The sequence below is a fragment of the Patiria miniata genome, unplaced genomic scaffold (assembly GCF_015706575.1).
Source record: "Patiria miniata isolate m_02_andy unplaced genomic scaffold, ASM1570657v1 HiC_scaffold_6, whole genome shotgun sequence".
NCBI classification, from domain to species: domain Eukaryota; kingdom Metazoa; phylum Echinodermata; class Asteroidea; order Valvatida; family Asterinidae; genus Patiria; species Patiria miniata.
The window spans coordinates 22465064-22525017 of record NW_024037073.1 but is presented as its reverse complement, the minus strand read 5'-3'; the positions used below and the strand labels follow the sequence as shown (position 1 = coordinate 22525017).

Here is a 59954-nt window from a genome sequence, read left to right as displayed (position 1 = left end):
AGAATTTTAAAATCTAAAATTTCCACCCTGGATTTGAACCCGCAACCTTCAGATTTAGAGTCAGCAGACCGTACTGTTGGACTAAGCATAATTTCACACTTTTTTAGTGGTTACAAATTAACAATAAAGTTTCAATTTACCCCAAAAGACATAGAATTTTAAAAACTAAAATGTCCACCCTGGATTTGAACCCACAACCTTCAGATTTAGAGTCAGCAGTCCGTACCGTTGGACTAAGCATAATTTCCCACTTTTTTAGTGGTTACAAATTAACTATAAAGTTACAATTTATCCAAAAAGAAATAACATTTTAAAATCTAAAATTTCCTCCCTGGATTTGAACCCGCAACCTTCAGATTTAGAGTCAGCAGTCCGTACCATTGGACTAAGCATAATTTCACACTTTTTAGTGGTTAAGAAATTAACTATAAAGTTTCAATTTAACCAAAAAGACAAAGAATTTTAAAATCTAAAATTTCCACCCTGGATTTGAACCCACAACCTTCAGATTTAGAGTCAGCAGTCCGTACCGTTGGACTAACCATAATTTCACACTTTTTAGTGGTTACAAATTAACTATAAAGTTACAATTTATCCAAAAAGCAATAACATTTTAAAATCTAAAATTTCCTCCCAGGATTTGAACCCACAACCTTCAGATTCAGAGTCAGCAGTCCGTACCGTTGGACTAAGCATAATTTCACACTTTTTTAGTGGTTACAAATTAACTATAAAGTTACAATTCATCCAAAAAGAAATAACATTTTAAAATCTAAAATTTCCACCCTGGATTTGAACCCACAACCTTCCGATTTAGAGTCAGCAGTCCATACCGTTGCACTAAGCATAATTTCACACTTTTTAGTGGTTACTTATTAACTATAAAGTTTCAATTTACCCAAAAAGAATACCCTGGATTTGAACCCACAACCTTCAGATTTAGAGTCAGCAGTCCGTATCGTTGGACTAACCATAATTTCACACTTTTTTAGTGGTTACAAATTAACTATAAAGTTACAATTTATCCAAAAAGCAATAACATTTTAAAATCTAAAATTTCCTCCCTGGATTTGAACCCACAACCTTCAGATTTAGAGTCAGCAGTCCGTACCGTTGGACTAAGCATAATTTCACACTTTTTTAGTGGTTACAAATTAACTATAAAGTTACAATTCATCCAAAAAGAAATAACATTTTAAAATCTAAAATTTCCACCCTGGATTTGAACCCACAACCTTCAGATTTCGAGTCAGCAGTCCATACCATTGGACTAAGCATAATTTCACACTTTTTAGTGGTTACGCAATTAACTATAAAGTTTCATTTTACCCAAAAAGAAATAAAATTTTAAAATCTAAAATTCCCACCCTGGATTTGAACCCACAACCTTCAGATTTAGAGTCAGCAGTCCATATCAATGGACTAAGCGTAATTTCACACTTTCTTAGTGGTTACAAATTAAGTATTAAGTTTAAATTTACCCAAAAAGAAATAAAATTTTAAAATCTAAAATTTCCAACCTGGATTTGAACCCACAACCTTCAGATTTAGAGTCAGCAGTCCATATTATTGGACTAAGCGTAATTTCACACTTTCTTAGTGGTTACAAATTAAGTATTAAGTTTCAATTTACCCAAAAAGAAATAAAATTTTAAAAACTAAAATTTCCACCCTGGATTTGAACCCACAACCTTCAGATTTAGAGTCAGCAGTCCGTACCGTTGGACTAAGCATAATTTCACATTTAAGTGGTTACGCAATTAACTATAAAGTTTCATTTTACCCAAAAAGACATAGAATTTTAAAATCTAAAATTTCCACCCTGGATTTGAACCCGCAACCTTCAGATTTAGAGTCAGCAGACCGTACTGTTGGACTAAGCATAATTTCACACTTTTTTAGTGGTTACAAATTAACAATAAAGTTTCAATTTACCCCAAAAGACATAGAATTTTAAAAACTAAAATGTCCACCCTGGATTTGAACCCACAACCTTCAGATTTAGAGTCAGCAGTCCGTACCGTTGGACTAAGCATAATTTCACACTTTTTTAGTGGTTACAAATTAACTATAAAGTTACAATTTATCCAAAAAGAAATAACATTTTAAAATCTAAAATTTCCTCCCTGGATTTGAACCCGCAACCTTCAGATTTAGAGTCAGCAGTCCGTACCGTTGGACTAAGCATAATTTCACACTTTTTAGTGGTTAAGAAATTCACTATAAAGTTTCAATTTACCAAAAAGACAAAGAATTTAAAAATCTAAAATTTCCACCCTGGATTTTAACCCGCAACCTTCAGATTTAGAGTCAGCAGTCCGTTCCGCTGGACTAAGCATGATTTCACACTTTTTTAGTGGTTACAAATTAACTAATAAGTTTCAATTTACCCAAAAAGAAATAAAATTTTAAAATCTAAAATTTCCACCCTGGATTTGAACCCGCAACCTTCAGATTTAGAGTCAGCAGTCCATACCGTTGCACACAGCATAATTTCACACTTTTTAGTGGTTACAAATTAACTGTAAAGTTTCAATTTACCTTAAAAGAAATACAAATTTAAAATCTAAAATTTCCACCCTGGATTTGAACCCACAACCTTCAGATTTCGAGTCAGCAGTCCATACCATTGGACTAAGCATCATTTCACACTTTTTCAGTGGTTACAAATTAACTATAAAGTTACAATTTATCCAAAAAGAAATAACATTTTAAAATCTAAAATTTCCACCCTGGATTTGAACCCACAACCTTCAGATTTCAATGCAGCAGTCCATACCCTTAGACTATTATAATTTCACACTTTTTAGTGGTTAAGAAATTAACTATAAAGTTTCAATTTAACGTAAAAGACAAAGAATTTTAAAATCTAAAATTTCCACCCTGGATTTGAACCTGCAACCTTTAGATTTAGAGTCAGCAGTCCGTACCTCTGGACTAAGCATGATTTCACACTTTTTAGTTCTTACCAAATTAACCATAAAAGTTCAATTTACCCAAAAAGAAATAAAATTTTAAAATCTAAAATTTCCAACCTGGATTTGAACCCGCAACCTTCAGATTTAGAGCATAATTTCACACTTTTTTAGTGGTTACAAATTAACTATAAAGTTTTAATTTACCCAAAAAGAAATAACATTTTAAAATCTAAAATTTCCACCCTGGATTTGAACCCACAACCTTCAGAATTAGAGTCAGCAGTCCATACCATTGGACTAAGCATAATTTCACACTTTTTAGTGGTTACAAAATTAACTATAAAGTTTAAATTCACCCAAAAAGACATCAAACTTTAAAACCTAAAATTTCCACCCTGGATTTGAACCCGCAACCTTCAGAAATTTGAGTCAGCTGTCCGTACCATTGGACTTAGCATAATTTCACACTTTTTTAGTGGTTACAAATTAACTATAAAGTTTCAATTTACCCAAAAAGACATAGAATTTTAAAATCTAAAATTTCCACCCTGGATTTGAACCCGCAACCTTCAGATTTAGAGTCAGCAGTCCGTAACGTTGGACTAAGCATAATTTCACACTTTTTTAGTGGTTACAAATTAACTATAAAGTTACAATTTATCCAAAAAGAAATAAAATTTTTAAATCTAAAATTTCCACCCTGGATTTGAACCCGCAACCTTCAGATTTAGAGTCAGCAGTTCATACCGTTGGACTAAGCATAATTTCACACTTTTTAGTGGTTACAAATTAACTATAAAGTTTTAATTTACCAAAAAGAAATAACATTTTAAAATCTAAAATTTCCACCCTGGATTTGAACCCACAACCTTCAGATTTTGAGTCAGCAGTCCATACCATTGGACTAAGCATAATATCACACTTTTTAGTGGTTACAAAATTAACTATAAAGTTTCAATTCACCCAAAAAGACATCAAACTTTAAAACCTAAAATTTCCACCCTGGATTTGAACCCACAACCTTCAGATTTTGAGTCAGCTGTCCGTACCATTGGACTTAGCATAATTTCACACATTTTAGAGGTTACGAAATTAACTATAATTCATTTGAGGCCGGCATACCGCTTCAAAGAATTTATTGCCCCCTAGACAGTTTTTTGTATGCTGTCCCCAGAACATTCTTGGTGTATGTCACATTTCGTCAGAGCAGTTTTTGCTGGATAGTTGCGTATTTCGTTCTCGAATCTTATCAATTAATTTTAAAGATTTACTTTCGCAGTTTTTAATTTTGAAGTTCTCAGCTGGTTTCAGTTTTGTTGCCTTTTTATCTTAAAATTCTATAGTATTTTAAGTTTCGTTCTTCGCTTTTTGTGTGGGATAAGTCCTTTTTAATTTCGTCTGTATATTTGTGTGGGCCGGATTATGCCGAAATCCAAGAAGAACGCTACTGCTACATCAGGCCAGGCTTCCGGAGCGAGGAGGCCACGGGGAAGACCTCGAGTCTTCTTCTGCTTCAAGGCCCAGCCGACGCCGTTCGGGAGCTGCAGTCTCTGAGGCTCCGCCGATGCCGGCTCCTACGTATGCCGTTCCTGCCGCACCTTTAGATGGACTGCCACCGGTCCAGGGAGGCCTGCCAAGTCCAGCTGCACCGCCTGTTGCTCCGGGGTTTGGTGAGTCCGGTGTTCAGAATAGTGTTCAGTTGCCTGTATCAATTTCCCCAGCCCCCAATCCTCAGGTTATTTCCGTCAGTTGTCCCACTTCCTCAATGGCTGTCACTTCCCTTCCTATGACAGTCACTACTAGTACTGCTGTAGTGCCGCAGCCCCGCTTGACTACACAGCGCTTACTAGCGTTTGTGATGAGCTGGGGATGGGGGTTCCTAAAACAATCCAGGATAATTAGATTTGGAACGGGGAATTCGTCGACTTCGGTTCCCTCTTACTGCCAGCCCGTAGCAGTAATATTACTCAAAATGACTGCGTGTTCATGGTCGGTACGCACGAGTCACCTGCTTGGCAAATTCACCCTCACGCTGCTCAAAATGTTCGCATAACGTCCATCGAGCAGTGGACCTCTGCATTCCTAATTTTTGCGTCCATTTATTTGATGCGACATGCTGATCGTGCTCATCAGTTACTGAAGTACGCGGATACGATCCGCTCGGCCGCTTTTCGTTGCGTGGGTTTTGGCTGGCGCGATTATGACATCCAATTCCGATTGCGGTAAGCCCGCATGCCTGCCCGTTCTTGGGCCAGTATTGATGCTGAATTGTGGCTTACGCTAGTGGGTGCCCCGACCCAGACTAATTTTCGTCCCTTTTCCACTAAGCCTATGCAGCAGCGAGGCTTTGGATATTCCAGCGCCGGAGCCGGTCGCTCCTCCCAGTATATAACCAGCGAGCCCCGTCCCTCGGTATTTGTTTCGACTTAAACCGCGGTCAGTGTTTCCGACTTGCGTGTCGATTTGCACACAAGTGCTCCGCATGTATGTCCCTCGGTCACTCAGCCAACAATTGCCGAGGCAGTTCTCGCACCACACGCGGCACAGCCAACCCAACAATTGCCAACCCCGGTAAACTTAACTAGTATGCTCCCTTTTCTCAACACATACCCAGCCCGACAAGATGCACAAATATTGGTAGATGGCTTTACTTCTGGTTTCTAAAAGAAAACCCACAACCTTCAGATTTTGAGTCAGCAGTCTGTACCATTGGAGTATTGCATAATTTCACATTTTTTAGTGGTTACGAAATTAACTATAAAGTTTCAATTTACCCAAAAAGAAATACAATTTTAAAATCTAAAATTTTCACCTTGGATTTGAACCCGCAACCTTCAGATTTAGGGTCAGCAGTCCGTACCATTGGACTAAGCATAATTTCACACTTTTTAGTGGTTACGAAATTAACTATAAGGTTTCGATTGACCCCAAAAGTAATAAAATTTTAAAATCTAAAATCCCCCCCCCCCCCCCCGGCATCGAACATGCAACCTTCAGATTTAAAGTCAGCAGTCCGTACCTATGGACTAAGTACAATTTCAAACTATTTAGTGATCTGCTTCGTGTTTTGCATTCTTTTAGTTTTGTTTTCACTGATTGTCTGAGTATGACTTGGAATTTTGTATATTTAATTTTGCAAGATTCCTGCAAATCTTGGTAAATTCTTCAAGTTGCACACACTTTGTAAATACAAAATGTACATGTACTCAAACTGTACAGTTACAGTTAATGATTTTTTAAAAATCTATTCAATATTGGGGCGTTCATGTTTGCTTTTACAATAATTTACAAACTTTTCAGATCATTTTTATTTAATTAATTTTGTATAGGCCCTAATGTATGTATTTTCTCTCGACATAATTTACTAAGCTGTTCGAGAAACTGCGCAAGGTGGGAATTTCAACCAAGGACCACCTTTCTGCTGCCCAGCAGTTGCCTGGCAACCATTTCGATGTCAAGTTCAAGTCATCAAGTTCAAGACTCTTTTCCAAAATTAGAGGCTCTCAACGGGTGTCAGCTGACCAACTTTGATGGCATCACTGTCGTCACGGTGAAATATGCATCTTTAGATATGGAAGACAATGTGGTCCACTCAATTCTGTCCTGATATGGTCAGGTTTATAGAGGGACGTTTCTGCAACTTTCAGCATGAGCCCACTGTCTTCAAAGGAAATTCCCATCGGTGTAGAATGAGGATCACATGGAACATCCCTTTGGTCATCAGAATAGGAGATCGCAATGCCTGGATTTCTCAGTCAGGCCAGGTACGCACCTGTGCCTGATGTGGTACCATTGGCCGTTTGGCAAAGAATGCAAAGCATTGAAGTGCCTAAAGTGTTTACAGGTTGGACAATTACAATTGACAATTCAACCGGTTTGCCCTATCACTGGTATCTGGAATAAAACACTCCTCTGTGGCTGTGGCATAAACACAATGATTTGTTTCCCTTGTCCTTCATTTCAAGTCAGAGTATAATGTCATCCGACATTATCGGATGATTGGTGGTGCTTTTCAATTGAAGATGTTCACTCTATGTTAAAAAGGGTCACTCCTGAAAAAAGGCCTCTTGAAACAGGTCTAAAAAATTCCAGTATGTGGGGGGGGGGGGGGGGGGGCGAGGGTTTTAAAATTTGCATTCTCCTCCACAATAAATCCTATCAAACAAATGGCTACAGTGTATTACGAATCCAAGTACATTGCCATTAGTTTGATTCCTTTGGCAAGATGAAAGATCCCTGCACAGCTAAGTAATCCCACCTTCTCCACCGTGCAGGTATACCATACCAAGCTCCATTGATGTGCTACTCATTCAGTGGTTTTCATGCAGAGTCAAACCAGATCAATCTGTCATATTATACCTAGCTGTATCGACAGGCAATTATGACAAGTTCCTTGCACCCCATCTGCAAGTTCTCCAGTTATCCAGGGTATCTACGTGACATGGTATCATATCACTCTGTTCCTCATTGGTGTTTGTCAGCAAAATATATTGTACAGTTGTAAACTGCACCAAGAACTCATGAGCTGTAAATTACAAGGTAGTTTCCCTGCTTAAAGGGCTACACATGTAGTTGCTATACAACAAAGTAATTATTTCAAAGGATTATATTTTCAGGTTCTGCAAAAAAGAAATTGGCAATGCAGAGCCAAAAATTAGTATTCTGCACACAACAAAACATTGGTGAAAACTTATCAAAATAACACAGCATTGTTGGCTTAGTGGTGCAGCGTCACCTTTTGTTTCCCGTGGGGATACATGTGTTGGCCCTGTCATTATTAATTCCAGGATTTAACGGCAAGAGCAGTCTTATCTTCTCAAATAACATGAGATGCATAAGATTGTAGGCAACTGGGCATCATCAAAAGCCAGTTTTACTCTGTCAAGATTCTGAATCGGAGGCTTTTCTCAAGACGTTTGCAAATGTGTTGAAGTTAAGGACAGCAAAGAAAATACAAGAGGCAAGGTGAAAGATATAATAAAGGGTTCAACTGCACTTCCTCGGAATCAGAATATGAACCAGCCAAGAATATCAAGAAGGGTGTCTCTATAATCTTTCATGGTGGTCAAGTAGACAAGATTTCTTTGGCCAAGAGTACACTTACAGTTTGCCATGGAATCGTTCATTATAAACGACAGAAAATGAAATAATTTTAGACTTCTTCAGTATCCGTTAGTACCTATTACGCGAACGACCTTAAAAATTGTAGGGCAATATTCAACGCATACGAAAGGTAATTCAAAGGTAATGGATTGAATGATGAAAACCTGTCTTATGACTTTGATAGTTTGTCATTGTGGGTATATGTACACGTACATGTACACCAGTGCTTTCTAAGAGCTCGGTAGGAAGAAAAAATCACAAGCTTGCTCAGCTGGGAGTAAACCCATGACCTCCTGTTTATATGCAAATATAATTAGCTCAAAATAATAATTAGGAAAATTTGATTGGCCCCAAAAGACATTGTTAAAAAGGCAAATACCTAATGATAAAATTTACAGTGATCTGACACAGCATCAGCTGACTTATTTTGTATCAAAGACAGTGACATTATTTTATGCATTCCTTCCTGTTTATATTTTTAAATAAATGTTCACTGATTCCATCAGCACTTGTACTACATTGTGTATTTTGTAATTAATGAAAATTTATCAATAAAACCATGGAGTGCACAGGCCACTTCAGGCGCTACAGTAATTAGGCATGGCAGTTTTGGACACTACAGTGATTATAGTGTCCAAAACTGCCATGTCTAATCACTGTAGTGTCCAAAACTTGGGCACTACAGTGATTAAGCATGGCAGTTTTGGACATTACAGTGATTAGGCATGGCAGTTTTGGATACTACAGTGATTAGGCATGGCAGTTTTGGATACTACAGTGATTATAGTGTCCAAAACTGTCATGCCTAATCACTGTAGTGTCCAAAACTTGGGCACTACAGTGATTAGGCATGGCAGTTTTGGACACTACATTGCCTATGAAAGGGTTGGGTAATTAATTCTTTAAGTAATGAAGGCTAATCCTTCCAATGGATGTACATGTAAACCCCATTCACACTTATAAAATGCTAGATTGTAGAAAACTAACTTTAACTTTAAAAGCCCTTGAACTCATTACTGTAATGAGTGAGGTACACGGTCAGAAAAATATGGCTTTACTTTGCCTTCAAATAAGGTACCGGTACATGTATAGCTTTAATAAGCAACAGATGAAAAGCATGAGTTTAATGAAGAGTTAAAATATTCATACTATGTAACACAGGGCTTCTTAACTGAAGTATGGGTTATTGACGCCTTCACCGACAGCTGGAGATACCCCCAGTGCCACCCTGATGTTGGGTTATTCCGAGGATTGGGCACCTATTCCTTATTTCCACATACCACACAAAAAAGTTGTAGGAAAATGGCATCATAATTTGTGGAAAGCACATTCACAGGCAACACAAACCAGATTGGCATGATGAACTTTCATCTTCAATTTCATGAGCCAACAAAAGTGTTTGCAGTTTAAATACCAAAAAAATCGCAATGACTTAATGTCTTTCTGTGTGCTTCCTAGATGGTTTGTAGCCCACACATTTTAGTGGCCTTGGCTTTATGGCTGGGCTATACAACAAACCAGCACCTCTGCTTGTGTTTGCCACTAAAACTGAAAGGAATATTTAGCACAAAATATTTTGAAAAAAAAAGACGAGATCAGTTGTTAAATATGAATCTCAGGTACATGTAGGTTGGCAGGCACAAGTGAATTAAACTAATTAATTAATTAGCAAACACAAAGTAGTGTACAATGTACATGTATGAATGCAATCAGTAGCATAGCTTTTTGTGGCGGGGGGGGGGTGTCTGAACCATCTTAAAAGCTCTTAAAAAGACTGTCGTTTTATGTCACCATCAAATACTGCCAGGGGCTTTCCCTTCTGGTAAAACCCAACATTTAACCCTCCTATGCAAACATACATTCTGTTTAAAGTTGTCCTTTCAATCTAATTCTCACAAGTGACTGTTTTCAACAGTTTAGAGCTCCCAGCCCACATAAAGCAGGATTGACTGGCTATGACTGTTTATGTAACTTGATACAGCTATGCTTTGACTGTAGATAATTGATAAGACAGCTATGCCTACTTCCTGCCTGCTGTTGCCTGATGACTGAATTTGACTAGTCACATGCTAGCTTGCTTGAAATATGATCTGACTGTTGGTGACTTGCTTGTGTAAAAAGCATGGCAGAGGAAGAGGATTATTTTTTTACTGTCTGTGACCGTTGAAACAGCAGGAGGGTTAAAATTGAGAAATCATGTCATTGTGAAAACCTTACATTAAAATTACACCAACCTGACGCAATTTCCATCAAAAGTCTGTACTGCGTAATAAAGTATTAATTACAAAGAATTCATCACAATGAAAAGTGACCACAAAAATATACCGTTAGTAAAATTATAACAGCTTTTAAATGCTTTGTTTCATAAAGTATAAACAGCAATACATTTAAATGTTGCTGGATCAGATATTAAACTGTCACTTTCAAGAATCTAAATTTTTCATTTAAATAAAAGAACGGATGAATTATGCATATCATGTGATACTTCAGTCTCAAACGACAGTATGGATTACGCCTTCACCGACAGCCAGATACTGAAACCCCACTGTCACCCTGATGTTGGGTTATTCCAAGGATCAGGCACCTCCTCTTTTTAAATCTATGCTGATTACAAGCATCTCCCTTTATGCCAAGTTTCACTGCATTGTTTAAGGGTCTCGATCCAGCCGAGTCTCTGTACTGCTGAAGAGCTCATCAGAAAATATCACTATCAGAGCTGAATCCTTGATCATCTATGCCAAGTCCTGCTGCAAAGTTTCAGGTTCGGTGGATTACTGCAGAGTGACCCACAGCTCAAACTAACCCAGGACATACACAAAGCTGCTGTATCAGATGTCCCGCTGCAATACTTGAGGATAATGAGCCGAGTCACTTCCATGCAAACGAGCTCAGAAAACATTATCAGAACAAAATCATCGACATGCATGCAGGTATTCATCCATGTTCTGCTGCAAAGTTTCCAGCTTTAAGCAGAGTCTCTGCAACATCTCTACAGCTCAGGAAAACAAGTCTATGTACAGTTTCTATTGAGCCACTGCAATGGCAGAATCTCTGATGTGCAAGCACAGCTCCGATTTACATCATCTCTGGCTTTGTAGTATCCAAGGATACAGACATCTTAACAGCCCAACTACATGTAGATGCTTATCTGTTTCACCGTTAGTGGGTTTCGGCAGAATTACCGATGTGACAGCTCAGAGAAAAACAACCATCTCACTAGGCGTATGTACAGTTACCCATTTAGCTGTAAGCAAGGGCCAGCTTGTACTACTTGCAATCATTTCAGGCCTAGTTGAGTCTGCAGGTGTTTATGCCAAGTTTCTTGCATATCATCCAGTAAGGCTTATCCTGGATTTCTAATACTGCAGGTGTTCTGCTGCATAATACGGGTAAAAGTGGACCAGGATCTGATGAGCTGTCACTGTCATTTCCCTGCTAACTTAAACTGTACGTGAAGAGCTCTGCCGTGTTTCTTTGGAGACAAATATTCCACCATGCATCAGTGCCTCGTGTTGATCAGTGATGGCGCAAAGTTGACCTATGATCATTTCCACTGCACTGTAAACTTGTCACCCTGAGATCGAGACCCTTTATTATGCGACTGAGTCAGTTGGACCTGGGGATCAGCACGGGAAGGGTCCAAACTCCCTGAAGAAGCAATTGCAATGACACAGCTGCATACACTGCTTATTAAATTACTCTTTAGAATCCTTGCCAGATCATACATGTTCACATTTGCATTTATTTATAAATCTGATAAATTTGGCTTTAACCCAGGTAAAGTTTTTACTTTACACCAAAATAAATGCACAGTCATATCATGTCTTGGCACCAAGATGCAGGAAGATGTGGCTTACAATTGGCACAAAAGCCATCTTGCTAATAAATACAGAAATGGCATTGCACATCAATAATGTGTAATAATTGTATCTTGCACACACCAAGGAGGTCACCCTCTTTAATAAGACTTGCGTGCCAATGCTATCTCACTTTTATTTTCAGTGTACATGTACCCTGCTTTGATCAGGGTATAACGTGTACAAGCAGTGAATGGGCAGATGGCCTCTGGTACGAAATCGGATCAATATTGTAAGACTCCTGTGGTGTGGGGCATGGTGTTTTACAAGACCAAGTGCTCCATGGTACCTTCAGCTTTGTATTTGAGTGCCATGCATCTTGAGCAATAAATGCCCCACATGAGTAAATACACCATATGACAATGACATGCTGAGCTATATAACTGGTGACCATATACATGTAGTTTGAACAATTTCCCTATTTTTAGACATACTTGTAAAAGCAGACTATGTTTATAGCATACTTTACATTGAAGAGTTTTGTCATTACTTTTTGTCCTGTAAAACTGACACCAGGAATTCTGGTGCAATCCACTTCTAACTGCAACATACCCAAGGGCTGTTACAAGTACCAGACCATACTCTTACACCAAGCCACTACAATTGCAAACATGTGGGCTCTCTTTCCATTCATCATTAGAAAAATTACACTTTGTCAGTATTTGATTTTTGATGGAATTTGCATCAGGATAATTTATATTATACAAATAATGAATGTTTCACGTTCGTGCAATGGAAAGAATAATTTTATTCGGTGACAGATGAAATGTTCCATTCAACTCAGCTTCGCCTCGTGTAATGGAACATTTCATCTGTCACCTCATGAAATTATTCTTACCATTGCACTCACAAACATTCATTATTTATTATAATTACGGGCACTGTATAATCAGTGCTTTTCAACAGAAATTTAAATCAATAGCAAAAGCTATCTTGAAAGGCCAATATATCATTTGCAATAACAGAAATGCAAATAAAATAGCTGACTTTTCAGCTCAAGTGTCACATCTTTTAAAGATCATGAACAAAATGTGTGCCTTTATTTAACAGGTTATTTCATAAGGCAAATTTTTGAGTACTTGCAAATGATCCTATCAAGCCATGTTACTTCCAACCTACATGTAGGCCAATGAGGCCTTTACTTTTAAAAGATATGCCAGGCCTGTACAGAGGATTTTCAAATGAGTGTCATGTATCATTTCTATTGGGGAGTGTTCATATCAAGTAGTAAAGACTATTCATAAGATGGAATTTCTGTCAATATTAGGTTTTGTCCTTCATCGACGTATAAACACTGTATACTCAGTGTGTTCAACCTGAGTGAAAGTCAGCAAAAGCACTCGGGTGGGAATCGAACCCACAACCTTCTACTTTGTTGAGCAGACGTCTTACCACTCGACCACCGAGCACGAGAGATTGTTTAACTTTCACTCGGGGGTAACACACCGAGTAGACAGTGGTTATATGTCGGTGAAGGGCAAAACCTAATTATTGCAAATTGTAGAGACTTAGGCCTACATTGTGCAAGCAAAATGTATGCAAGCCATAAATCACACAACAAAAATATAATTTAGCTGTTCAAATGACACTTTTCAAAGGTACACGTATTAGCACCCATCACTGGTGCAGGCCTGCATATTTTATTTTAACTTTTAGTCACTATAACGCCCAAAACTGCCCTGCCTGTTACTCACTGTAGCACCAAAACTGCCCTAGCACTCTTAGGGTACATTCGAGTACAATGTGCATGTAGCTCACCCGGATCTATGTCTCAGTGGTGGGAACAGGTCACATGCATACATGTGTTGTTTGTTCATTTCAAGAAACGAACAAATTTGGCGGCTGGACAGCGAAAATCTTGAGCGGACCCAAAAATCAACTTATTTCAAGTAAAAAGGTCATTATTTATTTAGTTAATTTCAACTTTAGAGGCTGTAATTCCAGCCAAACTTTTTTTACTTTTTCAACTTACTGCAAAGCAGTAAATCTCAAAGTTAAGACCCAGTCTGAAATGGGCATTTTGTACAGATATCACATGAGGATCGTGATGGCCCTTGGTTGAATGTTCGATTAGTCCGGCTGTTCAAGCTAACAGAGTCGATCCCAGTGAGCTACTTGAAGGCACCCTAAGATTTATTATTCAGTGAATAAATACACTGTAATACAATACAGACCCAGATGCTGATGGGGTAATTATATTGAATGACAGAATTAAAAATCAAAACGATAATAGCAGGTGGTAACTTTGCTCAGTTACAAAACTTAAAAGAATAAAAACAGTATAACAGCTGTTTCTAAACTTAATTTTTTGGCTCTATTGTGTTCTGAAGTTCAGTTTAAGTAAACAGGGTGCCCCCTACAAAATGCAACAGTTGTGATTTTAGGAAACTAAAATGGGATTGTAGGAAAACGTAATATTGTCATGATAAATTTGGTATTGCAAGATGCGCTTGGGCATTAGCTTCAATATGACACCAATTGTAAGTTGATCCTTTTCCAGATGCCTGAACATTCATTGTTTGACTAAAGTAGTCGTAAATGCCCACTACTGCACTTTAGAAGCATTGGTTATCTGGATTTCACATCTAACATCAAAATCAATGAGCTGCTTCCAACAGAAACAAAAAATCGATTGAATCTTAACTTTTATCACTCTTTAAAAATTTCAGATCAATCATATCAATAGTTATTTAGAAGTCTTTTTGCCTATTCTCCAAATCCTTCCACATGTCCAAATGTGGCAATTGTCATTTTATCGTACATCAGAAAAAAAAAAAGATTGCTCAGCCAACATGAAAGAACATAAATTGCAATTGGTATCCAATCAAAGCTTATGGTCAAGTGCACTATACACTACCAAAGTTTATATCATCAAATTTTCTTGATTGTTCATAATTACAGTTTTTGAAACTGATGCGTTTTTGGAGGGACACCCTATAATAGCTGTTGAAATGCTTTTTGGCAGCCAGGGGAGAGTAGGATTCTCAAAGGGAAGACAGTGGCGTACATATATCGCATTTGGGAAATATACTCTTCATATGTTCATACACCGCACAACAAACATTTCTTATTGCAGCTTAAACAATAAAAAAGTTCTCGCTAATAGGAAATCAGATCTTCATCATTCAAACCTAACTATGAGGTGTTTCACATGAAAGGGGCCTGGGGGGGGGGACTTCCAATAATGACTTCTTTTATCAAGTGGTATTAAATTTTTGTTTCTTTTTGTTTAGAAGTTGTGCACCATGTTACACATAATTTTGTTAAAAACATGGTTAAATTATTAACTATTTTCTTTTTTCATTCTTGCAATAGGTTTCATAGAATTCTCTGAGAAGTTGCAGTTGTAAAGAGGAGAGAAATAAAATCTGATAACGCTTGTCCAAAGCTTCACAGAAAATCCTGTTGCCGACCAAGATTTGGTCATTAAGAGAAGGCATAATTTGTGTCAAGTTAGCATTTTAAAGAGATTTTACACTTTACATCAAACATTTGTTTGAAAGTGATATTTATTTGAGCATATGCAATACAGCAACAGTAACACCCTTGAGAAATTAATTGCCATATTCGGTCATATTGCAATATGTGGTCATTTTGTCAGGCAAAACAACCTACATAATGACACACTAGCAGAGCAAATTCATCAAGGCAACAAAAAGGGACACAGGGGAAAAAAAGTGGCCTGAGTGAATCATAGAAGACCAAGCTCTAGGTGAAAGATTTACTCAAACAGGAAAGAGGTACAGCATATAAGGGCAGCCAGCCTCCAGACTGTTATGTTATGGTTTAAAGACATGCAAACTTAGTTGACATGAAAATGAACCAACTTAGGTATTGACTAGATGCGTATTATGATTTGCAATGTGTCAAGTCACAAAGACAATTAATCCACATGACAAGAACAACTTTGCATGAGGGGATTCAAAAGTAGAGGCCAACAATTGCTGTGTTATTTAGTTTTCACCAAGGAGATAACGCATTTCTCTTCAGAGATATTTTCTCTTCACAATGATTAAAAAGTGTGGCACAGTCTTACCTTTAAAGTGAAACCAGCAACTGGGACAAGCTCATGTTTTCCATGACTCCATGGTCTTCATTCTGTGCATCATCAGTGACAGGAGATGCTAATGAGACGAGAGAAGCTGGGGCTATCCTTGAGGGCTGGATGACTCCTGACTCCTTGGCTATGGAGATGCTCCTCACAGAGTACAGTCAATCATGCTCCTCCAGTGAAGGTAAATGAAGCAGGTCTATTGTCTCTGGGTCCAGCACAGGAGTAAGATGCCATGGGTATAGAAGACCCGTAGGCTTGCTAAAGTGGGGAAACATTGCTATGGGTGCCGAGTCCTTGGGTATAGGTGACCCATCGGACTGTCCAGTGAGGATGGGCCAAAACAGGGATCTTTATTCACCGAGTCTCGTAGGTGATGTCTTGCACTTCACCACATTCGCAGCAGATTCTCCAAGTCTGCACTTCAGGTCCTGCTTGTCCGTGTGGGATTGTAAAAGGCTGTGAATACTGATTAGTGTGCCCTTATAAAATAGCATAGCTAACCACCAAACAACTGGCCAGTGGTAAGGTGGTCTTCCAACTGACATTCAATGTGGCACAATGCAGAAGTTTCATTGGAGTCAACATTGATTTGAATTTGTTGACTCAAGCAATTTGATTGTCAGAGAAAGCAAACCCCAAGTATCCTACATGTATATATTAAGACCTGTTCTGTATACCATTACTCTAATACAGTAAAATGCCATTTTTAATATATTTTCAAAGAGGCAAATTGTTTTTAATTAATCAATGTTGGCAGTAGCGTTAATCCTTCATCATTGCCTTCAGTATTATTCCCATGAAATATTCACATCCAACTCAAAATTTCAAAGTTAAGCTGATGAGTATTGATTCAGACATAATAGAGTTGACAAAGTACGAAAGGACTATAATTATTACCATATCGGGCCGTCGGGACACATGCTATGAATCATCAATAACATATGTGTACGAGTAAAAACTGTTCTAAATCACTTGAGTACTATATTATTGAAACATTTCCCGATCTTTCTTATTAAAAAGAATTAAATTCACATTTTACTGGTATTTTTAACAGTTCTTGATATTCATGAAAACACAGAGTAAAATATCTTTGGTAAGAAAGTTGGCACAACATCCATATGTCAGAAGAATAATAGATTGCCATTTTTATGTTTCAAAGTAGGCCTATATCGTGTTTAAATGAAATTAATAGAGAACAGTTTCCAAATTACATTTTGATGAAACACTGAGGCACACAGAGTATGGTGGCATTAATGTTTAATTTAATTTTTTTTTTTTGCAGTTACTTTAACCCTTCATTGCCAAAGGTATTATTCCAATGAAATTTTCAAATCCATTTGCAAAGTTCAGCTAGTGAGTACAGAATATTGATTCCGACACATTAGAGTTGTATATGACTTGAAGCTTTGCATGGCGAATGAGATAAAATAGAGCAATTTTTGGGTAACACCATGTGGAAAGAAATCTCTTCTTGGAAGAAGTGTGGTTCTGAAAAGAACCGGTTGGTTGAGTGTATAACTCGACATTTCGGACAGTGTGCTCTGTCCGTCCTCAGGGGGGTGAGTGATGAGATGTGAGTGATGAGTTCTTGGAAGAGTTTGAGAGCATCACCATTGAGGCTGCAGACTTAAAACAAGACGTACAGCTACACTAAGTGGACAACTCTTTCTTAGTGTGGCCGCATGGCACAGAACAACTCCACACCTTTCTTGACCACATAAACCAGCAACACCCCCCTCATTGAGTTCACAATGGAACAAGAGCAGAACAACACCTTAGCCTTCCTCGATGTCCAAGTCACCCGGGAAAAGGATGGCTCCATCGATCTCCCACACAATTCACTGCAAGCCAACGCACACCGACTAATACCTACACAAGACATCCTTCCACCACCCACGCTTCAAGTCAGCAGTCAGCAACACCCTCCTCCGCCAAGCTACAACACCTGCGACCCAAGCCCATCTCAAGCAAGAGCTCCATCACATTAAGACATCCCTCAAGTTCAACGGCTACAAGAACATCAGCACCGACACTTTTGTAGTGTGGTCACCCTACCCTACATCAGCCACATCTCCCACAAGCTACGAGTCTTCAGCCAAGCCAACATCAAGGTCTATCACACAGCTCCACACAAGATACAAGCTCAACTACAGACACACAAGGACAAACAAGACCTGAATACCATGGCAGGAGGCTACAGTATACCATGTAAATGCGGCAATGTTTACATCGGAGAAAAAAGACGTGAACTCAAGACCAAAATCAAGGAGCATCAAGCACACGGCAGAAAAGGAGAAATCGACAAGTCAGCCATCATCAAGCACTCACACGAGCAAGATCATCGCATCCATTGGGACCAAGCCCGCATCATCGCTGCAGTCACTCACTGGCACCCAAGACGCATCAGAGAAGCCATCAAAATTTACTGAAACAACACAGTCACTCAAGACATCGGATTCCACATCAAAGACATCTGGGCACAACTCATCAAAAGGCAGATTTTTGAGTACTTGCAAATGATCCTGTCAAGCCATGTTACTTTTAACCTACATGTAGGCCAATGAGGCCTTTACTTTTAAAAGATATGCCAGGCCTGTAAAGAGCATTTTCAAATGAGTGTCATGTACCGTTTCTATCAGAGAGTGTTCATATCAAGTAGCAAAGACTATTCATAAGATAGAATTTGCATCAATATTAGGTTTTGTCCTTCATCGACATACAAACACTGTATACTCAGTGTGTTCAACCTGAGTGAAAGTCAGCAAAAGCACTCGGGTGGGAATCGAACCCACAACCTTCTGCTTTGTTGAGCAGACGTCTTACCACTCGACCACCAAGCACGTGAGGTTGTTTAACTGTCACTCGGGTGTAACACACCGAGTAGACAGTGGTTATATGTCGGTGAAGGGCAAAACCTAATTATTGCAAATTGTAAAGACTTAAATTGTGAAAGCAAAATGTATGCAAAATATAAATCACACAACAAAAATATGATTTAGCTAAATAACACTTTTCAACGGTACATGTATTAGCACCCATTTCTGGTGCAGGCCTGCATATTTTATTTTAACTTTTAGTCACTGTAGCGCCCAAAACTGCCCGAGTTCACCATGGAACAAGAGCAGAACAACACCTTAGCCTTCCTCGATGTCCAAGTCACCTGGGAAGAGGATGGCTCCATCGATCTCCCACACAATTCACTGCAAGCCAACGCACACCGACTGATACCTACACAATACATCCTTCCACCACCCACGCTTCAAGTCAGCAGTCAGCAACACCCTCCTCCGCCGAGCTTACAACACCTGCGACCCAAGCCCATCTCAAGCAAGAGCTCCATCACATTAAGACATCCCTCAAGTTCAACGGCTACAAGAACATCAGCACCAACACTTTTGTAGTGTGGTCACCCTATCCTACATCAGCCACATCTCCCACAAGCTACGAGTCTTCAGCCAAGCCAACATCAAGGTCTATCACACAGCTCCACACAAAATACAAGCTCAACTAAAGACACACAAGGACAAACAAGACCTGAATACCATGGCAGGAGGCTACAGTATTCCATGTGAATGCGGCAATGTTTACATCGGAGAGACAGGACGTGACCTCAAGACAAGAATCAAGGAACATCAAGCACATGGCAGGAAAGGAGAAATCGACAAGTCAACCATCATTAAGCACTAACGCGAGCAAGATCATCGCATCCATTAGGACCAAGCCCGCATCATCGCTCCAGTCACCCACTGGCACCCAAGACACATCAGAGAAGCCATCGAAATTTACTGAAACAACACAGTCACTCAAGACATCGGATTCCACATCAAAGACATCTGGGCACAACTCATCAAGCAGCATGCATCCAACACAGCTCAGCACACCAGCAACCAGCAGCATGCAACCAACAACACCTCAGCGCATCCAGCATCCTACATCCGGCACACTCCGGTGCACAAGCATCTAGTCACACCCCACTGCACACGCACAGCCATAAAACCGTCTCCATCATCCACATCTCATAAATCACCCTCCTGAGGAACGGAGTGCTGCATACACAAATTGTGGCAGTAGCATACTGTTGGAGGTGCGCCATCACTTCATGGTGACATGGCCGTTTTTATTAAAGTTTGGGGATGTGTTCTCAAAGAAAGATGATAGCACACCATATGCCCAGTTTATCCCACGGGTGCATCCATCTTTTTAGTGTGTGTTTATATCTCATTCAAGTGGTCATCTTGTTTGATAAGTCTTGCATTTGGCCATGAATCATTCATGTGGTGTCTCCCATTAACTACTACAGTAGTTATGGTGGCGTGGTGGCAGCATGTGGTTGTTTTAATAATTTATTATTTGTTATTTATATTTATTTGGATTATTTATATTATTTGTTGATTAATTTAAAATGTTTCCTTACTCAGTTTCTCTTTATTGTTATTTATTCATAGACTCATTGTTCATTTCATATAATTATATTATATGATTTTTTTTTCAAAATAGTTTAGTGGAAATACTTTCAGTTATCTGATCATTTCATTCAATTTTGTTTTGTTTTCCAGATGACGTCGTTGTTGTATCGAATCAGTGGGTGTGTGCTCATTCCGACAAGATGATGGTTTACCATAAAGACACTACGCACAAGTGTGACTTCCACGTCGTGCCGGAGATTGGCAACGCAGACAATAGCCTGTTAAGCGTAGCAATCATGCCAAATGGTAACATCATAGCGGGTCTCAAGAAAAAGGAATTGATTGAGCTCGATCCCAGGGATGGTGATATTCTACATACCATGCCAGTAAAGATACGACCTGGCTTCTTGGCTGTACTGAGCAATGGTTGGCTTGTGATCAGTGATTGGGAGCAGGGACTAGTGGAGATAGTGGAGGTTTCTAATGGCAGCGCTGTGACTGTAAACACAATCCGGCCAACCATCGACGGAAAACAAGTGAAATACTGCAAGGGTGTTTGCAGCAAAAGCTCAGGTATCTACATTGCAACAGACACGGGGTACGTCAAGACCAGTCACATACACCACTATAACTGTACTGGTCAGTTTGTCAGCTGTGTGGCCCAGGGTCTGTACGATCCCTATGGCATCACATTCACAGCAGACAGCCAGCAGCTGGCAGTGGCTGACCGGTACTCAATTAAGATGTATCACAAAGTGTGATGCACATAATAATCAGCAATAAAATGTTTTGTATGAATGCATGAATGAATGAATGAATGAATGAATGAATGATGAACAGGTACAGCCGACAAACACTGCACGGCTCAACAAAGAAATAACCATGATCGAGCTCATGCTGGGTCAATTACTGCCCAATCATCTCAAGAAACACAATTGTTAAGAACTCCACATCCACATCCAGTATTTGGCAGTCAATCCCATTACACTACGGTTTCCAGTACTTACTAAAAGTCTTGATTGGTAAAACTGACAATCACTCATAAAGCTTTATTGCCATCACACTCATAAAGCTGATGCTGCAAAGCCTTCAACAATTGAGGGAAACAAACCAGGCCAATTTCAAGACCAAGCAAGACCAAGCTATTGAACAAATCAAGGAGCATCTCATAAAATATCAAGACATCGAGACGAGTCTCAAGATATTCCACCACTTCCTAAGCAGGAAACCACCAATAAGAGGACAAAAGAGAAAACGGTGAAACAATCAGCAGGTCTTTTCTGAGCGACTTCATCCTCAAAAAAGATACTTAATCCGCATCTTAATCCAATCTGTAACATATGATGGCAAATAGAAACTGACCAAAACCTGTGAGGCAAATAAAAACATAGCTCAAACTACAAGCTATACTCGCCACAACTCACAACTCCACTGAGTAAATAAAACCCAATCACGAGCTTTTCGGCCAAAAACAAAAAAAAACAAACAATGAACACGTCATATTCAACCTATCGTAAGCTATCCATCTCTACATCAGAGAAAACAGCCCTGAGTAAAGGTTAAACTAAAACTCCCACTCCGGCCAAACCCGCCCAATGCTCACTCATTGATAATATTAACCACTACCAAAGACGAATGAGAATTGCATACCTCATGCAAAACAAACCCCTCAAACATACAAATACCATTCAAACCTTTGTGAGGAACTTTCCAAAGTCTTCTTCCTACTGGAAGAACGAGATACACTCACTACAAGTACGGCCACTACGTACATGTACACTGTTTAACCAAGAAGAACTGTGATTTCACATGGGACGAGAAGTGTGACAGCTCTTTCAACATCTTCAAGACAGGATTGCAGGAGGCTCCTATCATGGGATATTCTCAACTGGAGGGCCAATACATACTCGATCTGATGCCAGCAGGGATGGGATCGGTGCAGTTCTTTTGCAAGTTTAGGAAGGGGAAGAAAGAGTTATCGGCTATGCAAGTCTGGCATTGTCCAAACCAGGTGCCTACCTATGTAGCCCAATACCTACATGTTCCACAACCCTAACCCTAGAAGCATCTACATGTAACCCTTAGAATCTAACCCTAAGCATCTAACCCTAAGCATCTAACCCTAAGCATCTAACCCTAAGAATCTAACCCTAAGAATCTAACCCTAAGCATCTAACCCTAACCATCTAACCCTAACCATCTAACCCTAAGCACTAGTCCTAACCATCTAATCCTAAACCTAACCCTAACCCTAAGCCTAAACCTAAAGATTTTGGGGGAACATAGGTACAATGTACTGGGGAACATAAATATTGGAGAACATCAGGCAGACCCCGTCCAAATCCAAACCTAATTACTGTGTAACAAGGCGTTTATTGCTAGCTGTTGTCCACTTCCTCAAGCATTGAACGCAACACCTCTATGGGCGTTAGATTATTAACCGGACGGATCATGGCTCCCTGTCATCACTCGCAAACTTCTGTAATCCATAACCTGGGTTCTGAAGGAGAAAAACGCAGCAGTTGACCATACCAGAGTGCTGTATCAATAAGTGGTCCAGCATCAAAAACTTATCGGTCCAACTGGGACCAGTTTGAGTGAGCTGGTGCCAGACATCGATCTTGAGGAGACATTGAGCTGGACTGCTACCAAGGTGACAAAAATGCTCATTGTCACCAAGTTTCAGTCCAGCATCGCAAACAAGGAACAGAAGAGGATGTGGGTGTTTGACATCATCTTCGATGCCAAGCTTAAGAAGAAACGAACCGTTAGGTCCCAAATTATTCTTTCTGAGTACTGCTCCCATTAGAGACATCCCATAATTTAAAGTGTTATTAAAGTGCTCTTAAAACGTTTTAAAATTATTCTTAACTTGTTTGGAAACGTTCTTAAATGGTTCTTAAATGGTTCTTAAATTGTTATGAAAATGTTCTTGAAGTATTCTCTTAAGTAAAACAAACTAAACTGTAAGACATCTCCAGTACCACAGTTAACAAGAGGTACCTTTATGTATGTTGGCAAAATTAAAAATTTTTATTAATGTAATTTGTGAGTTATTTTGTTTAAGTTTTCAGGTCGGGCCATTGTAATGCAAAATACATCGCTAGGAGTGTTGCTATGAAGCACGTCACGTGATCAGTTGCATAGTGCGCTTTCATTAAGGGTGTACTTGCATGAAGAGGCACAGCACATCAGTCTGTTGCTAGCCAGGGCACGGAGCACACGAAAAGTTTACTTGATGGTAAGTCTACACTACACTACGCTACGAGTCATACGCTGCACTGTGTACAGCTGGAGGTCCAGACTGCACCGCCATATCAGTGTGACGAGCCGACATGCTTATTGGTTGGGCCTGGGAGTACGCATACATCCATTATTTAATGTGTGGCTTGGATGCGCTGCATAGCGAGCACTGTATTGACTCAAACTGGGGTAGAAGAATATACTGTGGAAGCATGCAAGCGAAGCACGAGTCCATTTCCTACTCAGGCTGCTAAGGATTGCATCCATCGTGTTTTTAGCATTACGTTACTAATAAATGTGTTGAATGTAGTATTAAACTGCTGTCACTGTCTTTTTATTGAATTGTTCGCCGACTCATTCAGTTTTCTTGCCTATAGATGGGGATATGTTTTCTCTAAACGGTGAGGATTACTGGTCACCAACTTAAAAATACTAGTTTCCTAATTTGTGTAACTGGAGGAACATAGGGAGCAAATTGCTAGTTCAGGAATATTTTTCAAGCAAAATAATCAATTGAAATAAATCATGTTACAGCCTAACATTGTACTGAATCATTTCTAAAAAGTCAAACAAGCCCTTTTGAAATACTGTGTGCCTCAGTGTTTTATCAAAAGATATTTGGAAACTTTTTTCTAAATAATGATTATTCAAATGCTCATGTACGTTTACTGTTTTCAGGCATGCAACTGGGACTTTAGGGGAAAAAAACAAGGAAACTCCAAAAGTAACCACACAAGACTTTGTATGGTATTTTCAATTTGTAATAGCATTCACAAAAACTTAAAAACAAGGAAATCAGCAGATCCGAGGAAAACTTGTATGCCTGGGTGTTGACTTCTGTTAAATTTTTTTTCTTGATTTTTAGTACCAAAATAAAATGGAAGACAAAGTAAAGTAATAAACTGCTGACAATTATTTAAATTCGGCCATTACTGTTGAGTATACTTCAACATTTATCTTTTGTTTGATCAGTCACAGACAGTCAAAATTTCACTTCTTTTCCCCTGCCATGCCTTTTACTCGGGCTTGTCACCAACAGTCAGATCTTGTTTATAGGCACTGTGACAGTCCATTCCATCAACAGACAAAAGTAGGAGATTGAAAGGTGTTCAAGTCACAGTTGGCTTATCAATATATGACAGTCAAAACATAGCTGTATCAAGTTACATAAACAGTCACAGCCAGTCAATCCTGCTTTATGAAGACAGGGAGCACTAAACTGTTAAAAACAGTCACTTAATCTCATTTGACTGCTGGGCTGGACTTGCTGAAATTGCCCCCCCCCCCCCAGAGAGGGAGGGTTCACTGAGCATTTGTTTATAAAATATGTCATTTTAAAATGTATTTTTTTTTTGAAATCAGAAATTATGATTTGTTCTTGACATTTATGCCCTCGCACTTACTACGTGGACAAGCACAAAGTTTTGACTTGAGTACGCCTACTTGAGGCAACACTTACACTCAATTAATAAGCTAGTGAAAACAGTATAATCCTTCTTACATGTAGTTGGGTTTGCCTTCTCTGACCCCAAATTCTTTAGAAAATAAAGAAAAGTCAAATGACACCAACAAAATGCATATCAAAAAGTAATTAACAATAAAAAGTAACACCAATTTGAAGTAAAAAAAAAATTGCAAATGTTGAATGTATTTAATAGTAGAATTAATTTTGTTTATCAATTATCAAAGATTTAAAAGTGTTGCCATGCTGAGTCACAAAGTCAAGGTTTAGGATAAGGGGGGGGGGTTCATAGACTTGTTTTTTCTTTTTGTTCCAAACAATTTCTATTTCAAGAGCTCTGGTGAACATGTTTTTCAAAGGAAGTGACAAAATTAAGTGGTTACTCACCATATGCATGCATGTGCATTACTTGTGCGGCCGTTTACATAAAAAAAAATGGTGCCAATGGTTTGGCTTTGTATGTTTAACCTAATGTGGGTGATGACCTGCTTGCAACAGCAATACTAGCATCCAGTACAATTAATTGAAATAAAACAATGCAAAGGGCTGTGGCTTTCAGTGTGAACTTTTACCCAATTTTCTTTATGACTAAACAAATTAGCAAGGGATTACTTTGAATTAATCTTGACCTAAAAAACACTAATGAACTAGACCTTCAATCCAGCCATTGACTTGAAGTTGAAGGCAACTAACTGAGGTAAGAACTAGAATTGTGTGTCTAGAATGGGAGTGTACATGCCTGGCAAGGAGGGTTGATGCATGGCAGCTTTGATTGGAATAACATTTTGCACGTAGGACAGTATCGGTAAAGAAGGGATGTAATTATGGCAAGTGATGGCAATAGGGCTAGAGACATTAGACAACATGGCAAGAATTATCACTTTAGGCAAGAATTAATTGGCACTTTAGGCGAGAATTGGCACTTGAGGCAAGAGTTAGCACTTTAGGCGAGAGATGGCACTTTAGGCGAGAGATGGCACTTGAGGCAAGAGATGGCACTTGAGGCTAGAGATGGCACTTTAGGCAAGAGATGGCACTTTAGACAAGGATTGGCACTTTAGGCAAGAATTAATTGGCACTTTAGGCAAGAATTAATTGGCACTTTTGGCAAGAAATAGTTGGCACTTTTGGCAAGAAATAGTTGGCACTTTTGGCAAGAAATAGTTGGCACTTTAGGTAAGAATTAAGTGGCACTTTAGGCAAATATTGGCACTTTAGGCAAGAAAGTGGCAGGCAAGACAGGACAATTAACATAAGGCAAGAAAGGGCAATTTTTGTTCACTATAGAATGTCAAGTGAGTACATGTACATGAATGTTACTTACAGAGCTGAGTTTTGAGGACAGACACCCACAGACAAGCTAAAAGGGGAACTAGATGTTAACTATTGGTGGAGTGAGTATTGGAGGCCTGTGGAATATTGAGATGCTAGCACAGCAAAGGACTCCAGATATCACTGATGATGGAACTGATGTCCTGCAGAAAAATCCTGTGCCAGACATCCAAGGCCTTTCAGACTCGGCAAGGATTGTGGCACTCAATACTTATGATGAGGTGCTACCGATCGGTAAAATGCTGAATTATCAAAAATTTCCTGCAATCTCCCCAAAGAACCATGCGCCTTGTGTTCATGGAGTCCAGCGCTAAGATCCTCACCGATGTACCCAATGCAGACCTTTCTGTATTCACAGGTGTTACATCAGGTTAGGTCTCAGAGTCTTACTCATCCTTGTAGGCTATTGCAGATCATGTTAGGCATGGAAAACCTAGATGCCAGTGTCATTCAGGAAGGACTAAATGCAATAAGAGCTGCCTATGAAGGGAAGTGTAATAGACCAGATGAACCTGATGGGTAGACTTTGAGTATACGAAACACTTTAGTCAGTGAAAGACTTCGGATCAAGTGTCTCAACTTGATGTACCCCAAATCGGTCGTGTTGGATTGTTGCCTTGACATAGCAAAGTTGTCGCAGCAAAGGATCGTGGTCAATGATGAAGGATTGCCAGACAAGGGTGCCAATGACTAATGAATAGATCCCAGGGCACTGGACAGATTGATTGTGGAGATGCCTATCAATGTGTGGCTCTCTGATAGACAAAAGGGCTGAGAATACTGCCAGACTGCCTGGAGGCCTCAATATCCAGGAAGAAGATTCGATCCAAGGTGAGCCAGATGCTGCTGTGTGTGAACCAGCTGAAGTGTCTCAGGAACTGCTGGAGGTACTGTGCTGTGTGATAAAATGATGAAAGTGTCATCCACAAACTGAAGATAACTGTTGCTCTCAAATCCACGAAAGCTGTACAGAACTATATGATGATATTGGCCAGAACTGGAGATGGGGTTAATCCTGTGGAAGTTCCAGCTGACTGCTTGAAGAATTGACCTGTCCACTGGATGAAGGACGGCAGGATGTAGATGGGTAGGAGATCACAAACCTAATTCAGAGAGAGGGTTTCACACTCACACAGCTTGTCTTCATGAAGGTTTCCTGACCGAGACCTTGAGACATGCCTCACCCATGGGATTGGTGATGAATACCTGGAGTCTCCACTGAAGCTGCACATGGCTTTGTTGGGATCACAAGTAAAGGTTTTCGCAGCAGCAGCAGCAGCAGCAGCAGCAGCAGCAGCAGCAGCAGCAGCAGCAGCAGCAGCAGCAGCAGCAGCAGCAGCGCAGCGCAGCACAGTGCAGCAGCAGCAGCATGATGATGATGGTGATGGTGGTGGTGAGGGTGAGGGGGGTGGTGGCGGCCGCCAGTGGGGGTGATGGGGATGGTGAGGGTGATGATCCCAATGACACCATGAGCGCAACCTCACAGTGTTCCCAACGACACCATGGTCAACCCCGATGAAGGCTACCAGATATTCACTGCCATCCCCACAGGCTACTCATGCCTCGGTGCCAAGGGGGACTCCGACTTGACTACGCCCTGCAGAAATATGAAGCCCCACACTCCAAACCAGGTTCATGATCTGCGACCCACCTACATCCTGCTGTCTTTCTTCCAATGAACAGCCAGTTGTCCAAGCAGCCTTCTGGAACTTCCACAGGATCAACTCTATCCCCAGTTTTAGTCAATGCCTTCATATAGGAGTACTGCCTTCGTAGATCTGAGACCAAGAGTTTGTCTTCAGTACACGGATGAGACTCTCATCACTTCATCATACAGCATGGGACCTCCAGCAGGTCCTGAAAGACTTCAACTGGATTTACAGCAGCATCTGGCGCAGTGAGGATCAGGCGCCTTGAATCTCATCCCCGGATGCTAAGGTCTGAAAACAGTCTGACAACACCCTCGACCCCCGAGTCTATTAGAGATGACCGACAGACACTGACTGGCAACATCGACAACCAATCCTTCCTGCACCCGGAAATCCAAACACCAGTCAAAGAGCAACCTTGTCCGGGAAGCCTGCATCAGCAACCACAATCCTGGCCGGCAACAACTTTACCATATCAAGACAGCACTACAACACAACAGATTCAAGGCTCATCCAGTCAAGACGCAAGATCCAAAGTCTTTCACCTACCAAAGGGTCCCCTACACCCAAGGTCGAACCCACTAGGCTCACCCCGCCTATTACACAGCCCAACACAGGCAGTTCTCATCACATCCAGTACTTCCTAAATGACAAAGGTATCCGGGCCTTCCACACCCACAAGATCCACAATAGCCCACAGGACAAGCAAGCCTCCAAGACCGAACCTGATGCATCCCCTGCGAATGCAGAAGGTGTACACTGGGTACACCAGCAAGAGAACTCAACGCCAGACAGCACAAACACAGAGCACATGGCAGATGGGGAGAATTACAGGAAATCAATGAACATCCAGCACTCACCAAAAAGGGACACCATCATCATGAATATCAAGCAGCTACATCCATGCTCTGTCCGTCTAGCAATGAAGGTCAGCAAACAGACGATAGCTCTGCAAAACTTCAGCATCACCATCAGAGACATCTGTTACCCTCTACATGTACGTAGTAGCTCAAACATCCACAGACCTCCAATTGCCTTCCTCCTCCAATTTCTTAGACCTCCTCCTCCAATGTCTTCTAAGGATGTGACGTTTCATTTTGTAAATGTTTAGCAAACAGTTAAAGAACCATCTCAATGTTGAGCCCTTTCACAAAGACTGACGACTGCCCATTGTGCAGACCAACATGATCGACACAACAAATAATCAATGAGTAACATAATAAAAAGAGGGCTGTCATTGAAAACAATAAAAAGATGAGCACGTAGCCTGAAAGTAATCTAGTACTGCAGTTCTCCTTAGCTTTTAGCAAATTGAATAGGTTTGGATTATTTTTGTTATGCATGCTCAACTCAAAGGAAGATAGCGTAAATAGGTTCCTGTTTTTAAAATTTGAGTTTTGTTAAAACTTTTGGAAAAATACGATTTAGAATATTTGATTATTATTTTAAATGTTTAAATGTGTAAATGTCACATCCATAATTTCCTCACTCCACCAATACATAGTTCCCCTTTTGCCTGTGGATTTCAGTTTAATGTTTACACTCAGCCTGCAGAGGGCAAAAATACTTTTTGATATCAGATTTTATATATTTATTGAATTTGTTAAAAGCACAAGTAAATTAATGTGCACAGTTTAACTAGCTAAATTAAATTTATGATATACATCTTTTGTCAAAGTGGATTTTTGTTAATTTCCACCTACTGCTTCTAATTGTTTCAGCTTCTTTTCAAAAAATTCAATGTACCCACTGACACCCTATAGTGAACAAAGTTAAACAGCTAGTACAACTGCCAATGCATCAACCTTACGCTAGAATCATTCGTGGGTTTATCTCTATCCTAAATGCTGGAGATGTTTATCGTGAATTTCTTCCCGCATGTACACTCCCAGCAAGTTCTTATTAAAAAGGGGCCTATGGGTCATTCTTCAGTATCAAGTGTCTACTTTCATGTCCCGACACTTTAAGGCACTATAATTCGAAAAATATAGAATGAAAATTAGATTTTTGAGCAGTGAAATTAACTTAAACACGAATCCTATTATGTATAATGGACAAGATGCTCATTCTTTACAATACTCCCTCAAAACCCCCTCAAAATGCATGTCCCAGTGTATTTCTCAATATGTACCTACTGCCATAATTTGTAAAGTAAACAACTTGAAAAGGTAATTATACCTCCAAAAGCCAAGTAATATAATAATTGTCATTTCCGTCACAAAAGGTGTGACGGATATGACTTTTGCATTCTTTTCACAATCAATATTTCTTTGGGTCCTATTGAAAATAAAGGAACCCAGCATTAATTATTTCCTATAGAAAACTACTTCACATCACCACTATGATACAATAGAGACTTAAATAACAGAGAGAGATATGTTGCAAGGATGAATGAAGCCTTGCAATTATTATGTTGGCACATAATAATGATCAATTGTCAGATTGATCTTCGATCAGGCCAATTAAATATGTTGAACACTTTCAAGTGCTTCAACATGGGGGGGGGATGCACATATTGTGACGTACGTGAGTAACCACTAGCTTAATTGTCACTTCCTTAACATGCTCAAAATCCAAAATGTTTAAATAGGATTATGTGAAAATCTTAGATTTACGGTTTATGGAAAAGGTATATTGATGCGATTGCAAACCCCGCGCTTTGTGAATGCACATCGCCATGATCGCAACCTTGGTAATACGATTATTTCCCTGTTAAATACTCACGACCAGGCCATGAACTTCTTGCAGTTTTTCAGGGGTTAATAAAATCGAGTTGACGGCGGACACACTGAACCAAGTACCTCACAGTCACAAATTAGCAGAGATACAACCATGAAAACATCCGGAGAAAGTGACCCAACATGGCGACGACACTTGCGAGACGGGCTTGAGCACAGGGTCTTTTCATTGTGACATGCGCATGCAGCACTGACATGACAACAAACCGCCACGTGTGTAACCATTCATTTTGCACCTGTCAGTGTCACAAAACAACACCACCTGTATGCGCCCTCACGTGGGCAATACGTCATACCTTGGGAATTTTCGTAAACATTGGTTTCGTTTGAAAGATTTAGCTTTGACTTCCAGCGATGTTATTTTGTCACTTTCGGGATATACTGGTATCGGTCTTTGTTTTGCTTTGAACATTTCTTGTTGTTGACAGCCCAAATGTTGTGACATGCCTGTATCGGACATGTAATTAGTTGTGGAAATGATTACGACACTGAGTCCGAAGCTAGTCCGAAATTTCAAAAACGCCACTCTCGAAGATTTGTTTAGAGGGCGCTGTTAAAGTTACCGGTAGAAACTTTTTAAGATAGACTTGGTGGCAAGATTACCCCAAGAGAGATTGACCCCTTATACCAAAAATGCTACCTGAAAATGAAAAAAAGTAGAACAAAGTTCCCTAGCCCGACTGCGTCTGGCCGTACAGTACTATCGCAAGCTCTGTAGTACGCTTGCGATAGTACTGTACGGCCAGACGCAGTCGGGCTAAAAGTTCCCTAAGAACGGTGTAAAGATTATGTATGTATGTTTTTGTGTTGACGTATATGTATGATATCCTGGGCAAATAGCAGAGCTGCAGCTCAGTCCATTATTTGTTTGCCAAATTGTGGTAAACGCAAGAAATGTGGCCTACAGAACCGAAATGGGGGGAGTCATTTGAGGGTACTCACCCTCAGGTGCAGTCTCACCAGTTGGGGGGGGGGGGGGGGGGGGGCAGGGAGCACCCAAACTTTTGTTGAGACCCCCCCCCCATAAAAAAAAATTCTGTACAAAAAGACGGTAACAAATGGTAGAGTTAAGGTGATGTCACATACGAACGGTCTCCCCCCCCCCCCTTCCCCCTAAAAAAAATAGTTGTGAGCAGGGGCCATGAATTGTACACCAGGCGTGGATCTAGAGGGGGGGGGGGGGGGAACCAGCTCAGTCAAAAAAAAACAATTATCATACAAATTCCTAAAAAATTATACTGGTATAAATAATAATGTCCGCCTGTTCAAAATACGGTACACCAGTCTGTAATCTAGTGTTACTAATCGTCGAATTTCAACAGCGCCCCCAATTAAAATATGGAACCAGCCCCCCCCCCCCCCTCCCCCAGTTTTTGATTTTACGGAGGCCAAGTGTCCGGAGAAAAACACCTGTAAACATTGGATTTTTTGGCTGATGAAACACCCCCCCCCCTGCAAAAATTCCTGGATCCGCCCCTGTACACTATTAGGTACTGTAGTGTGCACGATTGTAGGATTTTATCGACACTCCCCTGGGCACTCCCCATTGTATACATGTACAAGAAAAGGAAGATACTTACATTGTTTAAGATATTTTACATTTGGGTTTGATTATTTTTCTTGAGTACTTTCCATTAGCCATGATATCTACTTGGAAACATTGGGATTCTGTAACCAAGAAATTAATCTTTCACACAGAATAATTCGACTGAAACAAGTAAATTGGCTCAGATCTACATGTACATGCATTTAATATAAAATTTGCCATGGAAATACAATTTTATTAAAAGTTCAAAAGAGTTCATTTCTAACATCATGTTGCCAGAAAACTAGAACATTTATAGAAAGTCTGATTCATTTTAAACACCGCATCCACTTTAATAATTTGCCATTGGAAATATAGTTTTTTGAAATATGAAAGAAGTGACAGTTAATTTTTAAAGCAAGTCACAAAAATCCAAAATGTACAGCACAGTTTAATAACTATATGGTGTACATGTATTATAAATGACAAACACAACTACATGTACATTAAAGTAGGTGAATCATATCCACATCATCTACGTTCAAACCAACATCCATGACAGAAAACCTTATCGCATTTGCATAAATAATCTCAACAAGGCAAATTTGCACTTCACTGTATAAACACACATTGTTTTGAAGTTCAAATGTATTTCACTCTCGAAGGTTATACGAAATGACAAAAACACTTCTAAATTGTATATAAATTCTTTGGAAGATTTGGCAACTTAAAACAAAGGGAATAAAAATTCATCTTGATGTTTTATAATTACACATTGCACTCAGATGAATACATGCCTTTCATGATTGCATGTGCTGTCTAAATCTGGTCTCAGATTATCATGATCATGACTAATCCTACACATGCAAGAGTCATTTGACCAACTTTTAAAAATGTTTACATTTGATGTTTCCCGTTTACCACCAGAAGCAATGAAATACACTTCTTGTATAATCCTAATGACTGCAACTTTCTTACAAGATACATATGATTATTTGCTTCTTGTGCCTTTACTTTCGTTTGAAGCAACAAAATTGCTAAAAGTCTGAAGCAGGGTGCATGACAACTAACCTGTTGAAGGCTGATTGGATAGTATACGTTTTAAGAAAACCGAGGAAATACATTCACTTTTTTGGGGGTCTTGTAACTGGATTCCATTGCTAATGCATAATGTGCCGTAGACACCCTCTTTCAACACCACCTCAGTTTTCATCCACACGAAACAATTTCAGCTAGAATATTTTCCAAGGGTATTTGGTACCACTCCTATCTTGACTTTAAGCAGAGTTTTTGTCATTAAATCAATGCTTCTCCAGGTCATTGCAAATGATGCACATGGCTTTGAGTTAACAGTGTTTCAATTTTATCTGTGAATGTACATTGGTCCAGTTAATAATACTTTCAGGTACTGTTGTCCACAAAATTTTCACACAAAATTTGAGCCCTGCTAACGAATTCATTGCACACAGTAAGATGTGACAATAGCTTGTACATTGACAACTAGTCTCTGTGGTTTCAGTAAAATATATAAAAAACATGTTTACATAATAAAATATGTATATTGCATTATTAATTTAGAGCACAAAATTGCATCATGACAAGTTCCAATTTATGAGTACCGATTTCAACAATGAATTAATTATTTTTTTTTTTAAATATAACACTGTCTCTTTATTTTAATACAATTGTTATATTATAATAATGCAATATATTTCATAATGCACTAATAGTCGTTTTCCCTTTTTGGTTTATTGGAACATTTGTTTGTTTATTTTAACAATCCTTTGTACTGATCCAGTGTAACTGGCACAAATTTGGACACCATGTGTTGGTTCAGTTGAGCTTGCCATTTGGGGTCGAGATGCATGTTGAGAAGATGCCTGGTGATAGATGTCTTGAGATCCTCTGAGGAAAAAAAAAGAAGAATATTCAAAATGAGACGAGCAAAATGGTGGTTAATCTAAACGCAGACTCAAAACGGCAGGTTCTTGTGGGCCGTTTAAAGTCTGATACTGGCAAGCGCGTAGATTGTCAGATCGACCTATGATGCAGGGTTCAACATTATTTAAATATCTACAAGCGTACTAAATATCAGAATCATGAGGCCCTTGTATGTCCTCATGTACACGTGTCAGGTCAGATCTTCTGTTTAAACGGTGGTCTGACTGTCTGAGGTACTTTCCTCTTCCACACAGCAAATATCTTTACGCAAAGTATGTATATCACTAATTTTATTCAGTATGCATAAGATGGAATTTTGCGTCGGGGTGATGTAAATCAAATTAAGTTTTGCCCTTCAACGACGTATAAACGGTTGGTTACCTCCCGAGTGAAAGTTGGAAAAAAATCACTTGGGTGGGACTCGAACCCATGACCTCCTACTTTCTAGTGCAGATGTCTTACCACTCATCCACGAGCTGAGGGAATCAGTTGGCTGGTTTGAATCTGATGTACATAGCAGCAGGTATAGCATTAACTATTCATAAGATGGAATTCTAAGTTGGGGTTATGTAAATCAATCTAGGTTTTGCCCCTCGCCAACATTTTTTTTCCAACTTTCACTCAGGAGGTAACACACTCGTACAGTGTTTATACTTCGGGGAGGGCAAAACCTAATTTGATTAGAGTTTTATTCAGCATACAGAGTCCAGTGGTCAAAAGGTTCCTGTGTTTGACTCATGCACGATGTTATTATGAGTCAATCTTGACAGGGGACACGGTGCTGGTGTTCTTGAGCAAGATACATTACTACAATTGCCTCCATTGAGTACATGTGGGGGGGGGGGTGCAGACCAGATAGGGCTGATCTCGAGCTTATAGCAGGAAAGTGGTCTCATGGCCTGATGAACAGGGGTAATAAGTGTGAGCAATCTGAGAGTGTTGTATAAGAGTGCTATATGAACACTGCACTATGATCATCAAATATCTTAACATCAGCACAAGGTGTTGGGCGACAATGCGTTCAAGAGTTCCACCTAAACCTTTTCTTAAGAGGGATTACTGGGCAGTGTTGTAGGACTCGAGTTTAGGACTCGGACTTGAGTTGGACTCTAGTCACATTGGAAAATGACTCGGACTTGACCATGACTCCTCGAACTCGATGACTCGCGACTCGAGTCACGTAATTTCATCAAAAGTAAAAACCTAACGTAGGGATGGGAAAGGATCATTGAGGAATAATGTTTGGATGATAAAACATGGAGGGACGGGACAGAGGAAGATTTTTTAGGGATGGGAATTCAAAGGAAAACACATTTTGGCTCTAAACCACATGTACACACACAACTATATACACTGGGATTTACTTAAAAGACAGAATGGAGGATTAAAAAATAATTAAAAAAAAACGATTTAGTTCGGTGAACAACTAAGAACAAGTGACTTGTGACTCGGACTCGGACTCGACGTTGGTAACTCGACTACAACACTGGTACTTGGTCACGGAGTCCACTGTACCTACCAGGTAATTCTGAGTTGACCACCCCAGGGTAGACAGACAAAGGCCCCCAAGAGGTGACGACATGAAGCTAGTCCCTCAGCTCAGGATGGCCCTTCATCTGTAAGGCCAGGGTGTTGGAGTCGATGCCTGTACCGTCTGCTGTCTTATTAAGGATCATCTGGATGGACTTCAGATGGGAACCTGGGCAGGAAAAAAAAAATTATGAGATGTAAATTAGCCTTTTTTTATATTTGATTTTTGTTTGCCCTTCGCTGACATATTTTGTAAACACTGTGCACTTAGTGTTGTTCGAAGGCTTAGGTGGGACTCAAACTAATGACCTCCTACACAAACAAAGTTGGGTTAAGCGCTGCTTCATCAGACTCCAAACGGCCAGCTTGCCACAGCAAGCTCAGTGGTCGAGTGGTTAATGCGTCTGCACTAGGAAGCAGAAGGTTGGGGGTTCGTGTCCAAGCAGAAGTAAGCTTGTTGATTTTTTTTTCTTGCAAACCCTCGGACAAAAATCAATGTGTACAGTGTTTGTAAAATACTTCAGGGAAGGGCAAAAAAAAATACATATATGAAAAAGAAGATCAATAATTATATGGATGAAATCGAATAAAGTTGATTCCTACTTTCTAATTCACAATTTCGAATTTCACAACTATCCACATAGAATTGAGATGCAGACCAATGCAAATGAGTCTTCACAGATGTTTGTCTTACCTGACTGGATAAATTTACCGAAGAAACTGGCCTTGTTCTCTCCTATCTTTTCAAGTCCTCAATGGGTAATCCGGAATCCGCTCAGTGAATGGACGTAGTTGTAGGCCCAAACAGGTCGACGTAGGTCCTCAAACACTTTATATCTATCATTGAAATATCATCAAAACAATTATGATTAGCTTTGAAATATTTACATAGAATCAGGGGCGGGGGGGGGGGGGGATGTCAGGGGAAGGAAAGGGGTTGGGGATTACATTCCCCCCCCCCATTTTTTTTTTTAGACAAACACACTTTCCCCTTCCCAATTGTCACATTTGTGGAAGACAGTGTTCTAGTGAAGGTTTGCAGTTTGCAGTAACACCATGTAGGCATGTAGAGTCTCTTTTGGGAAGATGTGTGGTTCTGAAAAGAACCAACTGGTTCTTTTCAGAGCCACATATCTTTCTTCTACATAGTGGTACCGCAAACCTTTACTAAATCATGCCACCATGTAGTTAGACCAAGCAGTTAACCCTTGCAAATTGTCTTGCAAAGATGTTCCATCAACAAAACTGAGAATATGACAACATCAAGGCAAGGCAGAGACTGATTTCAAATGACAACAACCCCAGAAAGTGAAGAAGAAACTCTGATCAGATGACAACCAACATTTGCCCAGGAAAGAAAAAAAAAGGCAACAGATGAACAGAAATCAAATTATGATTTGTGAGTAAAAACTTCCATTTGACTTCATTCCTAATCAGATCAAATTGAATATCAAACAGAAGGGAAGTACAGAATTGTTGTATGGGTGAATAAATCAACATCCAGGGGAAGAACACAATTCATTTGGGGGAAAAAGACAAGAAGGATTGATAGAAAAGAAAATCTCCTCTTTTTTTGCTGTTGTCTACATCTACATATACCTTTGTACAAAGTAATATTAGTGCTTAAAGATGTTTTGAGTGAATGTTACTTTCCATCATCAGTAACATGACCAAATTGAAACCAACTACCAACTACCTGCTCCTCCGTCCAATCACATCCATATACTGTCATTATCCCCAAAGCCATTTTCAGGATGTATTCATCAAGTTTATTCCCACGTGACCGGTTGAACCAACTACAGGATGAGTCAAAAAGAAAGTGACCGAATTTGAAAAAAAATGTTTAAAATAATTGGCTCGTTCTATGTTAATAAAAAAACAATAAAGTACATCTTATCAGACTTGTATGACTCGTGATTCGGACTCGGACTCGAGTTACATTTTTAATGACTCGGACTGGGACTCGAGTCACTTTGACTTACGACTCGGACTCAGACTCGGGGCTACGGACTCGGACTTGGACTTGAACTGACTTGTGACTCGACGGAAATTACCGCACTGCACACGCGCACATATATAAGTCGATCGTTTTCTTTACTGTGCAATACATGTGCAGGGCGCTCGATGTGGTGCGTGCGTGGCCGTGGCCTGTTACCGATATATTGACTTATAGAAATCAATGTACTGAAACTTGTACCCCGCCATCAACATGCAATACTGCATTGGTGCAAGATTGATAGGGTGAGGTACCAGACTTTTCTTTTCAGACGTCCTGTCTTTCACACGTGTATTGCTGTCGCATCGCGATATCGCGATATGAATAGTCTGCTGATCTGCCCGTTTCGGTAACGTAACATGCATCCACTCCAAAAAATTTCAATTTTGGATATCTTAACTTCAAGAGAAATGCCAATGGAAGATCAAGTGCAGAATGCAAGTTCTGCAGGAAGAAAATAGAGGAGAAAACTGGCACTACGTCCAACTTCAATCGCCACCTTTCACGTATATAGAAGTCTAAAAAAAGATATTTGAAACGCCTGAACTTTAAATGCAAAAGTTAGGCCAATACCAGTTTTGTCTGAATTGCCTTTAAAATTTGTTTTTGCAAATGAACTCCTCATTTCCAGAAAAAAATTAGAGAAAAGCTGTGGGGAAAAATGAAAATTTACAGCACCTGAAATGTACGTATTTCCATACTATATCAAAGGTGACTCTGAATCTCTGAATTCCCTAAAATGTACGTTTTTTGATACAAAGAGGTGACTCATGACTCGGACTTGTACTCAACCTACATGTATGTGACTCTCTGACTCGGACTTGACCTGGAGGACTCGGGACTCAGACTTAGACTCGATGTTTTGTGACTCGAATACAAGTCTGCATCTTATTGACTATTAACTGTGAAAATTTCACTTAAATTGCAAACTCTATTCCCAATTCATGTCTATTTCAATAAAACGATCACAAAACTTGGCTGTCCACCACTTATCAATTACCGTGCTGCGAACTGATAATACATCTCCCAATGAGGATAATGAAACATCAATTGTTTTCCCACCTCCATGAATGAACGAGAACTTGCAAAGGATGAGATACAAAAATCACCATCGATATTTCAAAGAAAAAAGAGAGTTAACTTGCTTCTCATATTCAAAACACACAACCTGATAGTAAAAATTCTCTTGATTTCAGTTATTAAAATCTCATTTACATTTGTGTAATCTGTAATTCTCACTTAGTTCATTTAGCTTTCAATATTGTCGCATTCCTTGGACAGCTACACAAACAGGTTCTTTTTAGTAAAACGTGCATAACTTTGGATGGCACGATCAAATTTAGTGATTGGTTTTTTTTTAGATGAGTGTAAGAACATGCTCTTTTAAGACATATTTCTTCGGTGTATCTAATTTGATTGCTTAAGTAAAAAAAAAAATCTTGAGTGCGGGTCACTTTTTTTTTAATCATCCTGTATAAACACAATGTGAACATGCATCTCTCATACACACTAAACTTAATTGTCTTCATTTTCTATCATCCTCTTTTTTTTCTGTCTTTTCTTCTTGTGCGGTAGCCCTCACATTGAGTGGCATTTATGCCTTGTGAAGGGCCGACTTGCATAAAAAAACAATTACATGTACACAATATGCATGTTTAATCTGGAGCCAATCATTAAAACTGAAACAAATTCAATTCTCAGATTTCATGTCAGTGCAAGTAGTGAAACTGACTCACATGCATCTGCTTTGGTTACAGGAACTGATACCACAAGATAGTCACATGCATTAAAATTGGACAGAAATGTTGGGGAAAAAGAAGGAAAAGAACAAGAAACTTTCTGTTTCAATTCCACTTTGCTCAAGGTCTTACAATCCCTGTAAGTATAAATCTGGAGTGATCTTGAAATAGAGAAGAACATTCTTTGCTGCATCTGAACAACATGTGGCTCACGGAGCTCAATGCTACATTGTGCATGAACTATGGGTGATGGCTACCAAAACAGCTCCACTCCATCAACTGGGTGGAATACTGAAGTTGAAAAGCATCGTGAGAACTTTTACATGAGCGGAGAAAGATCTCAACAAATAACATGGTTAAGTGCTGAAATCATTGCACCAATCGGCCTCTGCTTAAACTTTGTCTTTCTCTTCACAGTCATTCGAGTGAAGTCCATGCGTACAATCATCAATATCTACTTATCCAATCTGGCTGTGGCTGACTCCCTCTACCTTATGAATTACTTCATATTTGCACTGTCTTCACCTACAGAGTACAACTTGTTGGTCAACAATGCAATATCAAGTGGCCAATGCACGTTCATCGCTACTTCTAATTTCTTTGTGGTTACCATAGCAGCTGAGAGATTCTTTGCAGTGCGCAATCCTATAACGTTCAAAGAAAAGGCCTCTAAATCTCGAGCAGCAAAGATATCAGCAGGACTTTGGGTGCCAACAATTATTGTTGGTGTGATTCTGATTTTCGTACCATTAACAGAAGCTGTCTCCGATAAAGTCTACTTTTGGATTCTTTCCATTATCAACATTGTCTCTTCGATAGCAACTCTTGCTTTGTACATCTATGTAGTATGGAAAGTATGCAAGCAATCAGCCCTGTTCCCGAACCGTCCCAAGCAAGCAGGCAAGGTCCTCTGCATGGTTATCATCAACACTGCTGTTTTCTTCATTCTGAACTCACTGACCGTTGCAACTGCAATTATGGCAATACATGCACGTGTAGTGTCATCCAATTATACTTCACCTGCTGAGATTGTTGCCAATCTGGAACTTGGAGAGACAATACATATTCTGACTATATGCATTGAAATTTTGCAACTGATCAATAGCTCAATAAATTCCCTGGTCTACAGTGCCACAAACGTTGACTATCGTGAAGCTGTAGTCAAGGCTTTCTCATTCCTCAAACTGTGCTGTCGTTGCTGCCCAAGACGGAATCCCAGCCGACCATCACAGCCAGGAAAGCAGATTGAGCTTTGTGTGATTCCACAGGCAGAAAATGACCAAGAGCACCATGCTGCCAGGCCAAGCAGCAGCAAGCCACCAAGCCAAGGGCATGCACAACAAACAGCGAGTCAGCAGTCACTGGACAGCTGTCAAGAACAATGTTCCAGGCAAAGCAGCAGCAAGGCATCCATGCACAGTCTGCAGCATGTTCAAGTGCATGTTGAGGTACATGCAGAACCAGCAGGGACCCCAGCCCTTGCAAGTTCTCATCAGGAACAATGCTCTAGTCTGACTGACTGCAAGCTATCCATGCAAGGGGAACAGTGTGAACATCCAGAACCAGCAGAGAGCCAGCAGTCACTTGCAAGTACTCAGGAACAATGTCCTGGGCTGACTGGCACCGAGCCATCAGCACAAGGGCAGCAGTATGCACATCCAGAACCAGAAGGGATTTAATCTTTGGAAAGTTGTCAAGAACTATTATTTCAAGTGCATGTTGAGGTACATGCAGAACCAGCAGGGACCCCAGCCCTTGCAAGTTCTCATCAGGAACAATGCTCTAGTCTGACTGACTGCAAGCTATCCATGCAAGGGGAACAGTGTGAACATCCAGAACCAGCAGAGAGCCAGCAGTCACTTGCAAGTACTCAGGAACAATGTCCTGGGCTGACTGGCACCGAGCCATCAGCACAAGGGCAGCAGTATGCACATCCAGAACCAGAAGGGATTTAATCTTTGGAAAGTTGTCAAGAACAATGTTCACTGGTACCTGATAAGTGCAAGCTGTCTTTAAGGGCAGCAGTGTGTAGAGTGAGTGCTGCTTTTGAACTTGCTGTGTTCAAAGTGTAGAGCAGATTTAAGGCCGTTTCATACATCTTCTTCATTGGAATGCCAAGTAGATTTGACATCGAGAAACATTAACAGCACATTATGCTGGAGTTGAAATGTGTTTTACTTCAGCGAATTGGCAATACATGTACGCACCATGACATCAGTAATGTGCAGGCCTGCCCAGAGCAGATTGCAACCAACTATCAGTAAAGGGAACAGCTGGTATTCATGCAATGTATGTATGTAAAAGGTTCAGAAATTAACAAATCCTAAATAGTTTAATTATTTGAATCAAACTTTTGTTCGTGTTTAAAGGTAGAGTAGATCATTTGCAGCTATCCAAAAAGTAACTGACAAAATTATTGTTAAAAGGCTTTTGGTTTTAATGGCACTAAACTCCCTGTGAAATCATTCTTTCTGGCATGCTGTCATTTTAAAAGAAACAATGAAAGAAAGCAATTTTTAACGATGCATCATGTTAGTTCATGTAGTTGGTTTGTTCATGTAGTTGGTTTGTAAATTCGGTGAATCCATGAATATGTGCGCACAAGCGTCGACACGACGCACACTAGGTTGCTATTATTCGTCAGTTCAGTGCATGACATCGCGTAGCTGCAATTGACTGAATGAGAATGTGTCCCTGGGGCTGAATTCAGACACAATATAAAACATGACTCAGCAACTTTTGAATTGAACCTGAGATCCTAGAATATATGTTTGGAATATACTGCACTCACAGAGCTAAAACTTCATCATGTTAGTTGTTAAGCACCCGTTTTTAGATTTTGAGCACTTTTGTAGCTTCAAATGAAAAAAAAATGCACAAATGACAAATGACCTACCCTTCCTTTTAATGAGCAAGTTTGTTACTTTTTTCAGTGTGAAAATGTACAAGTAATGGTACTAACATATGGGTAACCCTGAAAGTTCACTGGAAATAAAGAGGTTTTTTTTTAAGTGCTTTTGAAACAGATTTGGAGGTTTTTATTTTAGGAAATGCACCTCTGTATTCCAAGTCTTTGGATGTTTCAGGCTTTTACATATTTTTATGATGGTGCCAAGATGCATGTTCATGAGAAATACAGTGATGTCATGAGCTGGAACTTCAGTGTCACTGCTGTTTGAGGGGACAATATGTAACATAAGTGTTTTGATCAAGTTTGATGTGACTGTTGCATTCATTAGCACATAGCATGCAGCCAACGATATACTTAAATGTACAAACCTTTACACAGTATGTACAATGCAATCAATTTTAGGTTCATAAATTATACAGAAAATCCCAAAGCTGTGAAGTGTAAAATACCTAAATCGACATCACAGCAACATTAGAAACAATTGTGAACATGTGCACGGGCATTGCAAAAAAGTGTGCGTAAAATGTGGTCATTACTTTCATACAAACACAGGGCTAGGATATTTCATGTTTTAGTGAAATTCATTTTACAGCCTTTTGATTCTGTTATTAACAGACCTTGACAAATCCCAAGCATGGAGCACAATACATACATACTCCTAAAATGGCACAAACTGTATGGTTATTCAAATTAGGTTTTGCCCTTCACCGACGTTTTTATGAACACTGTATACTCAGTGTGTTACCTCCCGAGTGAAAGTTGGAAAAATCACTCAGGTGGGACTCGAACCCACGACCTCCTGCTTTCTAGTGCAGATGTCTTACCACTCGACCACCGAGCTAACGGGATCGGTGAAGGGCAAAACCTAATTTGATTTATATCACCCCGACGCAAAATTCCATCTTATAATAGTTTATGCGGTACCCGCTGCTATGTACATCAGATTCGAACCGGCCAACCGATCCCGTTAGCTCGGTGGTCGAGTGGTAAGACATCTGCACTAGAAAGCAGGAGGTCGTGGGTTCGAGTCCCACCCGAGTGATATTTCCAACTTTCACTCGGGAGGTAACACACTGAGTATACAGTGTTCATAAAAACGTCGGTGAAGGGCAAAACCTAATTTGATTTATATCACCCCGACGCAAAATTCCATCTTATAATAGTGTATGGTTATTGTTATTGAGGATTCAATGATAAGGGAGCAAACTCACCGCAAATCCAAAGTGTCTTGGGAGATTTTGGATCTCAATCTTGAAGATCTCTGAGGTGAAGTGCTGTTGTGTCCGATAGTGATAAGGATCCGTTATGGCAGCGCCAGTCACTGGTACGTCAGAGGTGCTGGTGGAATGGTTATCTTGTGGGTCAAGACCTGATGCACAAATGAACAGATTACAAGACCAACTCCAATTAGAGAAGAAAAAAAGATTAAATTGGTATTTTTTTAGGTATATTAAAGTCTAATATGGGCAAGTGAGATGTCTATGGCTATTGTCTAGGTCTTCACCCAAAACAATTACATGGGAACAATCTGACAATAGCCGTAGCATAGCTCTAGAAGCCCGTTTCAGACACAGTCTAAGTAACAGACAAACAAAGTTGCAAGCTATGCATTAGGAGCATCTGATTCCAAATACATTACACCAATCTTTGTGCACACATCGTCGCTTTGCTCACGAAGTGACAAAAACCTCGAAAATCGATAATTATTCGATTTTGAGTTTTACTAGCCATTTTATTATAGTTGTCTCAAGGAACAATTTGACCAAGTTTCAAGGCAAAATATTGTTTACTTTCTTAATTATTGTAAACAAACAATTGACAAAAAGCCTGAAATCGGTGATTTTCATTTTTAAGTGTAAAAAAGTGTAAAATGTTCTCACTAAGTGACAAAAAGTCACCTCTTGAGCAGGGCCGGAGGAATTATACATTGGTCTACACGCGGCAGGATGGGAGCATACACGCACGCGCGAACGATGTTGAAAAAGAACAGACGCGCGCGCGTGCTCAACTTTCCTGACGCGCAAAAGTAACAAGTTTGTTGCATCGAAAAAAAGTACAAATAAGTAAAGCCTCCGCGATTCATGATCCCACGAAGTGACAAAAACGGTGTACAAAGTAATTGGCAAAATATGGGAGCCAAAGTATTGATGTTCTCACGAAGTGCAAAAAAGTTTTATTAATGAATTACTGTTTAATTACGAACTATTTTTAACCAACAACTATGAATTAACAAAGAGCAAATCATATCCTATCGGACAATGCAAAAAATTCCGAATTCTGTTACTGCAAAGTGGTCGAAAATGTCTTTTGAAAAAATGAATAACTTCAAATGCGATTATCTCAGGATGAACTTTTGTCAAATTTTCAGGTTTTTGTCACTTCGTGAGCAAAGCGATGACATGTTGCACAACGTGGAAAATGCTTTTTGAAGACCATTCTATCTTTAGCAAGGAGAAATCCATTGTATAGACTTTTTGCTGCAGAGCACAGATATATAATATACGAGACCATTGTAGGCTTTAGATGTACAGTATGGGATTTAAGTCTGGTGTATTAAAGGTGTCATCACAGCTACTAGCTGGAAAAAAATGTAGTTGATAGTTGAAGTCAGCAATGTGTTCCCCACTTCTGTCAATAGAGCGTGCAAGTTGACCTCAAAAACCTAGGTGATTTTACTAGGTTTATCCAGTCAAGGGCAAAGAATGGGTTCTGAACAAGAAAAAAATCATTCCAATTTACAACACATTCAAAAAATATTGCAAGTTGATTACTATAGTAAATTGAAAAAATGTGGACCTCCACTTCCGTTCATTGGGTGAATTCAAACATGGGAGTCTGTGGCTAGACTAGTCAGTGTTTGGTACTAAGATGTTCACATGAAAAGTGAATGTGAACTGGCGAGACTTGCATGCTCTATTATTGTACATAATCTGTGTTTAAATGCAAAGCAATATTCTAATATTTCTTTTAGATGGACTCAAGGGTACTTCGAATTTGGGTAATTGAAAAATCAATGCTGTAAAATATGAATGTCATTGTAAAGTTAGCATCATACAAGATTGTATCTTAATTTGCACAGTATCCAAGGAATTGCTGCTTTTTACATGTTCATTAAAGCTGCAATTTCCTTGTGTAATTTAAAACTCTAAACACAAATAATACAGAAATGTACTATCACCAAATCGGTGTTTGAGCTCTTACGACTTTCTGATACCTAGTAATATTTGGGGGAAAAAAGAAGCAGGGCAAACCATGTTTCTAAAAGTCACACACTTTTTATAGGACAAACAAATTTGCGTGTAAAAGCAAGAGCAGTGATAAAATAAATAAAATTGTACACTAGCAACATTTAAACAAACAGTGATTTTCCTGAATTTTGTATTTAAAACCTAATTCTTGTTTGTACAAATGTAAATGTTGAAAAATCCCTACTGAGTAAAAGAGCTTGCTGTTCAATGTTGAAATATTCATGCCACAAAAGTAAGCCAGCATATTGGTCAGCAAACATGGCAAAGGGGATGACAAGGGTTTAAGTCTTTTGTGGCTTGTTTCTTTCTTTTCAATAATTAATTCCTGACAGAAATAATAGACAATGCACAATATGTACACCTGTCAATCTTTCTGCGTGTTGCATTCTGATTGGTTGGAATTGATCAGCATTAGCTACCAATAGGCCACGCCCCTCGACAGCCGATCCAATCAAACATGAAAGCTGATCTACGTCTTTTACCAAAATGAAACTTCAGAGGAAATACTTACCTTTGTAAACGCCAAGCCGGAAACCAACAGTGTTATCTGTCAATGAAAATAAGAAGACATGATACTGAAACTATTGCACAATTTATCCAGGGCCAAGTTTCATGAAGACCTGACAAAAAAATTAGGGGAATAACTGAGAAAAAATCCTGGAACTTTCTGTACATGTGTGCACACTTTATATCCAGGCGAGGGGGTACTTGTGAACGGAGGGCATACACACACAAAATGAAGAGATTGCATAAATAAAAATAAATGCCAGTTTCACTCACCGATGCCATCGACACTCTTGCCGATGGTAAACTCACACTTGTTGCGATAGCTCTCTAATACTGGCTGTGAGTATGCAAACAAACAATGAAAATGAAAGGTACAAATCAGACATCTCCCATGTCAGGAATATTTACCCCACAAAAGATTCACATGCTGTATAGTTTATCTCACAAGAAATCCAGGTTGAAATATAAATTTAGTACAAGTAAGGTGACTCTATCTATCTACCCAAGTTCAAAGATCACACCAGTCACATATGGAGAACTAGGGAGCATTTGCTCACTCGCCACTAGTGGAGCTCTGTTTATGTGGGAAGACTGGCTCATGTCTAGGCGCTCTGAGCAAATTTTCGTTAATATGCGGAAAGTGTGTCGGTTAAACTTACTTCCTCGCATCGCATCACAAAATACAGATTTTCCTCTTTCACATGAATATAATTTCTTTATGATGAAAGGCGAATAATTATGTGCACTTTTTCATTGAAAAACGGGCAACTCAGTGAAAATTTCGCGTTTCCTATGGAGGTCACGGCACATTTCCCCGATTTTTGAGAGTGCCGGTTTACTTCTTCGAACAGCACATGTGTGAACCCAGTCGCACACAATTACCTCGCACGGTTTCTGAAAGATAACACAATAAGCTTTCCATTCATGTAACAACCGTTTAGATTGGTTGAGGAGAACAAGGGTCACTTTTCTTGTCAAATCAGACATCGCTTTTGTTCTGAGGATCGACCTGCTGTTTATGTATAGTCCGGTCTACGCAGTGGGGCTGTGCAGGTCACCGGGTCAATGCACCGTTGTGTGTGACCGCAGAGCATGTAGGGCTTTGATTTTCTGCACATATGGGTGGCAAAGTTCTCCATATGGCTAACCTAACACTATGTGCCAATGTGAACTATCATTGAGATTATAATTCATGAAATCATTCACAATACTACAAATAAATTTAAATAAAATCTATATTTTTATCAACAAATATTTGTCACCTAGCTTACTCACCGATGGCTTAATTGGCTGCAACTCACATGCCATCCCACTGTGGTTCTTCCTGTCAATCAAATGAAGAGTGCACTATTAAAAATGAGGGTGTGGGTTCGAATCCCACTCCAACAGGCTTGTGAATTTCTTGTGGTAACCAAAGCTATATATACACAAGATTCAAACTGGCCCACTAACCTTTGCAAGCTCTGTTATTGAGTGGTTAAAATGTCTGCACTAGTAAGCAGGAGGTCATGGGTTCATATCCCACCCAAGCAAGCTTGCAGAATCTTTGCTCGTAAGCTCTCAGACAGCACTGAATATACAGTGCATTCAAATTTACATTGGTGAAGGTCAAAACCAGGTATTCACATTCACAACTCCCCTACGTAAACAATTAATTAAACTCATTGATTGTGGCACCTGCTATATCAGATTGGGACCAGCCAGCCAACCCCAGCAAGCCTGGTGGTCAAGTAGTTGAGACATCTGCACTAGGAAGCAGGAGATTGTTGATGCGAGTCTCACTCGAGCAGCTTATGAATTGTGAAGTTTTGGTTTTGTGTTCATTTTTGTGCTTTTTGTCTGTAAACAGTTTTTTTACCAACTTCCCCCCCCCCTTTTAATTTTTGGGACTTTTGTGTGTGGAAAGGAAGTTTATTTCAGAAGTTGGCCCAAAGTTTGCTGAGTTTTAATTGATTCTCAAGAAAAATGAGGCATCATTTTCTGGACTTTAAATGAAATTTCAGGGCAGCTGTACATGTAAGTCCACTTGCCAGAAAACTGTGTCTGGAAACAGTTTTTTTATCAACGAAGATCACATTTCCATTCTGGCCCACAACCATCCCGTGTCTTTGGCGGGTAGTTCACCTTTGTTGCTTCAGCCAGGGAGACATCTCCCCAATGTTCCGTTGCAGCATCTTGGATAAATTCCTCAGAAACTCCCTGGTGTTGGTCTGTTTGGTGGATAGCTGGTCCTTATACGGCTGGTTCCACAGTGGAGTCACCATGTTGTTTAACCTGTAGATTGGGAAAAGATGTGAAAAGCACATTCAGTATTTCAGAGTCTTAACAAATTTTGGAAAAAGTGAATAACTCAACTGCTATAAGCCTTTTGCGATATGGCAGACACAATACAAGGGTGTTATTTGATTTGGGTATACTGGGGTAACTTATGCAAAAGACTAGACCTAAACCAAATAGCGCCCTCGTATTGTGTCCACCGTATCTCCAAAGGGTAATGAGTGTGTGTGGAACTTGTCATCTTTCTACATACAACCATTCTCATTACTACAGTTCATAGTTCTGGTGGTGCATTGCAAATTAAAGTTTAAGCTTGAAGCAATGAGGGTAATGTGTTCAACTTGAACAGTTTATCAGATAAAATAAGAAGCATCTGAAACTGTGAATCGCACACACACTCTACACAGACATGCAACCTTTAATGCTGTACCTTCTAGGGGAAAAAACAAGGAAAACTGTCCGCATAACAGTTTTACTCAACAAATGCCGGATGAAGTACTAAATTTACTTAAAGTTCCGTGCTATTTTCGAGTTTCATCCCGAAAAACAGATTTCTTTACCAATCTGCTATTTTTCAAGCAATACAAAAGTTATTCACTTTTGAATGAAACACCAAACACACGAACACGGCAGTTTGGTGTTCAGCGAAGTCCTTGGAATCCCTCTGAAGTCCTCAACTAGTATCAGTGAGTCCCTATGCCGTCATCTGCATTCCCCATCGCTTTTTAGTCAATTTTCTTGGTAGCACTACAAACTCCATGCCAGAACGTGACACTGTGAGAGGGCCTTAAGATGTCTGCACTAGTAAGCAGGAGGTTATGGGTTCATATCCCACCCAAGAAAGCTTTCAAATTTGCATTGGTGAATGGCAAACCAGATATTAACATTCACAAGTCCCCTACGTAAACAATCCATTAAACTCATTGGTTGTGGTAACTGCTATATCAGATTGGAACCAGCCAGTCAGCCCCAGCAAGCTTGATGGTCAAGTAAGACATCTGCACTAGTAAGCAGGAGGTTGTTGGTGCAAGTCCCACTCAAGCAACTTTTGTAAACTTTTTCTCGTGAGCTTTTTCCTTTGTTTTGTGTGTGTGTGTTTTGTGTGTGTTTTGTTTATTCGACAAGACTTGTGTGTGTGGAGAAGGGAGCTTATTTCATAAAATTTGTTAAAACCTTAACTGATTCTCAAACAAATGGGCTACATTTTCTGGGGTTTTAACAAGTTTTCAGGGCAGCTCGCCATAAAACTGTGTCTGGAAACAGTTACTTGTCAAGGAAGATCACATTTCCATTCTGGCCCACAACCATCCTGTGTCTTTGGTGAGTAGCTCACCTTTGTTGCTTCAGCCAGGGAGACATCTCCCCCAATGTTCCGTTGCAGCATCTTGGATAAATTCCTCAGAAACTCCCTGGTGTTGGTCTGTTTGGTGGATAGCTGGTCCTCATACGGCTGGTTCCATAGTGGAGTCACCGTGTTGTTTAACCTGCAGATTGGGAGAAGAGCAAAAAGCACACTCAGTATTTCAGAGTCTTAACAATTTCACAATTGTGAATGCTTCAACGGCTATTACCTTTTTTGAGAGATGGCACAGACACAATCGAAGGGCGCCATTTGATTTGGGTATATTTGGGGTCAATACAAAAGACTCACCCAAACCAAATATTACCCTTGTATTGTGTCCACCATATCTCATAATGGGTAATGAATAGTGAGCGGAACTTGTGATCTTTCTACATACAACCATTCTCATAACTTCAGTTCGTAGTTCTGGTGGTGCATGTGCAAAGTAAATTTTAGGCTTGAAACACTAAGGGAAATGTGTTCAACTTGAAAAGTTTATCAGATAAAATAAGAGTCTTTTAAAGTGTGAATCACAAACTCTACACAGACATGCAAGCTTTGATGCTCTCCCTTCAAGGAGAATAAATGACAAGGAAGAGAAAACTGACCACATAACTATTCCACTCGACAAATTTCATGTTCACAATGTCAAATGAGCTATGGAACTGACTGGTTGGGCTCTTAAAATAGTAATCTCTGGATGTAAGAATGGTTTTCTTGTGATGATCATGAACTACTTGAACTACTCAAAAAATCTACTACAGTGAAGGAAATCACATTCTTTGAACTTCCACTTTCAAGGGGTATCAAGCCTAAATGGCAGTATAGGCAGGGTCTACCTTCCTATATCCTACAAAATCCTCCAAAATAAATGGACAGAACAGAATTGATAAATTCCATCAAATGAGCCTTTTCTACACTTGCATGATTTTAATACCACAGAGCACAGTAAAAGAAATGAGTGTTGTAATGACTTCAGTTGGTTGAGAACCGGAGTACTTTTCTAATGGATGGTGGTTCGAATCCAGCCCAACCCTGCATTCTATCTCAATGTCTTCACCTCTCTTCTACTGGTCAGCTGTCCTCCTCCTTCCTCCTCTTAGCTTCTTGGGTGTTTTCATCAGATTCCTCTTGGCTTCTCTTCAGAGCGAGGCTCTTAGTGTCCGGGTCCTCAACTGGCTTGGCAAGCTACGGGAAAAGAGTTATTGCAGGAACATGAACCTGTAACCACAGCAATAGCAGCCACTAGACCCCTTGCACTGGTAGCCAATACTAAGACTGTTGATTAGTTATTTCAATTCATTGAAAGTGCCAACAGTTCTAAGCAAGTACCAATAGTAAAAACCACAAGTGACTTTGTGAATACCTTGGCTTTGAGCACTTGTCCTATCCATTTGTGTCCGTTGAGTACTTTCAATGCCTCCTCCTTATCTTCTTGGCAGCTGAGGGATGAAACAAACAATTGGATTTCCATCAGTTAATCCATCGCAAGCAACCAAGTGCAACAGGAAAGGAGATACCGGTAAATATTTGTAAGATGGAATGTTTGTGTTGTGGGGGAGGATTTTTTTGAGTTTCATCCCAAAAAATTAGATTTCAACACTGTATACTCAGTGTGTTACCTCCCAAGTGAAAGTTGGAAAAATCACTCGGGTTGGACTTTAACCCACGACCTCCTGCTTTCTAGTGCAGACGTCTCACAACTCAAAACACTGAGCTTGCGGGATCGGTTGGCTGGTTCGAATCTGATGTACATTGTACATAGCAGCGAGTACCGCATCTAACTATTCATAAGATGGAATTTTGCGTTGGGGTGATGTAAATCAATATTAAGTTTTGCCCTTCGCCGATGTATAAACACTGTATACACATTTCTGAATTATTATTTTTCTAGCAATACAACAGTTATTTACATTTGAACCAAAAAACAATCAGCCAATGTTTAGTTTTTGAATTATTACTTTACAATTTCAAATTATTGGCTGCCAGAAGATATTTCTGTTCTCGAGAGGCTGCCTGGTTCCAGCCCCACAACCAGTATCGATAATGCATGGACAAGAAACCAGTCTGCCAGCAAAGTGGATGATTTTTTCCCCAAACCAAGAAGAAAAGTTCATGGATGCTTTGTAAGTATAACAATTGAAAACAGAAGTCTAAGTACACTTTCCATTTCAAGGAGGAGAGTGTGGTTTCAATGCTATGTTGATGCAGTGACTATTTATATCTATGTTTTAAATTTCTTTCTTGATTATCCAAACATCAAAACTAAAACTTGTATCAAATTTCCCTGTGCTCTTATTTGTGTAGCATTACATCAGCACACTCAACTTTCACCCTTTAACAAGCTCCCATGTCACTCACTCCTGACTAGGATTTTCTGGCGCCAGTTTTTCTTCATGTCTCAAACATTCGTCCCTATCTTGCTGGTTACTTGTGCTAGCAAGTTTCCCGAACACTCCAAATTTCAAACTCTGGGTTAGGTAGTAAACCCACGGCTAAGTCTTTGCAATAATCATCATTAAATGAAAGAAAAAGTAAGAGATTCCCTTTCTGCTGGGGAGTTCTAAACAAAACCTTTTTATCTAGAACAGAAGAACATTTTTTCAAGAACAGAAAAATTAAGCTACATTGTACATTTGTACATTTGTGAAGATTTAGTACAGCTTATAATAGACTACACCCCCCTTGTGACTCTTGTCAGAACAAAAAGAAATACACACATGGGCAATTCTAGCATTATGAAAGGAAGTGTAACGTCCAAGACAGAGCCAGTTAACCGTGATTTATCACTACCATTGCTTGTATCTTCCAAATCTTCAATGTCAAGATTGACTGCATTGAAGTTGAGAATGAAATGTTTACTATTATTAAGTCACCAATTTGCAATATTTTCAGTGTTGGGTTTTTGCCCGTCACGGACGTACTATAGACACTGTATACGCCGAGTGTTGTCCCAGCGCTTGTGAGAGAAAAATGCACATTCTATACTCGGTTGAGACTCGAACCCAGGACCACCTGCTTACTAGTGCACACAGCTTACCACTCGACCACACAGCTTGCCGGGGTTTGGCTGGCTGGTTTGAATCTGACCTACCGTACCAGCAGGAACTGCAACCCAACCATTTATAAGATGACACTTTGGGTTGGGCTGATATGAATTCAATAGTGTTGTACAGGGCGAGGCAAAAAGAAAGAGACCTGGATTCAAATTTGTTTCCTTAGAAAGCAATCAAATTTGATAAACCAATGTACAAGTATGTCTTACACACGAGCATGTTCATTAACTCAACGTAAAAAAAGTTACTGAAATTGATCAATGCCATCTGAAGTTAAATGATCAAATTAGGTTTTGCCCTTCACCGACGTTTTTAAACACTGTATACTCAGTGTGTTACCTCCCGAGTGAAAGTTGGAAAAAATCACTCGGGTGGGACTCGAACCCACGACCTCCTGCTTTCTAGTGCAGATGTCTTACCATTCGACCACAGAGCTAATGGGATCAGCTGGCCGGTTCGAATCTGATGTACATAGCAGCGGGTACCGCATAAACTATTATAAGATGGAATTTTGCGTCGGGGTGATATAAATCAAATTAGGTTTTGCCCTTCACCGAAGTTTTTAAACACTGTATACTCATTGTGTTACCTCCCGAGTGAAAGTTGGAAAAAAATCACTCGGGTGGGAGTCGAACCCACGACCTCCTGCTTTCTAGTGCAGATGTCTTACCACTCGACCACCGAGCAGGTTAAACGCACACAATGTCATCATCCCCTTGCACTGATGTTTATCCCTACTGGACAATATGGTATCGCCCGACCGCCTACATACAGTACAGTGCAGTTGCTCAGTTGACTACAAATGCATGTGCCCGTGCATGCCAGTCACATACGTGTACGTACGGAGACATGGTGTGCAGTGCTATTCACCCATACTGCACAATGGTATTGCCCTACCATGTGCCTGTCCTTTTTCCATTGTTGCGTCATTGTTTGCATCACATTGAGCACGCGCACTTTATCTCGAACATGATGTCAACAATTGAAAAGAACATCAGTGCGTGGTGGTCTAGCCTATATACTGGCATGTTTGCCTCAGAAAATATTACTTTTTTGCAGCTTTTTTGAGAACCGCTCGTCCAAACAACTTCAAACTTGACACTGCACATTCTGTGGTCCCGAGCAATACACCCGCCAATTTTCAACTTCATACGATCACGGTGCCCGGATCTGGAGATAATCAACAATGATCGACGTACAGACACCCAGACACACACACCCACGTGTGTAAATGCCGGCAATCGTGGACGCCCCATTGTCCCTAATCCTCTTTCCTTTGTTTGTACTCTAACTTTTTAGTGACAGCTCTCATTGGTTTTGTACACGATTTGAGATCGTGGACGTTCGGTCAATCGTGGACGTATTGTTTGAGCCCACATTCTTTTGTCCTACGTCCACGATTGCCGGTGTTTACACACGCACCCACACACACGTGTGTAAATGCCGGCAATCGTGGACGCCCCATTGTCCCTAATCCTCTTTCCTTTGTTTGTACTCTACCTTTTTAGCGACAGCTCTCATTGGTTTTGTACACGATTTGAGATCGTGGACGTTCGGTCAATCGTGGACGTATTGTTTGAGCCCACATTCTTTTGTCCTACGTCCACGATTGCCGGTGTTTACACACGCACTCACACACGTGTGTAAATGCCGGCAATCGTGGACGCCCCATTGTCCTTAATCCTCTTTCCTTTCTTTGTACTCTTTGTACTTTTTAGCGACAGCTCTCATTGGTTTTGTACACGATTTGAGATCGTGGACGTTCGGTCAATCGTAGACGTATTGTTTGCACCCCAATTCTTTTGTCCTACGTCCACGATTGCTGGTGTTTACATACTCGCCCACACACACAGATTCCTGAAATTATAGTATGGATTATCCCTATGGGTGTAAGACAAACATTCCATTCACACGACAATATAGGGTTTTGTTCTTATGTTGAAACAATTTAAAAGTACAGACAGGTTCACTTCTTTAAAACTTCAATGAAAGAGTTCAATTAAATATAAAAATATATTGCACAATCTGCTTTAAAGTGATTTGGTTTAAGACTAGGACTATACTGATTTTAACTGCTTCACAGAAAGTGGCACAAAACGGGTTTGTTGGCTTTGCCGTTATTCAAACATATCTTTGGATTTACAAAAGCAATCTCAATGAAACAAACGGTATTCTCAAGCTAAATCTATTACCTTGAAGATGGTGTAAACATCCGCACAGAATTTTGGTTGTAAATTATCAAAAATGGAGGGGTTTACACGCACCATTTTGTTGAGGACACCCTGTTGGGGAATATAACATTTGTGGGATAACTTGGGTAGTTGTGAATGGGTGGGTTAATGGCCAAATTTAGGTCAATTGTTTTGTAACTTTCCAATCGATAAATGAATGGAAGCCCTCTTGCGGTTCCAATCAGAATAGTCCATATCTCATGCGTGGCCAGATTTACGATGCCTTCACTGAAAACTGTTGTTATTCCTGTACTGTGTGAGTAAAAACAAAACAAAAAAAAAAAAAACCAAATGTTTGGACTGTTGTTTTATTGACGTTCTGCATGTAGCACTTTCAAAATGTAGGATATGAAAGCCCTATTCATAAGCTTTCTTTAAGTAGAAGAATCATTCAAATCACTCATGTACTTTTCAAGTTACAGAATTTTAAACACAACCACTGTTTAAGGTTCTGTCCACGGATCACCAAAAGGTGTGCGTTCTTTCAGCAAAACAAAAACAATTCACACACATCCCTATGTGATTTTTATTCTTGGTATTTTTCATTCTTATTGTATTTTTAGTCTCAATTAAACTTTAGGGAACAATTGATTATTTTGCACTCTCTTTCTTTCTATCTAGATTCCTCATGTTGCCATCGCCTCCGCTGTTGGCCTGTGTGCTTCGCACAAACTTCAGAGATCTGAACCTTGGATGTCCAATGTGCATTCTCGTTGAACACCCCCTCCCCCCCCCCCCCCCCCCCCCCCCAAGTGTCAGAAGTGGGATTTCTACTTTCAGCCAGCCAACCAGTAGCGGGGGCTTGAGGATCCGTCTGTAACATCATAGTCATCAAGATGACAACCTACATCAAAGTACAGTCTCCAGCAGAGGAGAAAACGAGGAAGTTTTCCTTGGTTGATGGGCGTTTGCCCCTTCAAAGCCTGAAGGGGTGCTACGTGAATGCCACCGGGCTGATTCACAGAACTGACCAGGACAATGAACTAATTCTGCCGATTTTGAATTGAGCCATTCTCCCTCCAGAAGGAGGATGGGAAGTGGGAGGAGAGTACACACCGCTTACCAGAGTCCAGATCAAGACAGAACCGACCAATACCGGGTTCCCCTCAGAGGAGCTCCTGCGGGCGTTTGTGGCCTGCCACCTCAAGATGTGATGGCACAATAACGCAAACTCCCCACATTCGAGGGACGGGACGATGCAAAGTCCGTACCAGTAGATGACTTTGTAACAGCTTTGAATCTTGCGTATGACGGTTATCAGAATCCAGAGGACCAGCGTGGCCAGGTTTTGCTGGACTCACTCCGCCGAAGTCAGAAGGTAGTGGACAGTCCGCTCTTTACTGTCCTCTGGTAAGACTGCTGAAGAGGCACTCATGTATTTAAAGACCTCATATGGGGAGACCCTAACAAGTAACAAGTGGAGAGTTGCAGTGCTGGTGTTTGGAAAGGAGATCATGCGGTACCCGCTGCTATGTACATCAGATTCGAACCGGCCAATTGATCCCGTTAGCTCGGTGGTCGAGTGGTAAGACATCTGCACTAGAGAGCAGGAGGTCGTGGGTTCGAGTCCCACCCGAGTGATTTTTTCCAACTTTCACTCGGGAGGTAACACTGAGTACATACGTCGGTGAAGGCCAAAACCTAATTTGACTTACATCACCTCGGCGAAAAAATTCCATCTTATAAAACAAAATTCCCTCTTTTTCGCTGTTGTCTACATCTACCGGTATGTACCTTTGTACAAAGTCAAATTTGTGCTTAAAGATGTTTTGAGTGAATGTTACTTTCCGTCGTCAGTAACATGACCAAATTTAAACCAACTACCAACTACCTGCTCCTCTGTCCAATCATATCCATATACTGTCATTATCCCCAAAGCCATTTTCAGGATGTATTCATCAAGTTTATTCCCATGTAACTGGTTGAACCAACTACAGGATGAGTCAAAAAGAAAGTGACCGAATTTGAAAAAAAATGTTTGAAATATTTGGCCTGTTCTATGTTAATTAAAAAAAAACACGGATAAAGTACATCTTATTGACTATTTACTGTGAAAATTTCACTTAAATTACATACTCTATTCCAAAATCAGGACTATTTCTATAAAATGATCGGAAAACTTGGCTGTCCACCACTTATCAATTACCTGACATTTCGGACTCGACATTTCCATTCGAAAAGGTGAATGAAGCATAAGTGGGAACGCGACTTGCGGTTTCGTTGCGGTAAGATAACGATCACACCAAAATGCCGGATCTTGATCCACCTTTTCCCAATTCAAGTGGGAACGGGGTGTTGCTGTACTGATGTGCCGATGCAGTTGTAGTAAACAATCTCAACAGCAACTTCCGAGATTTGAATTTGGCATGTTTGGCGTTGGGTTTCTTTAATGGGTAGGAACCCGTGTTTTTTTTTCAATCGGGTACCTGGTTCCTTTACTACTCGTATTTGCACACCCCTAAAAAACACAAAATTGCTCCTAAATGTAGAGCTGTAAAATAAGGCCGGTTGTTTTTAACATTACTCTATTAATTTTATGCTTTCTTGAGACTTTACCCTCTGAAATCTGTCACAAGCCAACAGTTGGTTGATTGTCAGGCAAGGCAGAGACTGGTTTCAAATCACAACCAACATTCGTTGGCATCTTTGACATTCGTTTGACAACCAACATTCGCCCAGGAAAGAAAAAAAGCAACAGATGAACGGAAATCAAATTGTGATTTGTGATTAAAAACTTCCATTTGACTTCATTCCTTATCAGATCAAATTGAATATCAAACAGAATTGTTGTATGGGTAAATAAATCAACATCCAAGGGAAGAACACAATTCGTTTTGGGAAAAACACAGCATGGATTGATGGAAAAGAAAATCTCCTCTTTTTTGCTGTTGTCTAAGTAAAATTAGTGCTTAAAGACGTTTTGAGTGAATGTTACTTTCCGTCATAGTAACATGATCAAATTGAAACCAACTACATGTATATGTACCAACTACCTGCTCCTCCGTCCAATAACATCCATATACTGTCATTATCCCCAAAGCTATTCTCAGGATGTATTCATCAAGTTTATTCCCACGTGACCATTTGAACCAACTACAGGATCATCAATATTACTGCTGTTTTCTTCATTCTGAACGCACAACAAATTGGAGCTACATGTATACTTATGCCAATACATGTACATGTACGTGTAGTGGCATCCAATTATACTTCACCTGCTCAGATTGTTGCCTATCTGGAACTTGCAGAGAAAATAAATATTCTGACTATATGCATTGAAATTTTGCAACTGATCAATACATGTAGCTCAATTGATTCCCTAGTGTACAGTGCCACAAACACTGACTTTCGTGAAGCTGTAGTCAAGGCTTTCTCATTCCTGAAACTGTGCTGTCGTTGCTGCCCATGACAGAATCCCAGGACGACATTTTTATTATTATTTAGTCACCAATTTGCAATATTTTCAGTATTGGGTTTTTGCCCATCACGGACGTACTATAGACACTGTGTACGCCAAGTGTTGTCCCAACACAGCTTACCGGTACCAGTCGACCACACAGCTTGCCGGGGTTTGGCTGGCTGGTTTGAATCTGACCTAGCAGCAGGTACTGCAACTCAACTATTTTATAAGATGACATTTTGGGTTGGGCTGATATGAATTCAATAGTGTTGTACAGGGCGAGTAAAATAAGAAGGAGACCTGGATTCAAAAATGTTTCCTTAAAAAGCAACAAATTTGATACACCAATGTACGTCTTAAACGAGCATGTTCATACACTCATCTGAAAAGAATTACTGAAATTGATCCATGCCATCTGAAGTTAAATGCATGTTTTACTAAAAAGAAGCCATATTTATAGCTGTCCATGGAATGCCATTGGTACCGTAGCTATTGAGCTTAGTGAGAATTACAGATTACACACAAGCATTCCAAAACAAATGAGATTTTAACACTTGAGATCAAGACTGAAATATTATTTTTACTATCAGATTTTGTGTTATGAAAAAGAAGAACAAGTCAACTCTTTTGTCAGAAATATTTCAGAAGTTTCAAATTTGTAGTTTGTTCTTATCACAGAACCAATTTATTGCCCTTGACAGGATACGCTCAGTCAGGAAACAAAAAAATGCAAAATATACTAGAGCTGTGCATTGGAACTACCCGACCGTCGATGTCAGGAACCGGTTCCAGATTATGGGATCGGGTACCCGTAACCAACTTACAAATTACTTAGTAACTTCTCAGACAATGAAAGGTTTTGAAGTCATTTGTGGGGAATTTTCAAACTGAAAACCAGGCCACATGGGAAAAGAAAACATATTTCACACTTATGACGCTTGTGAAAGCTGCAGTTCACACCGTAAAGCTAATAAAGCTCACGTACTGTACTTGTATCTTGCTGTGTACTGATGCGCCGATGCGGTAGTATTATCCTGCAGACCTTTGTTAACAATCTCAACAGCAACTATCGAGATTTGATCGAATTTTGGCATGTTTGGCATTGGGTTTCTTTAATGGGTACCCAGGTACCAAATCAGGTACCCACTTCCTGTACTACTTGTAAATGCACACCCCTAAAAAAAATACAACATTGCACAGGTTATACCTCCTACATGTAGAGCTGTGAAATACCGCATGTTGTTTTTATTATTACATGTACTCTATTCATTTTATGCTTTCTTGAGATTTTACCCTCCGAAATACGGCATCCAACAGTTGGTGTTTCATGATATTTAGGGCTCAGATGCAGAGCTTCACCTATGTAACCCAAATTCCCTAGAGGCATTTTTGCTAGGATGCAACCTCAATCCTGCAAAATCCTCCTACTGCCTCCATGTAAAAATTGCTTATACACCCTCAATCCTGTAAAATGATCAATTATTTCTTG

At 39.9% G+C, this 59954-nt stretch overlaps 1 protein-coding gene and 1 long non-coding RNA gene across 2 annotated transcripts; one reads left to right on the top strand and one right to left on the bottom strand.

Moving 5' to 3' along the window:
* The first annotated feature begins 17683 nt into the window (after positions 1–17683).
* On the top strand, positions 17684–18361 carry LOC119743341. The gene is made up of 2 exons (XM_038219742.1): positions 17684–17899; positions 18014–18361. The coding sequence occupies exons 1-2, from the start codon at positions 17684–17686 to the stop codon at positions 18359–18361; spliced, it is 564 nt and encodes a 187-aa protein (XP_038075670.1).
* A 14650-nt stretch (positions 18362–33011) lies between these two features.
* Positions 33012–36591, bottom strand: LOC119743571. Its single transcript, XR_005273055.1, has 3 exons — positions 36453–36591; positions 35748–35927; positions 33012–34192 (listed from the first exon to the last, which is right to left on the bottom strand). It is a non-coding gene; the product is annotated as an uncharacterized LOC119743571 (long non-coding RNA).
* Between the last annotated feature and the right edge of the window lie 23363 nt (positions 36592–59954).

Excerpts from the sequence above, each read along its gene's own strand:
- LOC119743341 (XM_038219742.1), top strand. The coding sequence starts at position 17,684 with ATGGAACAAGAGCAGAACAACACCTTAGCCTTCCTCGATGTCCAAGTC. Across the intron at positions 17,900-18,013 it reads GCGACCCAAGCCCATCTCAA|CTACGAGTCTTCAGCCAAGC; the intron begins GCAAGAGCTCCA and ends ATCTCCCACAAG.